The 72089-nt window shown below is 44.4% G+C and overlaps 2 protein-coding genes across 2 annotated transcripts; one reads left to right on the top strand and one right to left on the bottom strand.

The window, feature by feature from the left end:
• Positions 1–12914: 12914 nt before the first annotated feature.
• LOC139467789 (RNA-binding protein 12B-like) lies at positions 12915–13502 on the bottom strand. Its single transcript, XM_071249296.1, has one exon. It carries the CDS (start codon positions 13500–13502, stop codon positions 12915–12917), a length of 588 nt encoding a protein of 195 aa, XP_071105397.1.
• A 3736-nt stretch (positions 13503–17238) lies between these two features.
• On the top strand, positions 17239–55201 carry LOC139467788 (uncharacterized). Its single transcript, XM_071249295.1, has 5 exons — positions 17239–17303; positions 26598–26947; positions 52637–53394; positions 53755–54286; positions 54408–55201. Exons 1-5 carry the CDS (start codon positions 17239–17241, stop codon positions 55199–55201), a joined length of 2499 nt encoding a protein of 832 aa, XP_071105396.1.
• The last annotated feature ends 16888 nt before the right edge of the window (positions 55202–72089 follow it).

Raw genomic sequence — 72089 nt, 5'->3', positions numbered from 1 at the left:
AATATCACCCTCACTATCAGAAGGCAACATTGCGGTCAGAGCTTTTTTAACCTGGTGTGTTTCCGCCCGGAGAGCGGAAGGTCCGGGGTTCGATCCCCGGCCGCGTCATACCAGAAGACGTTCAAAGATGGTACTTGTTGTTACCCTGTCTGGCGCTCGGCATTAAGGGGCTAAAACAAGGACTGGTCGGCTCTGAGTCAGTATACTGTTGTCTGAGTGGGGTATATATGTTAAACTGCGGCATGGTATCACTAGCACTTTAAATCGGAATCAGTCTGGACTAGTACAAGTATCCCCCCCCCCCTCCCCCCCCCCCCACACACACACACACACGTTCATGCACGTTCATGCACGTCGCTATATAAGTGCAATAATCATGGGCGCGACGTTAAACCCCATTTCACCTCACCTCAACACCGATAACGACGCGCCGGTCAAATCAGTGGACATGTTACCTGTCCGCGGCCGGCAAGAAAGGCGGACGCTAATGATAGGGTCAGTGTTTGATCACAGGAATTGGACACTGAGGCTCAGAGCGCCATTAATCTCAAATTGTTGGGAAACTCTCCAGAAATAACACGCCGATTTTTACAGGAAGGAAATTCTCTGAGATTAGTGTCAACTGTACGTTTATTATGACTTGAAACAGCAGTCAGTAATTACTGGTCAGGAGTTTCACAATTCCTTCAAATTTACTGTATAATGTTCTGATGAAGTTGAGTATTTTTTGTGCACAAACATCTTTTATTCTTTTAATTCACAAAAGTTACTTATTTCAGCGATTGTACCTGCAACATGGCTGGAGAATGTATATGTGACTGAATATGCACAGGTGTAAAACGCCATCTAGTCTTACGTTAGTGTTATCGTAGAATTGATATCTTAATTCAATTTGGCACCAAACGCTTGATCTCCTAAAAATAGGTATCTGTATAATCGTCGAATAGAAAATTTCCTTACTTGAAAAAAAAAATAAGAAAAAAACATTTGAAGAAAAAGTTTTTTAAAACTCTCAAAACCGTATTTGTAAAACACTCATTAATCATACGATTTCGTTTAACTATTTTTAATGCAACTTAGATTTTATACATTCTCACCTACATATTCCCTCAATATGTAATAAGTTCGCGCAGATTCTTTAGGTTATGCAACATCGAATTTCCAAGATAAAAATTGGGTAAAATGGTCGGACACCATTATGATGAAGTGTAATTCTCTAAGGAGGGCAAGGCTTGGTAGATAGAGGTCTTGGTAGATATTCACTATGGATGAAGAGATGAGAAAAACATGGCTGATAGAGGTCTTGGTAAAGAGTCACTGTCGATGGAGAAATGGGAAAGGCATTTCTGATAGAGGTATTGGTAGGTACACTGTCGATGGAGAGATGAGAAAGGCATGGCTGATAGAGGTATTGGTAGATACACTATCGATGGAGCTCGAGACATGAGAAAGACGTGCCGGATAGTGATCTTGGTAGAGATTCACAGTCGATGGGCAGATCAGAAAGCGTGACTCATATCGAGGGTTCCAATCACGTTTGATTCTCGTGGTGTGAGGATGCTGTAACGTAAAACAAACACGGTGGAAGGATGTTGATGAAACCTTGGCCTCTGGTAGGTATACATGTCTGCAAGAAACAGCCAAACAAACGTTTGTTCCTGGACTCTTCAGTGAATGTAAGTTGTCAGATCAGTTCTACTTCACAGAACAGTCACTAAACACACTGTGTACACACAGACCGGCGTGTGTCAGACATAAGGCGGTATTGTTCCCAGCAACACGGTAGTCACTCTCAGTCAGGCTGGCCACCGATGCACATCAAGGACATTAATAATCAAAAGAAAACAAAGGATGACGGGTAAATGATTCACTTCCGGCAAATCTCGTCTACTCTCACGCAATCCGCGTCAGACAAAATAGTACTTCATCTCGCTGTCGACCAGTATAATGTTGTCAGTGACGGTGCCGATATCTTCCCTGCAGACGGTCAAGGTGAATGGATCTGGTGGTCGGATGTAGTCGAAGGGTATTACACAATGATAATATATCTGTGCCAGTGACCGCGAGAGTGAGTGAGATGTAAGCCGCTTTTATACCACAGTTGGTAACAACACGGACAGGCCTCGGTTTGAAGAATCTTGCTTTAACCAAATGTCAACCAACCGCTAATTGGTAAGAGCTGAAGGCAAGTGGATGTTCGGATCTGGTAGATGGTAGGGTGGGGTAAGGCGGGTGCCGTGGCTTGGACATAAGTGGGTGGCTTGGAGAAGGTGTAGAGATACAGGGGTGGATGCGTGCAGTCTGGGTCAGAAGGGGCAGTGAGGTGAGGTAGGTGTAGGGGTTCGCTTCAAGTGGGGCAGTGGGGTGGAGTGGGTGTATATGCTCGATTCTGGTAGGGCAGAGGGTGTGGGGGGGTAGGTGTAGGGGGTAAGTGTACGGGATCAGGTCAGGTAGGGCAGTGAGGTGGGGTTGATCTAGAGGATCGGGTCAGGAGACAGGGAGGTGGGGTTGATGTAGTGGATCGGGTAAGGAGGCAGGGAGGTGGGGTTGGTTTAGAGGCTCGGGTCAGGCATGGCAATGGGGTGGGGTAGGTGTAGAGGCTCGGGTCAGGTAGGGCTGTTAGGTGGGGTTGGTGTAGTGGGATGGTGTAGGTGTAGAGGCTCGGGTCAGATAGAGCAATGGGGTGGGGTAGGTGTAGAGGCTCGGGTCAGATAGGGCAGTGGGGTAGGGGTAGGTGTAGAGGCTCGGGTCAGGCAGGGCAGTGGGGTTGGGTAGGTGTAGAGTCAGGCAGGGTAGTGGGGTGGGGTAGGTGTAAAGGCTCGGTTCAGATAGGGCTGTGGGGGAGGGGGAGGTGTAGAGACTCGGGTCAGATAGGGCAGTGGGGTGGGGTAGGTGTAGAGGCTCGGGTCAGGCAGGGCAGTGGGGTGGGGTAGGTGTAGAGGCTCGGGTCAGGCAGGGCAGTGGGGGAGGGGGTAGGTGAAGAGGCTCGGGTCAGGCAGGGCAGTGGGGTAGGTATTTTTTACTTCATAATATACTGTTCCTTCACTGAAGTATGTCTTTACTCTCTTTACAACATTGTAATAACTTGTTTTACCCCCAACGCAATCACCGCCGCGTGCGAAATACGCATAATGTCGGAAAGCGCACGTTCATCTCCCAAATGACTTTCAATCACCTGTCATACCTAAAATAAAATTTCTTATAATATCCCGATCTTGGGATTCGAACCAACATAGTGTTTCGATTGTGATTGTGATCTCTGCTAATACAGCCACCGAGGCCTTACGCACAGAAGGAAACATTTCGAAGACATCCTTTGCAAATAGGAAACAATATAACTTGGAATACTTGTAATAAAATGTGTTGGTTGTTCAAACTTATAAGATCCGTGAAGATGCAGGGTAGAATAGGTCTTCAGCAACCCATGCTTGTCGTAAAAGGCGATTATGCTTGTCGTACGAGGCGACTAACGGGATCGGGTGGTCAGGCTCGCAGACTTGATTGATGCATGTCATCGATGCCAATTGCGTGGATTGATGCTCATGATATCAGCCACTGGGTTGTCTGGTCCAGACTCGATTATTTACAGACCACCGTCATAATATTGCTGAGTTCGGCGTTAAACAACAAACAAACAAACCAACCCATCAAACTTATAAGCTGTGCACTCCTCCACAGTTAAGTCTGAGATTGTAAGACACTCGGAAAGAAACCTTCGGAAAAGGAACACTTTCCTCAGCTTTCCTTCCTCGGGTCTAAATCGCAGCATAACTTCTGAGCGGTGTTGTATCCCATGTATAATATACAGTCGAGACCAGACAATCCGCTTGTAATCCAAACAATGAGCAACGCTTCGTTCAGGCGTAGTATGAGAAACAGCAAAGTGTGACCAACTCACATTTTAGACAGGGAGAGGACCGGTACTGGGGTCTCATTCTGCCCCCATGGAAACCTCGAATGTTGACCTTACAACTCAGGGGTCGACGTGGGTCAGCACGCTCATAAGAAACAAAGATTCATAAACTTAACAAGAAAGAACAAATTTCAAGCAAATAATGTCGAAACATGGTCTACCTGCTGGTTCCCCTGCTGATGGCGAGTCGAGACGCCGTAGTTAACCACATTGTGCTATTCCATGCGGACATAATTCCATGTGGATCTAGTAGTCTGTGTTAAGTTCCACGTATTGGAGCTCTACTCCTGCTTCCCATCTGTATGCATGAACACCGGTATATACTCCTCAATAATCACCCACACGTGACCATACCTCACAACTATTTGGTGGAAATGACATTTAAAGGATGTGTGGAATTTTGTAGGAGGCAGGTTGATTTTGGAATGGATGCGGTGAGGCGGTTCGTTGTTCCCACTTTGGCACTGCAACAGTGTTGGCCAGGGATAACACCAGTCTCTGCACTGACTTGGGTTAGCTCAGTCCCATGCAAGCAAGTTAATTCATGAATGTGTTTTCAAACACCTTGCACTGCCGTTATGAGCTCTATCTTGGTGCAAGGAAGATAAGGACAGAATTCCGCAGAGGCAGAGCGCTGTGGTGGAGCGTAGGCCCCAGTTGACCATGACTGACAGGTGAATTAGCTGACTGAACTGATGATACGTTCCGATAGTGTGTACGGCACTACTGCCACGTACAGGGCGCTGTGTGGAGTCAGGAACAGTGTATGGTACTGAGGTTACGTACATGACGCTGTCTGAAGCCAAGTTCAGTGTACGGTACTGAGGCCAGGTACAGGACGCTGTGTGGAGCCAGGTGCAGTGTACGTCACTGAGACCACGCACATGGCGCTGTGTGGAGCCAGGTGCAGTGTTCGGTACGAGTGGGTACGTACACGACGCTGTGTTGAGTCAAGTACAGTATACGGCACTGAGGGGCCACGCACAGGACGCTGTGTGGAGCCATGTTCAGTGCACGGTACTTGAGGGTACGTACACGGTCGCTGAGTGGAGCAGATATGGTTACAAGTCAGATATCATATATAAGGTCACTTGCATGGTTAGCGTCATAGAGTATACACAAAGACAACGTTTACAAGCGGTACAGTCGGGTGCAAAGGCCGGTGGTCTGTACATATCCACACACAAAAGTCTACATTATTTTTCTTCACAACATATTTCTACTATTGCACATATCATAGACACAAACAACGTCGAAATAAAGCATCGAGTTAATCTGTGGCATGCATGCTAAGCCTTCTGAACTATAGGATAAAAATTAAACACCACCAGATCCTGCCAGCATTTATACGCTGACATTTCCTGATGATAACATTTAGTGATGTTGCCAAATCAGGTCTACCAATGCATAAAAGCATAAACGTGACCCAAAGTAGCATCATGATAGTAGCCCAATAGTCACCCGACGGTAGCTCAATATCAGCACGATAGTATCCCAATAGCAGCCCGATAGTAGCATCATGATAGTAACCCAATAGCATCATGATAGTAGCCCGATAGACACCCGACAGTAGCTCAATATCAGCACGATAGTATCCTAATAGCAGCCCGATAGTAGCATCATGATAGTAACCCAATAGCATCATGTTAGTAGCCCAATAGCATCATGTTAGTAGCCCAATAGCATCATGTTAGTAGCCCGATAGCCACCCGACAGTAGCTCAATAGCAGTCCGATAGTAGCCCAATAGCATCCCGAGTGTAGCCCAATAGCATCACGATAGTAGCCCGACAGCAGTACGATAGTAGCCCGATAGCAGCCCGACAGCAGGCATTCACTAACATACAACTCCTCCATTGCATGAAAGCATATTACAAATATCAAATGTGTATAACAAATAGCACGAATTTCAAGAATACACCCTGTAAATGGACGCAACTAACATATTATGTAATAAAGTTATTAACGTAATAATTTTCAATTTGAAACATATATAAATACATATGTAATGATGGAAACGAATAAGGGAACAATGAAAAATGTATAGAGAAATCAGCTTTACTGTTAGTGCATTTGAAGTAGCGTGCCTACTAATTCAGAATCAAATTGTGTGTATTCGTTCCGACGCGTATTTGGTAGTCACAGATAGGAACCCATGATAGCAGATCATTTTACTGTGTCTAAAACTAAATGTTTCCTTATTCATTTCCATCGGTATAATAATGTTAACTATACTCTTCACCTCCCAAATACCATTTAGGTTCATATACATAACAGGTTAAACAAGTAACCTACTTTTACAAAACAACAATAAATGTAACATTACCTTTTACTGCCTACACGACACCATATGCCTATTCCAATTACTGCCCGGTGCATATACCCAGCGTTTGGTGTCGGGCCTCCATTTCCTGAACGGCGGTAGCGGTGATACTGTGGTCGGCCGCGCGGCCGGTCGGGGTGATCGTTAGCCACAACCACGGCCCCAGTCGCCTTACTACACTCGCGCTCACGATGGCGCTTTACGACTTAGGCAAAACGAGGAGATTACACAACCATTTGTCAAGAAATCTTCCCATTTGCGAATCAACTTTGTTTATTCTTTGTTTTACAACACTTTTCAAGTCAAGGACTTTTCCAGAATGGCAAAGCCAGGAATGCGACTTAACAAGATATAAACTCTTGTTGTAGACTTAACAACTCATAAACCTCGACCGACCAATGCTGGAAGGAATTGCAGGAACTTTTGACGCCAGGAATGATGACTTAACGTGGACCATGGTGCCTATCCGAGCTGAATCCAAAGATGGAATGGTAAATGAAGAATATACGTTTGTTAGCATATACTCCTCCGGGTTACAACTTGCCAGAAGAAAATTGAAGAATTTGTGTGAGTCTGTGGACAGACAGAGCTTGCATTATGCCACTGCTTCTCACATCAGCTGGGGCAGACTGTTATCTGGTGGTGCATGCAACGTCTTTCCGCGCGGTCGTTGTCGCAGACAACGCACACAAAGCCGCCATAGTCCCCGTTGTCCAAACGAGATGCACGCGCTGGCTTCTTCTTGTAAACACAGTGCAGGATATAGGTTGTCTCTCAGACTGATACACCCGCTGGTATCTGCAGAAAGACGTGCAGTTAACTTATTGAAAAGAACATTCTAAATTATATTTGCTAATATTCTTTGATAAGCAGATTCCCCCGATCACGGGCGCGTCATTCTGGAGTTGATAGTTGATGCTGTCTGTTAAGGATACTGGCACTGAGCTTGAACATTAAGCAAGGTAGGGGGGGGGAGAGGGGGGTGATAAAGGGCGTTTTCTAAGCTCCAGGGGACAGGCTTCAAAACGCAATTAGTTGGTATAAGCGGCAGAGAATGGATGCTGGACATAGTGGGCTGTTCGTCATAGTTTGAAAGTGTCGGAAAGTATCTGGACGCCAGGTACACACTCAGAACAGCCAGTGGAGTGATGGACAGGACTGAGATGCGATTGGAAAACCCATTACTTTATGCACGGCCTTGTTGGAATTCTTGTCACGAATAGATCCCAAGCACCTTATGTTTGTCTCCTGTAACCATCCCTGGGTCGGACAGGTCCCCGGTACTTAATGTTTGTCTCCTGATACCATCCCTGGGTCGGACAGGTCCCCAGTACCTTTTGTTTGTCTCCTGTAACCATCCCTGGGTCGGACAGGTCCCCAGTACCTTATATTTGTCTCCTGTAACCATCCCTGAGTCTAATAGATCCCCAGTACTTTATGCTTGACTCCTGAAACCATCCCTGAGTCTAATAGGTCCCCAGTACCTTATGTTTGTCTTCTGTAACCATCCCTGGGTTGAAAAGATCCCCAGTACCTTCTATTTGTCTCCTGTAACCATCCCTGGGTCGGACAGGTCCCCAGTACCTTCTATTTGTCTTCTGTAACCATCCCTGAGTGTAATAGGTCCCCAGTACCTTTTGTTTGTCTCCTGTAACCATCCCTGGGTCGGACAGGTCCCCAGTACCTTCTATTTGTCTCCTGTAACCATCCCTGGGTCGGACAGGTCCCCAGTACCTTACATTTGTCTCCTGTAACCATCCCTAAGTCTAATAGATCCCCAGTACTTCATGCTTGACTCCTGAAACCATCCTTGTGTCGGACAGGTCCCTAGGGCCTCATGTTTGTCCCCAATACAAATAAAGTACATTTACACCGCACATATTTCTTTTCTTGATACTGTAAACCAGCTTGTTCCTACTTAAGTGGTACCCCGCTCCTTTTCACTTACAGTATTGCTCTCCTTATTTGCGTGCTACCTCAATATGTGCTGAACATGCAATAACAAAATATTCCAACTGGCCATGAACTGCAATAGGATTAGCGGAATGTACAAAGTACATACTGTTTTGTTTGTTTGTTGTTTAACGACGCAGTCAGCAATATTACAGCTATATGACGGCGGTCTGTAAATAATCGAGTCTGGACCAGACAATCCAGTGATTGACATCATGAGCATCGATCTACGCAATTGGGATACGATGACATACATCAACCAAGTCAGCGAGCTTGACCACCCGATCCCGTGAGTCGCCTTTTACGACAAGCATAGTCACCTTTTACGGCAAGCATGATTTGCTGAAGACCTATTCTACCCCGGATCGTCGCAGTACATACCGAGGCTTGGTTAGATTTGGCTGTGATTCCAACCACCCGTTGTTTGATGTCCCTACTTCAGCAGTAATCAGTTTAACTTTCCAAAGCCCGAGTTACCATCCACTATATCCGTGCTGTCACTTTTATGGCAGATCTGGTTTAATATGAAATCGATTTTAGAAACTTAATCATGATTGTAATTGGCCCTTATGACGCTACAGTCGATCAACGACGCCTTAGATAATACAAATTGCCCAATCTGCAGAGCACCAGCAACACACCGCTTCTGAGAGGACATAAATGGACGATAACTCATCATCTGACGAGTTATCTAATACGATGTCTCCTCATTGTTAGCATTCTGTGTCAGCTCTCAATGACAATATCAAAGCAGGAATTATGTCAAATATTCGATTGTTGCATTCATAATTATGGCGATATTCCACAGCCAATTTCCTGTTTATGACTCGAAACAAAAGAGCTCTTGGACATGCATTTACTAATTAATGAGACACCGTGTCACACAACATGTAGGTCATTAATCTGTGGAGTACGTCGTGTTAAAAGCCTGGAGGCTTCTTGGGGACCAATCAGGTGATGCTACAGTTGTTGATATAGTTGTTCTGGTGATTACAATCTTGCGTTGAATGCGTCCATGAGCTCCTTTCACCCACACTCGTGAAGTCAGACAGGCAGTCCAAGGACAGATGTACCCAACTAGGACAGTAATACAATCAAGCGGACAGTTCTGGGACAGATGTATTCCACTTTAACAGAAATACGATGAGTTCGACAGTTCTAGAACAGATGTACTCCGCTATGACAGTAATACAATCAAGTGGAGGTTCTAGGAATGATCTACTCCACGATGACAGTAATACGATCAGGCGGACAGTTCTAGGACAGATGTATTCCACTATAACAGTAATACGATCAGGCGGACAGTTCTAGGACAGATGTATTCCACTTTAACAGTAATACGATGAGTTCGACAGTTCTAGAACAGATGTACTCCGCTATGACAGTAATACAATGAAGTGGAGGTTCTAGGAATGATCTACTCCACGATGACAGTAATACGATCAGGCGGACAGTTCTAGGACAGATGTATTCCACTATAACAGTAATACGATCAGGCGGACAGTTCTAGGACAGATGTATTCCACTTTAACAGTAATACAATGAGTTCGACAGTTCTAGAACAGATGTACTCCGCTATGACAGTAATACAATCAAGCGGAGGTTCTAGGAATGATCTACTCCACGATGACAGTAATACGATCAGGCGGACAGTTCTAGGACAGATGTATTCCACTTTAACAGTAATACGATGAGTTCGACAGTTCTAGAACAGATGTACTCCGCTATGACAGTAATACAATCAAGTGGAGGTTCTAGGAATGATCTACTCCACGATGACAGTAATACGATCAGGCGGACAGTTCTAGGACAGATGTATTCAACTATAACAGTAATACGATCAGGAGGACAGTTCTAGGACAGATGTATTCCACTTTAACAGTAATACAATGAGTTCGACAGTTCTAGAACAGATGTACTCCGGTATGACAGTAATACAATCAAGTGGAGGTTCTAGGAATGATCTACTCCACGATGACAGTAATACGATCAGGCGGACAGTTCTAGGACAGATGTATTCCACTATGACAGTAATACGATGAGTTCGACAGTTCTAGGACAGATGTACCCAACTAGGACAGTAATTCAATCAAGCGGACAGTTCCAGGACAGATGTATTCCACTTTAACAGTAATACAATGAGTTCGACAGTTCTAGGACAGATGTACCCAACTAGGACAGTAATACGATGAGTTCGACAGTTCTAGGACAGATGTATTCGACTATGACAGTAATACGATGAGTTCGACAGTTCTAGGACAGTTGTATTCCACTATGACACTAATACAATCAGGCGGACAGTTCTAGGACAGTTGTATTCCACTATGACACTAATACAATCAGGCGGACAGTTCTAGGACAGATGTATTCCACTATGACACTAATACAATCAGGCGGACAGTTTTAGGACAGATGCACCCAACTGTTGCAGTAATACCGCTCACTGCGGGGCTGTTATCGAGCTACAGCCATGGTCAACCTTTATCAGGTGGCCATCGGTAAACGTTAATGGTGTGTGAGCCGTTCTTTAGTTAACATCAGAATCTCAAGGGTTGAAACAAAGGTGCTTAGAATTACTAACGTCACTTGTCTAAGACAACAGAACAAAATCAATGACATCTTTTGTGAGATAGGAACATATTTCTTTCGTTGCTCGTCTACAATAAATGATCTGGAGAGCCACTATCGGATTTACTTTTTAAGTCGACCAAATACAACAGAGGGGACTCCGCTGACAATAGGACTCCAGCAAGCATCGGTGACATCGCATGGTGGAGGAGCCCTGTGTCAACATTGCCATGTGTGTATTCAGCTCTCGTCAAGCAGGCCAGTCAAGCAGACGCGTCAAGCTGGATTGTGTGGGTGTTACACATCTGCTTGTGTGTGATGGTCAGTATTAATATACAAAGGCATAGCTGTATACTAAAGTACATCCATTTCGCCCCAAGGCTGCATTAATTCTTTCAGGCTAGTCATGAGAGTAGGGCGAGGGGAGAAAGCAATAACGATTATAATTCCGATTGTTGTTGGTGTGATTATTGCGATAACGCTGGTTAGGCAGGTAGAGTGGTCTGTTTGGAAGCACAAATAACATTGTTCTTCACTACCCATCAGTGTATAAGCCGCCTGTGCGTGATCAGCCCATTTAAGTCACGCCTGTGGCATAACATCAGTCTACTTGAGACCCGCTTTTGTCAGAGATGCCTGTGATGCTTTCCTACTTGAAATTACTCGTTATGAAATCTGGTTATTTGATTAACTATTCGCCGTCGTAATCTGTAATTATTACTACGACAAAAAAGAGAACTAATGATTTGAATGCAGCCATCGTTGTGGTGTACGATCAAAATGCCATGGCGTTGCATTCATTTAACGCAACATCTCACCACAATGAGGGGGCACGGGTGGCCTAGTCGTCTGAGAGGCCGCGACTCGCTGTGCAGAGTTGCGTCGCTTTGGCACCGAGGATACTTTCTCACCAAGGACGCTCTCTTATCCCGGATGCGCTCTCACCAAGGACACTATCTCACCAAGGACACTCTCTCATCGGGACCTTCTGTCGCCTCGGACGTTCTCTCACTGAGGATAATTTTTCACCCGGACGCTCACGCAATGAGGATACTCTATCACCATGGACATTTTCTCACAAAGAACTCTCGACCACCCTGACACACTCTCACCCCGGACGCTCTCTCACCCCGACGCTCTCTGACCCCGGATTCTCTCTCACCCCAACACTCCCTCACCCGGTCACACTCTCACCTTGGACTCTCTCTCACCCCGTACTCTCTCTTATGCCGACACTCTCTCACCCCGGACACTCTCTCACCCCGGATGCTCTCTCACCCCGGATGCTCTCTAACCTGGACGCTCTCTCAACCCGGACACTCTCTCACCCGGACTCTCTATCACCCCAAACTCTCTCTCACCCGGACACTCTCTCACCCCGGATGCTCTCTCACCCCGGACTCTCTATCACCCCGGACAGTCTCTCAACCTGACACTCTCTCACCCGGATGCTCTCTCACCCCGGACACTTTCTCACCCCATATTCTCTCTCACCCCAACACTCTCTCACCCGGATGCTCTCTCACCCCAGACACTTTTTCACCCCGGACTCTCTCTCACCCCGGACTCTCTCTCACTTGGACGCTCTCTCAGCCCGGACACTTTATCACCCCGGACTCTCTATCACCCCAAACTTTCTCACACGGACACTTTCTCACCCCGGACGCTCTCTCACCCCGGACCCTCCCACACTGACACCACCACGTTCACATTTTCACGCCGTAGACTCCTCCTGCACACTTCATCACACTAATTGGCCATGTATCGTCTCGCGTCACAAATGAATTGGTCATCACTTTCAGCTGTGATGGTCAAGCTCTGACATTCGCAACTGACCGATCAATCTCGCCGACTGGCATGGTTGGCATAATGGTGGTCAGCAGACAAATTATCGCCACGCTTTATAACTGCGGTACCTGCACCGCAATCAACCCATCGGACTGAACATCCCCAGCAGGCACCGAGTCAGCGAGAGTACAGGGTAACCCTCTGGTAAGGTAAATAGTGGCCTCGTCAGACTGCACAATTCCTGGGGTCACCAGGTACCACACATAGAAGTCAGATTGAACGCTATGTAGGCATGTGATCAATAGTGGCCATTATTTCACTCTGACAAAATACCACGGTCAGATAAGATTGGAAAGTTTAAACACTTGTTTCAGTGGTAGTCCTTTACAAGCCGGTAGCAGCCCTTCACGGCAGGACGGTAGTAGCCCTTCACAACAGGACGGTAGTAGCCCTTCACAGCAGGACGGTAGTAGCCCTTCACAACAGGACGGTAGTAGCCCTTCACGGCAGGACGGTAGTAACCCTTCACAACAGGACGGGAGTAGGCCCTCGCGGCAGGACGGTAGTAGCCCTTCACAACAGGACGGTAGTAGCCCTTTACAACAGGACGGTAGTAGCCCTTCACAACAGGACGGTAGTAGCCCTTCACAACAGGACGGTAGTAGCCCTTCACAACAGGACGGTAGTAGCCCTTTACAACATGGCGGCCGTAGTCCTTCACAACAGGACGGTAGTAGCCCTTCACAACAGGACGGTAGTAGGCCTCCACAACAGGGCGGTAGTAGGCCTTTACAACAGGACGGTAGTAGCCCTTCACAACAGGACGGGAGTAACCCTTCACAACAGGGCGGTAGTAGGCCTTTACAACAGGACGGTAGTAGCCCTTCACAACAGGACGGTAGTAGCCCTTCACAACAGGACGGTAGTAGCCCTTCACAACAGGACGGTAGTAGCCCATCACAACAGGTACCGTTGGTAGTCCTTCACAACAGGTACCGTTGGTAGTCCTTCACAACAGATACCGTTAGTAGTCTTTCACAACAAGCTGTGATTCACCGAAGTGGAAAACGTCTAAGACCTGCATCACTTCGGGCTTTCCTCCCACATTAAGCTGACACGCCGCGATATAACAGGAATACTGTTAAAAGCGGCGTTAAACATAACACACTCACTCACTTCACAACAGGTACCGTTAGTAGACCTTAACATCAGGTACCGCTATTAGTCCTTTACAATATGACGTTTGTAACCATTCACAACAGGACAGTAGCAAGTAGCCCTTCACAACAGGTACCGTTATAAGTCCTTCACAGCAGGACTGCAGTAGCCCTTCACAACAGGTACCGTTATAAGTCCTTCACAGCAGGACGGTAGTAGCCCTTCACAACAGTCTTGTAGTGGCCCTCACAACAGGTATCGTTAGTAGTCCACAAGAAACCTCGGGGAGTAATCACGCCACACAGAGACACAATAGGTCGTCAACGATTATATTTTCTTTATATTTTCTATTTGCTCTTATGGATTAAATACACAGAGAACGGTTACGTATGTTTCTTCATCATGTACTGAAGTGCATGGTATTTTGTTGTTTTGTGTTGTGTTTTATTTTTGTATTCATTAACTCGACGAACGTTTGAAAACCACGATGGCTTCCTGAAGCAGTGGAATCTAATAATCGTTAAGTAAATCTACACCGTATAAATTGCCTTCGTGTTACCGAAAACCATCCCTCCTGTGGGGATATTTAGTAAAAAATAGAAGTCGTCCATGTTGCTAATAGCAGCGCTGCAGTTGTCCAAGTAGCGGGGTTAATGACGCTCAATGAAAGGCGTTTAATGAGCGGCAATGGCGGTATCGCGTGAAACGCCCCACTGTGATATCACGCTGATTGATTAACACGTGTAAAACAATCTGCCACCGCCTGCTGGGGGATGTGTGGCCATGCTCAATACAAGGCACATCGTGTATGCGGCCACCACACGGTTTTTGTCCAATGAACGGTTTTATATGTCCAATTTCTCCATTTACTTTTGACTATATTGGGTTTGTTTAGCTCAGTTTAATTCCACCGGGGCCCCTGTTGATGTACGACTTATCCGGCAACACCAACATGGGTCTCACATAACATTCAGATTGACTTCCCTGTTCCTGTCGTTCCCCAACGACACAGAACATAGAACTTCCTTCAACGTGAATCCTGCTACATGGGCAAATGTCGACGTCATCCTGGAACTGCGAGAACCTCACCATTTTAGAGGTCAGGCAGATCTTGATCCAAGGGTGCCGTTGTACAAAGCGATCGTAGTTCTGAGGTGATCGTAACTCCCATACCTTAACATCAACTAACAAAGAACGCCTACCATCACAACTACTCCATTTTACAAAACACGGCTACCACTAAAACTACTCCATTTTACAAAGAACGCCTACCACTACAACTACTCTATCTTACATCCTTCCACTACACCATCACCACACCTCGGTGTTTTAAGATCACCTCAAAATCACCACTACTTCACCTTAGAGTTGTAAGACCACCTCCACACCACCACCATCACCTCACTTTAATGTTGTAAGACCACCTCCACACCACCACCACCACCACACCTCAGTGTTTTAAGATCACCTCAAAATCACCACTACTTCACCTTAGTGTTGTAAGACCACCTCAACATAACCATCACCACACCTTAGAGTTGTAAGACCACCTCAACATAACCATCACCACACCTTAGAGTTGTAAGACCACCTCAACATAACCATCACCACACCTTAGTGTTGTAAGACCACCTCAACATAACCACCACCACACCTTAGTGTTGTAAGACCACCTCCACACCACCACCATCTCACCTTAGAGTTGTAAGACCACCTCAACATCACCATCACAACACCTGTGTGTTGTAAGACCACCTCAAAATCACCACTACCTCACCTTAGAGTTGTAAGACCACCTCCACATCACCACCATCCCACCTGAGAGTTGTAAGACCACCTCAACATCACCACCACCACACCTTAGAGTTGTAAGACCACCTCAACATAACCATCACCTCACTTTAATGTTGTAAGACCACCTCAACATCATCACCATCACACCTTAGAGTTGTAACACCACCTCAACATAACCATCACCTCACCTTAGTGTTGTAAGACCACCTCAACATAACCATCACCACACCTTAGTGTTGTAAGACCACCTCAACATAACCATCACCTCACTTTAATGTTGTAAGACCACCTCAACATCACCATCACCTCAATTTAATGTTGTAAGACCACCTCAACAACACCACCACCCCACCTTAGAGTTGTAAGACCACCTCAACAACACCATCACCACACCTTAGTGTTGTAAGACCACCTCAACATCACCACTACTTCACCTTAGTGTTGTAAGACCACCTCAACATCACCACCACCACACCTTAGATTTGTAAGACCACCTCAACATAACCATCACCACACCTTAGTGTTGTTAGACCACCTCAACATGACCATCACCACACCTTAGTGTTGTAAGACCACCTCAACATCACCACTACTTCACCTTAGTGTTGTAAGACCATCTCAACATCACCACCACCACACCTTAGATTTGTAAGACCACCTCAACATAACCATCACCACACCTTAGTGTTGTAAGACCACCTCAACATGACCATCACCACACCTTAGTGTTGTAAGACCACCTCAACATAACCATCACCTCACCTTAGTGTTGTAAGACCACCTCAACATAACCATCACCTCACCTTAGTGTTGTAAGACCACCTCCACACCACCACCACCACCACTACCACACCTTAGTGTTGTAAGACCACCTCAACATAACCATCACCTCACCTTAGTGTTGTAAGACCACCTCCACATCACCACCATCACACCTTAGTGTTTCAAGTTTCACAAGTACAATTGGGGAACCCTTTGGTCAGTTCTGTTTTCCCCTTTGGTCAATTCATACATCTATGGTTGTGATTTCCCCTTTTCCCTTTAGTCAAATCATACATCTAAATGTGGTTGTGTTTTCCCCTTTTCCCTTTAGTCAAATCATACATCTTAATGTGGTTGTGATTTCCCCTTTTCCCTTTGGTCAAATCATACATCTTAATGTGGTTGTGATTTCCCCTTTTCCCTTTGGTCAAATCATACATCTAAATGTGGTTGTGTTTTCCCCTTTTCCCTTTAGTCAAATCATACATCTTAATGTGGTTGTGATTTCCCCTTTTCCCTTTGGTCAAATCATACATCTTAATGTGGTTGTGATTTCCCCTTTTCCCTTTGGTCAAATCATACATCTAAATGTGGTTGTGTTTTCTCCCTTTTCCCTTTGGTCAATTCATACATCTAAATGTGGTTGTGTTTTCCCTTTTTCCCTTTGGTCAATTCATACATCTTAATGTGGTTGTGATTTCCCCTTTTCCCTTTGGTCAAATCATACATCTAAATGTGGTTGTGTTTTCTCCCTTTTCCCTTTGGTCAATTCATACATCTAAATGTGGTTGTGCTTTCCTCTTTTCCCTTTGGTCAATTCATACATCTAAATATGGTCAGTTCATACTTCTAGATTATTTTTTTATTTCAATTTTCAATATTTGCGGGACACTTTAGGACAAATTATTGAGAATTGATGCAAAGAACCTTCGTTGCTCATGCCTGGTCATTGAGAAAACCAAGACATTTATATGGCAGGCATGGAGTTGTGGTTTGACAGTGTTGTCCGATCGTCGTCTCCAGGCCAGCAGGCCAACAGGATAAAGTGAGAACAGACCTTGAGGCGTCTCACACCGCAGACCCCAGCACCCTTTGTATGAGTCTGGGCAAGTAGCACGTTCCTGTAAGCCGACATCATCTCAATACTGTGAGAACAGGTGCCCTTTAAGCTAATGTTAGGCAGATCATCGCTTGTCCCTGCTCTGAATTCCGATGACAAACTGGACTTCTAACACCATGAAGAAGGTGGGGCCAGCGATTACATTCATTGAAGATTATTGGCAAGTCTGAAGTTGTGTGTGATCCCGTCATTGATGTTCCTGTCGTGTCGATGACTCTGTAGCGTCGTCGCTGCTCCCCGGAATCCCACGACGTGACAGCCACAGCACCATCGCCAGCTCCTGCAGTGGCATAATCCAGTCTTTCCACACACAAGGTCAACGAATAACCACGTAATACGCCTCAGCATTTTTGTAAACCAATTTCTCCAAGATCGGCGCCTTTTCTTCGATTTGCTCAAGTAATGTTAGGATTTGTAAACGGCGGCGTGTTTGTGGGAAAGATGTCTGCTAAGTACTTCTGGAAGCTGGGCTGCGCGGTATTCACCGTGTACTTAGCTTTAGTTGATTGATCTAATTACATGGACGTATCAACGCTTAAAGTGTTTACATGCATTTCTCCATGAGCCCATTCAGCAGCCTTCCACTTTGTGTGATGCGGGGACCTCCAATCACAGATGTGGACAAAATACAAGCTCGACTGCTACTTTCATCGGCTGTTGATGAGAACCAATTACGTCCACGCATAGCGTCCACACAGCCGTACCCCCTCATTCAGCCCAACCCTCAGGGTTGTAGGATTGTGGTGCTGTGTTGGATCAGGGTACACCGTTAACCAGCCCATCACACCATCTACTCACAAATGTTGGCCTGTATTTAAAACTGCATTTAGCAGAAACGAAATTAAAAGGAGCATGCTGGGCTCTCTTGGGAAACATCTTCGTTCAAATATTACTGGATGTCCTCAGACCATTACGCTACGTTTTTGTTCCGTCTCTCGTGTTCAATACTTCCACCAAGTCAACAACTGAGTTCTGCAGCATTGATCAGTTGCTGATTCAACAACTGGTTGCAAAAGGACAGTTCTTGACCACGGGTCAGTCTTGACCTTCTACAACTGATCACCGCTTCAACAACAGGTAGCAACGGGACAGCCTTAGCCCTACTGAGGCGACTAACGGGATCGGGTGATCAGGCTTGAAGCATGTCTACGTATCCCAATTGCGTAGGACGATGCTCAAGATGTCAACCACTCGATTGTCTGGTCCAGACTTGATTATTTACAGACCGCCGTCGTATAGCTGGAATATTTGCTGAGTGCAACAGACAAACTAAGTCCAACAACAGCTGATCACCGCTTGCAACAGGGTGCAAAAGGGCGGTCCTAGACTACGGGTCATAGTGAGTCGAACGATTCAATGTCATACGAATGTGTTTATGAATCAGCAAATAGTGATGATTCCATTTGACTGAGAAAAGGTGAGCGTTTGCTGCCCCACAGATGGCACTAACACACGCAATGTCAAGTCAAGTCTTCACCTGAACAAACACAGGAACATATGGTTCAAGCCAAAATAGGGAATTGCAAGTAAAGGCTTGAACTGCTGGAATATTTTTCGACATGATCAAAGATTCTAAGATTGCATCCATTCATTAATCTAGCAAATCATTTGAATGTTTGAGTGAATGAGTTAGTGAGTATGGTTTTACGCCGCTTTTAGCAATATTCCAGCAATATCACAGAGGGGGGCACCAGAAATGGGCTTCACACATTGTACCCATGTCGGGAATCGAACCCGGCTCTTCGGCGTGACGAGCTTTAACCACTAGGCTACCCGACCACCCCATGGTGTGTTTTTTTCAAATTTGCAAATTATATTCTGTGAATATGAGAAAATCCTTCTTTGATTGTACTACTGATTAAGGTTAATCTTTAAGGGATTTGGTGGTACATTTGCAGGAATCCAGGATAAATTAACTACATGATAGTACTGGTATGTACGAGTAGCAGATTATTTCCCCTGTCAACTTATTTATATACTTTTATGTGGCATTATTTGATGTAACTTATACCGAGTTCTGTGATCAAACAATTAATGTAGTGATGCTCACATATAATGGTTATGTTATTTGATGCCTTACCATGGGAACAACCACACACTTTTCATGTAAGGCGGGGAGGTTTTTGATGACTGGTCTATTTTCATTTTGTGTCTTCTTTTTCAGTTTGTGCAGTCTACCAATGACAACATCACGCACTGATTTAACCCCATCTGAAAGTCATTAAACAGATTCATGTTCTGTATTGGACGATTTGGGGGCATACGCCTCGACAGCTTCTATGATGATTCTAACGTTGAGATCACAATTAGTAGCATACACTTCACGATATGTTGGGTCACATTTAGTTTACTGACGAATTGGTATTGTCAACAAAAGAAAAGTCAACATGATGGTAGCGGTCTTGGCAGCTACAAGTAGAGGAATCATGAACTGCCAAGTTATCGTTCTGCAACACGTTCCTATGATTGAACAACTTGGATGAAATGGTGTTCGTTTTGGAAAATGTTGAAGGTTCTGGAAATATGAAATATTGTGTGACATTTAAGGTCAATGAATTTTTGTCTGATTAGTTTGCAACAACGGTTGGCACGGATTGTTCTTAACGCCGCATTCAGCAGTATTCCAGCTATAAGACAGCGGTCTGTAAATAATCGAATCTGGGCCAGACAATGCAATGATTGACGTCATGAACATCGTTCTACGCCATTGGGATTCGATGTCATGCATCAACCAATTCTGCAAGCCAGACCACCCGATCCCGTTAGCTGCCTCTTACGACAAGCATGGATTGCTGAAGACCAATTCTAACCCGAAATCTTCACGGGACTATAGGTCGGTAAAAGACCATCCGGAACTATAAACGGCAAAGTGTGCACTTCAATAACACATTGCCTCTGCTGACCATGTGTATACCGAGACATTAAAGTGCATGTGAGGTAGAGAAGGGTTAGCAACAGATCCGGTACGGCCAAGCGTCACTGCCTACGGTAGAAGCACGATTACACCCGCCGCCAGTTTCTTAAACGGTCGATGTTACGTTTTGTTAGTCTCTAAAATGTCACTCGTGTCATTATTGTAATTAAAAGAAAATATCTAGGTTCCGGTAACATGTGTGAAGCTGTGGGTTCTCCCGAAGGTAAACACCGACATAGCACAGACCGTTAGTCACGTGACCACAGCCATCCGCGCGATGATGGGCCCGTTCTGATGGCTTTCAACAAGGCCTTTTTGCCGGGATTGAATGAATTGTTAACTAAAGATAGAATGTTGTGTTTGCATTGCTGGCGCTCCTCAGCTCGAGCCAGGTGATTGGGGGTAAAAGTGTGTTTATCTTTGTTCTTACCATGTTGACGGATTTATAAGAAAAGACTACCTGTTTGAGATAAATGCATGTATTTGCACATCTAGTTAACATGCACGCCTTCCTACGCCAAACAGCATGGACCCTCCACGATATAGCCATAACCCGCACCACCACGAGTAAAGAGACTCGCAGGTCTTCGCGAAACGGTGTGAAACATTGACTTTCAATTGCTATTTGGACTAAAGCGAACCCTTATGTCTTCGCTTAACCTAGCGAAACACATGGAATATTCTATTTTTATATATACATCGTGTTTTGTTATTTCATTACACATGAAAAACCTTGAAAGGTAAATTCAGGGATGTTTCACTACCCCTTGCGACCTAAAAAGTAGTTCCTTGTTTGCAAAATCCTAAATATATATAAAAGTAAAATATAAACAAAAGTAACAAACAATATTTGAGATTAATAAAATTCATTATCATACATTTGGATATGATTATATACAAATTATTTCAACAAAAAATATTCTTGAAATCTACGAGAGCGCTGTTGGAAGCAAAGGAATACATGCTGGTCAAGTTACAAAAATGGCGCTTTGCGAATCGAAGTCTCAATTGAGACATGAGAAATTGACAGTTCATAACGAAACGTTTTCAAGAGAAAAACAAACGGCAAGAAGCGTATTAACTCCATTAATGACCATCTGTCATCATTTGCCTTGTCAATGTTGAACAAACGTAAAAAAGGAAGTCAACTTTTTTTGTTCGGGCTCGACACTTATACAAGGGAAATAATATGCAGGGAGGTAACTCTTGTAAGACAATAGTTGCTTCAAAGTGGTGTGTTCACTGCAGTAAACTATCGAAGTATATGATATATTGTACATCCACCACTGATATATTGTACATTCATCACTGATATAATGTACATTCATCACAGATATATAGTAGATTCATCACTGATATATTGTACATTCATCACAGATATATAGTAGATTCATCACTGATAAATTGTACATTCATCACTGATATATTGTACATTCATCACAGATATATAGTAGATTCATCACTGATATATTGTACATTCATCACTGATATATTGTACATTCATCACAGATATATAGTAGATTCATCACTGATATATTGTACATTCATCACAGATGTATAGTAGATTCATCACTGATATATTGTACATTCATCACTGATATATTGTACATTCATCACAGATATATTGTACATTCATCACTGATATATTGTACATTCATCATAGATATATTGTACATTCATCACAGATATATTGTACATTCATCACTGATATATTGTCCATTCATTACAGATATATTGTATATTCATCACAGATATATAGTAGATTCATCACTGATATATTGTACCTTCATCAGATATATAGTAGATTCATCACTGATATATTGTACATTCATCACAGATATATTGTATATTCATCACAGATATCTTGTAGATTCATCACTGATATATTGTAGATTCACCACGTGACGTGATAATCATACCCAAAACGATTAAAACATCGGACAGAACCCGAAGCAACATGCCCATTCATCGTACTTGCTCCTTCCTTCTTGTTTTCTGCTAAGATCTATCTCATAATACGCGGTATCCTGTTGTCTCTTCACGATACACAAGTACATGTACGTCTTACCTAACGCGCTATTGACATTATTAACACCGTAGGGGTTAATTTACTTTTAAGTTGTGTTTAACCTATAGTATGTGGTTTTACGACGCTTTTAGCAATTATCCTGCAATATCACGCCGGGGGACACACGAAATGGGCTCCACACATTGTACCCATGTGGGGAATCGAACCCGGATCCTTGGCGTGAAGAGCGAACGGGCAGTGCTATTCGCCCCAGGGTCAGTGTGTGGGGGCACAGCGATTGCCCTGGTTTGTCAATCACGTGTGCGGGGTGGGGAATGGGGCATGGACAACATCTCATCTCGCCAGAGATTGCTGACCTAAAGGGTTGCCAGGTGGGGATGTGAGGATCAAATGGTGAGTGAGTGAATATGGTTTTACGCCGCTTTTAGCAATTATGGGCTTCACACGTTGTACCCATGTCTGGATTCGAACCCTGGTCTTCGGCGGGACGTGCGGATGTTGTAACCACTAGGTTACCCGACCGCCCCCCGAATGGCCAAGTCTGGGGCTTTAGATTGGGTGATTTCGTATATGATAGTTTGATTGGATAGAGTGAGTGAGTGAGTGAGTGAGTGAGTGAGTGAGTGAGTTGGGTTTAACGCCGCTTTTAACAGTATTCCAGTTATATCACGGCGTGTCAGCTTAATGTGGGAGGAAAGCCCGAAGTGATGCAGCTCTCAGACGTTTACCACTTCGGTGAAACCCACGAGCTTGATTGGATAGAACTTGAGATCAAATCATGTGGTGATGTTAGGACAGGTTGTTGAGGATTTGTGTGGTTAAGTTTCAAAGATACTTTCTGCTGTTCATGAAAACAAATCTGTGTATATTGTTCTGTGTCCCCAGTGGTTAGAGTGATCCAGTCCGACCTCTCTTTGAAGGCAGTCGCGTCATAGTGTCCAACTCACCACGCCTCTCGCGTCTGTACGTCCGTGCTGCACGTGCATGCTGTGTAGACCCCTGCCTGCACGTGCACCCCTCGTGGGGAGATCACATAAACACTTTCCATGACGCTTTTGATTGCGATATGCCGGACTAAACCGATCCTGGCGGAAAACATCGCATCCTTTGTGTTGTTAACTAGATCTGAGTGTTAGACCTTCGTCTTTCATATACATCTCCCCTTGGACCGGTGCTCCGGACTGCTTAAAAGACTATCTACATTTATAACGTGGAATCGTCATGCTCGTTGAGGTGGCTATACAGACTCTGGCTGATCGTCATTAGAACATACCATCTCTCGTGTTGTGAGAATCGTGGGAGGCGTAGTATTGTGCGTTGATGGTGGGGTCAATATGTGAGGTGGCAAGGTGCCTGGAAGATGAACCGTATTCTTCTGTTTCAGTGATGCCCACCCTGCACTCAGGAGACATCGACACGGGTTAATGTGCACTTCAGGGTTGAAAATAGTCGGAACCCGTTCACAGGACCCATCTGATTTGTCCTCTATATATAACGGGGGGCACGGGGGGCCCAGTCGTCTAAGGCGCCACGATTCGTTGTGCAGAGTTGCGTCCCTTGGGCACGCCAGAAACCTATGATTGTGGGTTCGAATCCCTGTTCGCCCCGATTATGTTTCTAGGTTTGTCAGCACCATACCCGTGCAGGTGGGTTTCACCAAAGTAGTAAACGTCTAAGACCTGCATCACTTCGGGCTTTCCTCCCACACTAAGCTGCCACGCCGCGATATCACTGGAATACTGTTAAAAGCGGCGTTAAACCCGACTCACTCATTCACTCTATATATAACCCACTTGCTCAATTATCTTGAACTTCTCTTAGATCCCAACCCAGACCTGGACGTGTGTCCAAGATACATTGAATAAAAATGATATAAAATTTCTGAGATTTATCTTTGCCTTGTCCATGACAAACACTGAAAAAAACTTTTTATTGCATTTTGTTTGATTGGTTATAAGATACTGTGAGACATAATTGATTGTTATTGTAATGTCATGGAGACTGCTGCAGTCTATGTCTAGCCAACTAGTCTATATATCTACACATTAGACGGTATAACTGCACTGAGGTAGGTGAAGTCTTACTTTCGGTATAGTGAAACTGCCTACTTAACTTCTGATCATAATCCTATACTAAAGGACGTAACATTCCACACAGAAAGCTTCACTTATGAAAATATAGTGTCTCTTCATTTCCATTGTCTCAATACACTGATCACTTCACAACAGTACTAGTAACTAGCTTGTCCGACCAATACATAGAGCTGTACAATGGGCGCTTAAAACCCATCTTTAAACCCATCTTTAAACCCCAGTGAGGCCTCTGTTGAGCAACTGAAAGATTTCCTTACAACCCTGGTATGGCATTTGTTGAACCACCACGAAATCTCCTTGAACCCCAGTATGACCTCTGTTGAACCACTGCAAGATCTCCTTACAACCCCTGTATGACCTCTGTGGAACCACTGCAAGATCTCCTTACAACCCCTGTATGACCTCTGTTGAACCACTGCAAGATCTCCTTACAACCCCAGTATGACCTCTGTTGAACCACTGCAAGATCTCCTTACAACCCCAGTATGACCTCTGTTGAACCACTGCAATATCTCCTTACAACCCCAGTATGACCTCTGTTGAACTACTGCAAGGTCACCTTACAACCCCTGTATGACCTCTGTTGAACCACTGCAATATCTCCTTACAACCCCAGAATGACCTCTGTTGAACCACAGCAAGATCTCCTTACAACCCCTGTATGACCTCTGTTGAACCACTGCAAGATCTCCTCGAAACCCCAGTATGACCTGCGTTGAGCCATAGCGGGATCTCCTTACAACCCTGACATGACCTCTGTTAAACTACCATCGGATCTCTGCACAACCCTTTTATGAACTCTCCTGACAATCCTATTATTCGTGTCTTAGACGTTGACAATTTTGGGGAAACCCACGAGCACGAGTATGGTTCTGACAATCATAACGAGGGCGAATCGGGGAATCGAACCAGCGTTAACATGTTTCTGGCATGCCTAATGGCCGCAAATCTCCATAGCGAATTGCGACGACCTAGAAGACTGGGCCACCCGTGTCCCCACTTAGTCATAAGACATGATGCAGAGTTTCGTTGACAGTAATGTACATAGCACACGCACACATACACGCACACGCATACACACCAAAACGCCAGATAGCCCCACATTCAGTTATATGTGTATCTGTTCCTGGTGTGGAGTATTAAGGTCAGCTGCGTAGAATTTGTAACATAATCGGGCATTTAAACCGCCAGGTCCTTCTCCCGTCTAGACCAGGCCTCACTGCTATATGCTTAACACTACAGAAACTATCTTCAGTCACGTTCATATGAAAGGATGATAATTATTTGATAATGCTCTCAGCTAGATTCAAGACGAAAGGAAAGATTTCAACACACTTTTTGTCAATTATACCATGATTTATATTTCGTGAATCAGACAGGAATTAATGATCGGAACTCGGTTTATGATGAGAAAGAAGAAGACCTCTCGTGTAATGTTTCTTCTTGTGGTTATCCCTGATGAGTGAGTATATCGACAGCAAGGAACACGAGGCTCCACTGCTTTGATCACTCACACAACACGGGAGTAGAGCTACAGCCAGCTCTAGAGTTTTGCTTTGATCCGCGCCAGCTACCGTGACTTGCGGACTTCTGTATGGGATACTGTTGTATGGTATTACCATCGACAAGATGGACAAATTGCATTTATTATCATAAGGCCGATAACTGGTATATAATGACGCGTGACAATAAGGGTATCCGATGAGACTTGTGTTGGAGTCAATGGAGGGATGTGGGGCTTATCTTCCTCCTCTGCTGGATTAAGTATGTAAAAAAGATGTGAAGTAAAAAAGTGCCAACTGTAGCACGGGTTGTTGTGATCCCGTCTACTACAACCACAGCGCCAACCACATTGCCAACCACTGCCACAACGCCAACCACTACGTCAACCACAACCACAACACCAACCACTACGTCAACCACAACCACTAGCCAAGGTAAAACGCCAACCACAATGCCAACCACTACGTCAACCACAACCACAACGCCAACCACAATGCTAATCACAACCGCAACGCCAACAACAATGCCAACCACTACGTCAACCACAACCACAATGCCAACCAGTACCACAACGTCAACCACTACGTCAACAACAACCACTAGGCTAGGTAAAACGCCAACCACAATGCCAACCACTACGTCAACCACAACCACAACGCCAACCACTGCGTCAACCACAGCCACAATGTTAGTCACAACCCGATCGTCAACCACAACGTCAACCAAAACGCCAACCATAACCACAGCGTCAACCACAACCACAGCATCGACCACAAACCCAACACCAACTACGACGCCAATCACAACCCCAACGTCAACCATAACGCCAAACACAAACCCAACACCAACTACCACGTCCACCACAACCCCAATGCAAATCACAACCACAACACCAACCACAACGCCAATCACAATGTCAACCACAACGCCAACCACAACCCCAAAGTTAGCGTCAACGATCGCAATTACAGTCACATCGACGATAACGTCTCTGACCTCTCCGAACCCGTTGCCTTTTACATGGACGTTTGTTAGTGCACTCTGTCCTCCTCCATTATGCTCTCATACACGGAGACCCCCCCCCCCCCCCCCCCCCCCCACACACACACACACATGCATACACAGGCGTATACAAACATACACGGGCACATCAATAGCAGCATTCCTTTACTTATCTACAGAGTCAAATATGTAGCCTTAAGTTATAACTGCAGATAAATGTAATGCATTTTGAATTACTAAATCAGTCAAACCTCGTTCGCCGCGGGGGAAAGATGACAGGTATAGTGCTTTGCTGATATAGGTTTGATGAGCAAACACAATCTGAGAGACGCCAAAACAGTTACCTGCATTCAGGTGTATATCACTACCGATAACATATCTGCTGTACCTCGCAGTGGCAGTTTGAGAAAGGGCAAGGCACACATCTAAATAACCAATAACATGTACTTGCATCAGACAAGACTATATCAAATACACTTTTACAAATTCTCAATATGTTTGCATTATATCTAACCCTATTTTTATTATCAGCAGGCCACGTATTGTTCCTTAAGTCTCACTACAGTATCCGTACCACACGTATCTTCAATTACATATAGGGGCGGTCGGGTAGCCTAGTGGTTAATACGTTTGTTCGTCACGCCGGAGACCCGGGTTCGATTCCCGACATGAGTATAATGTGTGAAGCCCATTTCTGGTGTCCCCCACCGTGATACTGCTGGGATATTGCTAAAAGCGACGTAAAACCAATACTCACTCAATCAATCAATCACGTATAATTATCACTCTTTATCCGTCTTGACCCGTCCATTTCAGCAGCGCCACCAAGTATATGACACACTTTCATACTATCACTATATCAGATGTCTTTGACATGTAAAGCACCACCAAATACTTAAGTGTATGACACACTAAAAACCATTCCCGGATAACCATCACGCTACGATATGTCTTTGACGTTTAAAGCGCCACCAAGAATATGAGACCCTTTAAACCATTCACGGATAAACATCACGCTACGATATGTCTTTGACGTTTAAAGCGCCACCAAGAATATGAGACACTTTAAACCATTCACGGATAAACATCACGCTACGATATGTCTTTGACGTTTAAAGCGCCATCAAGTATATTACAGACTTTAAACCATTCACGGGTAACCATCACACAATGATATGTCTTTGACGTGTAATGCGTCATCAAGTATGTTACAGACTTTAAACCACTCACGGATAACCATCACACTATGATATGTCTTTGGCGTGCCATTGCAGCCTTGCCAACACATATATATCTCTCTGTGACTGTCACGCTTTATATGGTATGAATAGCCCACGCCCACTGCATTATAACTGACGTGAATGTGTGTGTCCAAACACACCAGAATCCCGTACAGCAATCACGTTAAATCTGTCTTGGACTAACCGATTGCTTTGTTTCTTGTTTAACGCCGCAATAGTCGAGTCGGAACCAGACGATCCCGTGATTGACATCATGATCATCGCTCCACGCAATCGGAATACGATGACATGCATCAACCAAGTCAGCAAGCCTGACCCCCGACCCCGTTAGTCGCCTCTTACGACAAGCATAGTCGTCTTTCACGACAAAAATGGGTTGCTGAAGACCTATCCCACCCAAAATCTTCATGGGTCGCGCCGATTGCAGTTTCTTCACTATGTGTACGCTATTATTTTCATACAATTACGAATAACTATCACACTGTATCTGTCATGCATAGGCAAGCCCATCGCATTTCAACAACCGTACATGTGACATGTTTTTATTTAAGTTATTCGCGTATAAGCATCGGGCTTTTATCTGTCTTTGACTTCCCCGTTCTACCTTTAAACAACACCACACCTACCTAATCTGACACACACTCGCTCCGTCTCCATTCAAAGCGCATCATACCCTCCTGTAGTAACAATATCTGTGATGGACACCGCTACCTTTGAAGTGAGATAAAGAATAACAGATCCTCAGATACAACAGAGAGAGGAAACCATCCTCAGCGTGAAGCTATCAGCGTCATTATACCACGCCTGATGAGATGTGGGAGTGGAGCAGATACAGAGGCTGTGGGTACAGTTGGCCGTCCCGACATGCATATCAGCGGAGGGGAGGGGGAGGGGAAGCTTATTAGCCCTCCGGAGGTGTAGGACTGGTGCTGATATGCTTTGTCCGCTGAGTGAGGAGCGAACGTCTCGTGCTGCACCCATGCGTCACCATACTATGTGATATCTGATTAGCAACATTCTACATAACTATGTGGGATCAACAACGTTGCCAGAAAGGGCGTTTATATGATGCGAGACATCTGATTGTCAACTTAGCAATAAAGGACGCTTATATGATTCGAGACATCTGATTGTCAACATTGCCATGAAGGTGGAATACATGATGCGAGACATCTGATTGGCAACATTGCCAGAAAGGTGGAATACATGATGCGAGACATCTGATTGTCAACATTGCCATGAAGGTGGAATACATGGTGCGAGACATTTGATTGACAACATTGCCATGAAGGTGGAATACATGATTCGAGACATCTGATTGTCAACATTGCCATGAAGGTGGAATACATGATGCGCGACATCTGATTGGCAACATTGCCAGAAAGGTGGAATACATGATGCGAGACATCTGATTGTCAACATTGCCATGAAGGTGGAATACATGGTGCGAGACATTTGATTGACAACATTGCCAGAAAGGGCGTTTATATGATACGAGACATCTGATTGTCAACATTGCCATAAGGGTGGAATGCATGATGCAAGACATCAGATTGGCAACATTGCCAGAAAGGTCGTTTATATGATGCGAGACATTTGATTGGCAACATTGCCAGAAAGGTGGAATACATGATGCGAGATGTTTGATTGGCAACATTGCCAGAAAGGTCGTTTATATGATGCGAGACATTTGATTGGCAACATTGCCAGAAAGGTGGAATACATGATGCGAGACATCTGATTGGCAACATTGCCAGAAAGGTGGAATACATGATGCGAGACATCTGATTGGCAGCATTGCCAGAAAGGTGGAATACATTATGCGAGACATTTGATTGGCAGCATTGTCAGAAAGGTCGTTTATATGATGCGAGACATCTGATTGTCAACATTGCCAGAAAGGCCGTTTTTATGATACGAGACATTTGATTGGTAACATTGCCAGAAAGTAGGAATACATGATGCGAGATATCTGATTGGCAACATTGCCAAAAAGGTCGTTTATATGATGCGAGACATCTGATTGGCAACATTGCCAGAAAGTTTGAATGCATGATGCGAGACATTACATTGGCAACATTGCCAGAAAGGTCGTTTATATGATGCGAGATATCTGATTGGCAACATTGCCAGAAAGGTCGTTTATATGATGCGAGATATCTGATTGGCAGCATTGCCAGAAAGGTCGTTTATATGATGCGAGATATCTGATTGGCAACATTGCCATGAAGGTGGAATGCATGATGCGAGACATTTGATTGGCAACATTTCCAGAAAGGTCGTTTATATGATGCGAGACATTTGATTGGCAACATTGCCAGAAAGGTGGAATACATGATGCGAGACATTTGATTGGCAGCATTGTCAGAAAGGTCGTTTATATGATACGAGACATCTGATTGTCAACATTGCCAGAAAGGTGGAATACATGATGCGAGACATTTGATTGGCAACATTGCCGGAAAGGTGGAATACATGATGCGAGACATTTGATTGGCAGCATTGCCATGAAAGTGGAATACATGATGCGAGACATTTGATTGGCAACATTGTCAGAAAGGTCGTTTATATGATGCGAGACATTTGATTGGCAACATTGCCAGAAAGGTCGTTTATATGATGCGAGACATCTGAATGGCAACATTGCCAGGAAGGTCGTACATGCGATATGGAACATTCGGCAGCTTTGCTGAAAAGATCTGTACAGTAGAATACGATGTGAGAACGGCAACTTGCTTAGATGTGAGATCTTGGTCTCTGATGGCACTATGTGGCTGTTCATAGGATATAGGATGTTGCATCTCACCGATCAGCTTTAAGTACGGTAAATCAATACGGCAGTTTGATTCATTGAATGAAGTCAATCATCACATATGTGTCTGAGGTCTCTATTCAACCCGGCAACTCTGTGTGCATGTACTATAAGACAGATCGCTTTGCAGCATGTACCACGGGGGTCGGCGCGATGTGATCCCACAGAACAGACGTGTCATGTGTTAACTGTTAAGACATCTACCGGACGCTAAACTCAGAGAATACGAAAAGAGAAAATTTCTAAAATAACGTTGATTCATTGACTCAGTAAAAGCGGAAAGTTGATTAGCGTAAGACATATGTGCAGTTAACAACTAAAGTACTTCGAAATGTGAAACAGTCGTTATTATAATTCAATAAAACTACAACATAGGATAAGCGCTTACATCCGTCTAGTCGCCCATATATTGCGGCTTGTCAGCTTAATGTAGGAGGAATGCCCGAAGTGATGCAGGTCTCAGGCGTTTACCACTTAGGTGAAACCCACGAGCACAGATATGGTGCTGACAAACCTAGAAACATAATAGGGGCGAACAGGGATTCGAACCCACAATCATAGGTTTCTGGCGTCCCCAAGGGACGCAACTCTGCACAGCTAATCGCGTCGCCTTAGACGACTGGGCCACCCTTACCCCCTACACCGCTCTGGTGATGTATTGCCCTAAACTACCGTCCTTGTAGTACTACAGCCGTTACCACTTCAACCGCCACTACCACCACGACTACCACAACCGCAAGCATCTTTTGCTATAACATTTACTACCACAACCTCCAACAACACCAACACCACCATCACGACCAACACGTCCTAAAAACATTAAAAGGTTTTCATCGTCTACCAGGTTATCTTCCATGCATTACACAATTCTTGCATTCCGCGGATATCTCGCAGTGTTCCATTACTTAAACCACTCAGAACCCAACATTTGGCGCATCATAGTCTGGGGTACTGCCATGACAGTTTTCTCGCGTCTTGCTCCACATTATAAAACAAACGCAAAGTGTTAAAAGGTTGGATCGAGTTGCATGGCGCACCAGGCGTACACGAAGACGGGTCCTACATTCCATCACGCGTTGGTACTATGGCAATAGATTCTGGACAATGATTTAGATAAAAGCCAAGATGAGATTCCCAGGCCGAAATCCCGGTACACTCAGTGATAACAGTCCGCGGCCAGGACTTAGAGTCTTGGGGTTATTCCCGAGTCCCCGGATGGAGGTTAAGTGATGACGCCTCTTGTGTGCCATGGTCGGAGATGGAGGGTTCATCCCATGTGAATCTGTGGCTAGTGTGGGGGTTCTCTACGTAATCTGTATGATATACACCATTGTTATCACTAGGACGCCGATGGAACTATTTCGCCGGGACTTCAAGTATTAATTACTTACTCTTGACAGAATACTAAATATAATCCATCACTTCATATCATGCTGATACAAAATCTACTTCAGCACATGATGAGTGTACTCGTCACTTCAGCTCATGATGCAGTTAACTCGTCACTTCAGCACACAAGTGTACTCGTCACTTCAGCACATGATGCAGTGTACTCGTCACTTATGCACATGATGTAGTGTACTCGTCACTTCAACACATGATGCAGTTAACTCGTCGCTTCAGCACACAAGTGTACTCGTCACTTCAGCACATGATGCAGTTAACTCGTCACTTCAGCACACAAGTGTACTCGTCACTTCAACACATGATGCAGTGTACTCGTCACTTCAGCACATGATGCAGTGTACTCGTCACTTCAGCACATGATGCAGTGTACTCGTCACTTCAACACACATGTGTACTCGTCACTTCAGCTCATGAGACATGTACTCGTCACCTCAGCACATGAGTGTATTCGTCACTTAAGCACATGACGCTGTGTACTCACTCGTCACTTCAGCACATGATGCATGTATTCGTCACTTCAGCACATGATGCAGTGTACTCGTCACTTCAACACATGATGCAGTGTACTCGTCACTTCAACACACATGTGTACTCGTCACTTCAGCTCATGAGACATGTACTCGTCACCTCAGCACATGAGTGTATTCGTCACTTAAGCACATGACGCTGTGTACTCACTCGTCACTTCAGCACATGATGCATGTATTCGTCACTTTAGCTCATGATGCATGTACTCGTCACTTCAGTTCAAGATGAGTGTACTATGTACTTCAGCTCATGATGCAATGCACTCGTCACTTCAGCTCATGATGTGTATACTCGTCACTTCAGCTCATGATACAGTGCACTTGTCACTTCAGCTAATGATGAGTGTACTCGTCACTTCAGCTCATGATACAGTGTACTTGTCACTTCAGCTCATAATGCGTGCACTCGTCACGTCAGCTCATGATGAGTGCACTTCACTTCAGCTCAAGATGAGTGCACTTGTCTCTTCAGCGCATGATGCAGTGTACTTGTCACTTCAGCTCATGATGCGTGACCTCATCACTTCAGCACATGACGCTGTGTACTCATCGCTTTAACACATGATGAGTGTACTCGTCACTTCAGCGCATGATGCAGTGTGCTTGTCACTTCAGCCCATGACGTTGTGTACCCGTCACTTCAGCTCATGATGCAGTGTGCTTGTCACTTCAGCCCATGACGTTGTGTACTCGTCACTTCAGCTCAAGATGAGTGTACCCGTCACTTCAGCACATGATGCGGTGTACTCGTCACTTCAGCTCATAATGCATGTACTCGTCACTTCAGCACATGATGCAGTGTACTCGTCCCTTCAGCTCATAATGCATGTACTCGTCAGTTCAGCTCATGCTGAGAGTACTCGTCACTTCAGCTCATGAATGTACACGTCACATCAGCACATGAAGCAGTGTACTCGTCAGTTCAGCACATGACGCAGTGTACTGGTCACTTAGGCACATGATACAGAAACGTACTACTGTAGTATAGTAACCCCAAACCAAAAAGAAAACCTGTTCACTTCGGGCTTTCCTCCCACATGAAACTGATACGCTGCGATATAACTGGAATACTGTTAAAAGCGGCGTTAAACCCAACTCACTCACTTACTCATTATCTGGCGAAATAGATTCCATTGAGCGTAGAAGACAAAATAGCGGTGAATCTTATGTGAGTGGATCTCAGAAAATCAGTGAAGACAGCAGGTGTTCGCGAAAAGGCACAGCCAGTCCTGTCCAAACAAAGAAAAAACGTTTCGTCTATGTTTTGATGGGAACCTGTAAACAGTTCCCGACTAATCTGTCCGGCCTAGCCAGGTTATACTGTTCTAATCATACTGTTTCCAATAGTGGTACAACTGCTGAAAAAGTATCACACACGTTTGCATTTATTGATCGCAATAGACTCTTACTCTCTTCGCTGAACATAAGCGTTTCTTCCTGGCAGATATATTCGTGAATGGCAGAGACGGTAGGCCTTCATGTTAAAATGAACCTGGAATCTTTCAATGACACAAACAAAAATAAAGTATAAAACCCGTCATTCTTGCCCGACATAATCGTCCAAGAATCAAAGGCATCAATGAAACTGGTTTAAATAAACAAGCAAATACGATACACTTTTAGGACACTGCCCCAATATCAACAGAATTACATCTCACCTTCACCGAACCGTGACCATATAAAAACACTCTCCGTGGTAATGGCTGTCCCGTTACGAATGATTAGTTGCGAGGAATGCAGTTTGTGACTCCCGCCAATGGTCTGGTCAATCCGAGACCGACAGGGGGGCCTATAACCCATCCGCCAGATTTACTCGGTAATTAGAGAACGCCAATAAAGAACTATCAAAGACGCTGTGGCCTGAAAAGTGCATTGACAGAAAAGAACGTTAAATTGTCCCTCGTGTGAATACAAATCGTGTTTTTGCTCCTCCGATTGGTTGGAATGAGCCCGACTAAGGCCATCTATTGGGCCAGTGGGCTCGTATTTTAGTCGCGATAGCCCTTGACAAATCAGACCTTTTTTGCTTCAATGTCCCGAGGGATTCACAGAATTCGTCTTAATCTGTTTATTCCAAACATTCAAGAATAAGGACGGCTAATTATACCGTTTTTCCCTCCCGAAAGTCAATATCTGATGAATATATATAGGCGGGCCCAACACGCCGTATGTGAGTGCCCCATATTGCAATGTTAGTTTAACACGGACACGCATGTAAATACGTGTGCCTGGATACTTTCTCTGAGCCTGTACACGTCCATAATGATACTATGGAAGATGAAGCGAATTCCACAAGCAATGTGACAGAATATATTTCTCCAAACAACCAGCTGCCCTGGGGTCCATAAAACAACCTCAGGGCGGAACTTCAATAAATAAGTATTAACCTTGTCCCCTTGGGGAAATCAAGCAAGCAATGTCTTGATACACAGCGGCTAGGTTTCAATAGTAATTGATAATGTAGCGGCTTATAAACATTAATATAAGACACCCATGACCTGACAGTGGTTAAAACTTGTTTATGACATTTACATGATCCTTAAAACCATCGCCAATACATACGCTCCACACAACTGACACATAGAGCTGGAACCAGCACTGGGATGATGACCAACAGGACCCGTTTTCACAAAGCGATCTGAATATAGTCAGCAGGATGAATACAGAGACGTCACTGCGATTTGTATAGCTGTACCACTACGACATATACAGCAATATTTATCGCAAGGACAAACAGACAGATAACGAGATAAAGACACAAAAACGGTCACTAGGCCCGAGCTGTCTTTCGGACATTAAGAGTAATATCAGCCATTTGGACATTAAGATCTATGACAGGTGAAGTGAGGTGAAATGGGGTTTAACGTCGCGTGCAAGATTATTGTACTGATATAGCGACTAGTCTGGACTGATGCCGATTTATAGTGCTAGCCCACTGAGATACCATGCCCCAGTTCAACATGAATACCCCACTCAGACACAGTATACTGACTCCGAGCCGACCAGGTAACAGCAGGGTAACAACAAGTACAATCTTTTAACGTCTTAAGGTATGACGCGGCCGAGGATCGAACCCCAAACCTTCCGCTCTCCGGGCGGACGCTCTACCACTAGACCACGTAGGCGGTCAAGAACTATGACAAGCACTGAGATATATAGAACGATAAGCATCACCGAGATATTAAAGAAGAATAACTATCACTAGGACATATGTGCCATTGATTTATATCTTTTAGAATTTCAACAAAGAGTTAAAGGCTGATGTGTTCAATCTCTTTTTTTCAAAATGAAATGAGCATTCATTCCTTATATTTTGTCATTTTTGTAAAAATATTATAGAAGATGATATACATTTTTTGTTAGTATGCCAACTTATCATATATTCTAAGGCACACATATTTTCCCAACACAAATTTAAAAAATCAGTATTCTCTCAGAACTTTACTTCAAACTTCTAGCATTGAAACTTTGTCATTATGTGCTGAATACATTAAAGATGCCCTAGCTTTACGTTCTTCATTATTATGATTCTAATTTGTAAATTAACTGCACTCTGTACCTCTTGATATTATACCACCACTTTGTATATAATACATATAATTAGATTGTTCTTGGGCCTGTGGCCGTTATACTGAAATAAACTTAATTAATTATGGCAATAACCATCACTAGGACATATAGAGCAATTAACCATTACTAGGACATATAGAGCAATAACCATCACCAGGACATATAGAACAATAGCCATCACTAGGATATATAGAACAATAACCATCACCAGGTCATATAGAACAAAAACTGTCACCAGGACATATTGAACAATAACCAGCACAAGGACATATAGAAAATAACCATCACTCGGACATATAGAACAATAACCATCACTAGGACATATAAAACAATAACCATCATGGAGACATAGAACATTAACCATCACTAGGATATATAGAACAATAACCATCACTAGTACATATAGAACAATAACCATCACTAGGACATATGGAACAATAACCATCACGGAGACATAGAACAATAACAATCAATAGTACATATAGAACATTAACCATCACTAGGACATATAGAACAATAACCATCACTAGGACATACAGAACAATAACCATCACGGAGACATAGAACAATAACAATCACTAGTACATATGGAACAATAACCATCACGGAGACATAGAACAATAACAATCAATAGTACATATAGAACAATAACCATCACTAGGACATATGGAACAATAACCATCACGGAGACATAGAACAATAACAATCAATAGTACATATAGAACATTAACCATCACTAGGACATATAGAACAATAACCATCACTAGGACATATAGAACAATAACCATCACGGAGACATAGAACAATAACAATCATTAGTACATATAGAACAATAACCATCACAAGGACATGTAGAACAATAACCATCACCAGGACATATAGAACAATAACCATCACCAGGACATATAGAACAATAACCATCACAAGGACATGTAGAACAATAACCATCACCAGGACATATAGAACAATAACCATCACTAAGACATATAGAACAATAACCATCACTAAGACATATAGAACAATAACCATCACCAGGACATATAGAACAATAACCATCACCAAGACATATAGAACAATAACCATCATGGAGACATAGAATAATAACCATCACCAGGACATATAGAACAATAACCATCACTAGGACATATAGAACAATAACCATCACCAGGACATATAGAACAATAACCATCACCAGGACATATAGAACAATAACCATCACCAAGACATATAGAGTAATAGTTAATATACAACCATTATGACATCAACCACCACTGAGATTAAGAGAGCTATAACTTACACTATGTGTACTGTTTGTTTCGTCCCACCATGTTGAGCTGGTCCTTATTCAGTAATTGGTCGTCTTCTCATTGTTGTGGCTCACAGATACTACATGAAGATATGCCTGGCCAGTCTTCCATCTCAATTTGTTAATGAAAAACGATAGGACTCTATTTCCCGCTGATTATGTACAGCAATATTGTTTATTGAAGGTATTTCCGCGAATTATGCATCGTGTTATTGTAGACGTCTGTGTCATACGTCCATGTTCCCAGGCTAGGGTCGAGTAATGATGTGGGTAGGGGTGAGACTTTGGTGGGGTCAGTGTGGTCACGTGATTGTACGAGCCTGACTATATCATGAGCATGTGTTTATGAATCACTATCAAATAGTGATGATACCAGGCGTCGCCAAAAGTGAGGACATCCTTCCCAAACGGTGTCACCCGCAACAAACACATGTAAATGCAAGTCAATTAAGTAAGGATACGAATTTATGGATGAACAACTTCTTTATTACAATTGAGAGCGACGTTTCAGTGTAGGTTCTAACACCGTTATCAAGCAAGCACTGAAACGTCTCTCTTAATTGTAATAAAGAAGTTGTTCATCCATAAATTCTTATCCTTACTTAGTACGCCAACTTCTAAATGCCTATCAAAGAAGTTGCAAGTCAATTGTTCACAGGAAAAAACACGGGAACATATGGTACAAGTCAAATAGGGAATTTCATTTGACATCATTCTTGTCACCGATCACTAGAAAGGTCATCCATATGTCGACCATAAACGTTTATAAAAGCTCCACTGAGTCCGTGAAGGTTGTAGCCTTGTGTTAGCAGTACAATATCCTAGGATGCCATCATACCCGACAGCGCCATGCGAAGGGTATATGCTTATCCCGTGGGTAGTCAAGGTGAGAAATGGTTCCCGTTATCCTCTGTTTCCAGTAAATAAAGCGACAAAACCCTTTCCATATCCAATAGAAATATCTGCATGAAGTAGAGGCGATTGTACAGTTCCGACTATATCAAGAGCATATGTTTATGAATCTCTATCAAATAGTAATGGTACCAGGTGTTCGCGAAAAGGTCAGCGTATCCTGCCCCATCGGTGGTACCCGTCACAAACACATGCAAAGGCAAGTTAATTGTTCACCTGAAAAAGCATGGGAACATATGGTACAAGTCAAAATATGGAATTGCATCGGACATCATTTTTGTCCCTGATGTGTCAAATTTTGAAATGTCCTCAACATGTCTACCGTAAAACTTTTTGAAAGCATTACTGCATTACTGAAACAACTTCTGAGCAAGACAAGACTGAACAGATCAGGTACTCAAACTTATCCTGACAGTTAAGACGTTGTTCCATAGATCGATGTCATTCGGAAAACATCGGAAATATCCGGAGAATGGCGTTTTACGAGTCGTTTGTTTCTTATATGAGATATCAACATGTACCGCCTACGATGATAAATTTACAAATATTTCCCCTTATTTAAATAATGATGAATCCGACCTCGGCAATGTCGGATTTTATACACAGGTGGGTATTTCCCGCATATTCTCACAACCCTCACCTCGATCACCTGCACCTTTTCTCCTAATACCGACTGTCAGATCTCTCCCGCTTTTTGGATGCGATCGGTCGGCCACTGCGTTTATCTCCGAAGCAAAGCTACATCTATGGGGAACAAATCACTAGACGCTCCCCTCTCGTCATCAAGTTGCGAGCGCATGTTCGAATCTCCAGATTTGACGTCATGATAGAAATGAATTACGCTTCGTTCTTCATTGTTCTTTGCGATTTATCGCGTAGCTATCTTATATTTCGAGACACAAAAATGAGGTTGGTATGTTGCAAATGTAATGCCGACATAAATGCATCTTACATTTAAGAGGGGTACATTGAAAATAATAAAATGGGTCTCAGAAGCCGACATCGATGTGTAAGGTAAGATACTCTAGTTTGTCCTTAACGCAACCACTCCTGAAGAATATGTTGCTGTTTGTGCTAATGTGAAGCACACGGAACTAATCTGTTGCTAATTGCTTTAATAGAAAACACACCAATGAATTGAACTGGGCATATCTTTGAAAAACAGATATTACGTTTCATTCACAGTTAATCAAATCAAAAAGAAATTATCACCCAATAGTTTTCCTGAATATCCAGCGATTAAGACCAGTGCATTAAACGCGATTGGTTAATTGCACACATTGCAGTTGGAGTCCGTTTCATCAGCCACAGAGAACAAACTGACAAGCTGAGCATCAAAGGCGGCCAATCGTCCCCCCGGTCAGTGCACAGGACGACATGAACACGTCCCTCGCCATGTGCCTGCGTCCCGACCCCTGCGGCCTCCACGGAGGTATTTCATCCGAGGATGCACCCACTCACATGCTTGAAGGGGCCCCAGATATTGTCAGCTAATACAAATTTCACTTTAAATGCTTTTTGATCGATGGAAATTCGATTCTGAAGACAGAATTGTGATGAGACTTCTTTGAGAGATTTTTCAGCTTAACTAAGATCCCGGAAAAAACATCCATGGTATCTCGGTGGGCAATGAGGGGGCGAGTGGGGACGTTTCCTGGGAGTGCTGCTTCTCCGGACTACGGCGTCCAGAACATCAATACTAGTGGGCTTAGGACCCAGGCCGTACTTGATAGGGTATTGTTGTTTGAAACAAGAGTAATATCTGGCAGAGTGAATGGATAACAAGCATTGTATTGATTTCATAATGAAAGAGGATTCAATGGTGAAGTTTGGAAATGTTGCTGTCCGTCTTTTACTTCTAGACTTTGGATGTTCACCAGTCTGTAGCAACAATACAGCAACGTTACTACAAGGTATTGGTCAAACACATGTATTGATCATACATGGCGTTGGTTGCGGGTCACTGTCACTGAAGAAGTCAAGGAGCTCACTTGTCACGCAGAAGGCCCGGGTCCGATTCCTTACATGGGTACAATATGTGAAACCCATTTCTGGGTCCCCCCCGCTGTTGTATTGCTAGAATATTGCTACACGCAATTCATCACTGCAATTAATAAGTTGTATTAGACATACGTTTGCAAGGGTTACCTCCATGGATAGATAGATAGAAGTATAGATTCTTTTTCATCGAAGGGTGAGTGAAAGAATTGTTTGACAGGCATTACTTAGAAGTTGACGGATGACAAAGTAGACACAATTTATGGATAACAACTTCTTTAATACTGTAAAGGCGACGTTTATAAAGTATAAGGATCTATACCGAAACGTCGCCTTTACAGTATTTAAGAAGTTGTTATCCATAAATAGTGTCTACTTTGGTTGAGAGAATGTTTCCCCAGCTTAGCTATGCATGTCAGTGTTCAGATCACTAGACGACACAACCGTGATTGACAGTGTGAGCGTCGATTTACGCTGTCGGGACATGATGTTCCATGCGCACTTGGGATTTTAGAATCCCCAACCAAGACAAATGTGGTGGAAGAGAACAAACAATAATTTATTTATTTCACGGATACCCCAGGATGACAGGGTCCAGGCATCATGTACTTGGGCGGGTTGTGTCCAGAAATCCCCATCTAGAAACAACCAGGAGGTATTGGAACCACTTATGGCCCTTCAACCCCCTTGGGTTCCAGAAAGCATGAGGTACTGATGCGTTACGGTTCCTCAGAATCCCGAAGTGGAAACAAGAATTAGGTATCATGTAGTCTCTTTGAAGAAGAAGGGGCCTATTCTGTTTGGGAACGCTGTGGGTGAAGTCAGCAATCGAAGGAATAAAGGCTCGGGAAAATGGCATTTCCCGCAAGTTTGATTAAAACTCTAAAAGTTCTCATGTGGAAAAATCTAACGATTACACTAATCATGCTGCTACAACGTGTCAGTTCCCCACTAATTACAACGTCTAGACTAGATGTGCCCACCAGACCTTGGAGCAGTCTCCCCTAAACTGTCAAAGCAATATGACACATAAATCTGAAACGTCATCGCCAGAGCATCAGTCTCGATTATCTGCCGAAACAGATTCCACTGTGCATAAAAGGCAAAATAGTGGTGAAAACTATATGAATAGATTACTGAATATCAGTGATAACACGTGTTCGCGAAAGGGGAAAGCATGCCCTGCCTACCGGAAAGGAACGCTTGGATATAGAGTAGTTCAATGTTAAGTTGGGCATCGAAAAGATCTGTATCCAAACAGGTAAGGTTGACCTTCAACCACATCTCCCACACTGACTTTGTCAATTAGCCGACCATGGTAGGTCCGTATAACATCAGGATTTTTTAAACATTGCGCTATAGTCAAGTGATAATTTACCATAGATAAAACGAGCTCACGCTACAATAGCAAGCAAGATTTGCGTTCAAATCACGTGACCATGCGATTCAGTTATAATGACGTTCACAAATGTATGAACGTCGGAGCTTGCGATGAGCTGAGCTTCAATGTTTGGCCCTCATTCTTTGAAGGTTCATATTCCAATGAACTCACACAAAAAAGAAAGTCAATTCTTATATTTTATGTCACTATTTTTTACCTCGAAGGTTGTAGATTTATACACAAATTTATATGGTATGTGTGACTTCATGTTTACACTGACGGCCATACAACTACCAGCTGTATCGCGGAATGAAGTAGTTCCTGAGAGAGGTGACGTGAGCATATATATGCTGACATTGTTCTACAGAGACATATTTTGTTGTTGTTTTTACAACGAATATAGTCACATAATATCATCATTAGATGCGAAAGGTCTGTTAGGAGCTACCTCAGTAGGTCAGTCATAGTGACACCGCGTCATAATACATTTACATCAAGAACAAGACGTCAAAATGGCCGACATGAAAAATGTGACGGGAGAGATTTCCGAAGTTGTTTATGAACCTGTAGCAGTTTCACGTGTTAGTAATCACTGATCAGTTGGCCGAACATTGAAAGGTGATTATAAAGATGTGTCAAATATACACTTCATAGATTGCTGTAGATTGTCACTATGGGTCTAGACACGGATCGAGTCGGTACTGCGATAGTTTGGATGTGCATTTCTTCGTTTTGTTCACTAGGATGGGTCGAAGCGAGGATATTCGTGATCGATCATGCAGTAAAACTCTCTGACGTGTCTCAATGTATGCTATAACACTAAGTTCAAGATTAAAGGGTCTAAATTATCAGAAACAACGCTTCTGTATGTATTCATGCTAGGAAATTCACAGGGATTCCCCGAGGAATGTGAAAGTAGTCCGTCCGTGTTTACGTCATTTCAAGAATACAGTCTCGTGAAAAACGAATAAACATCACATTGTGTCGTTCATACATTTATGAACGTCACTTTCGCGGTCATGTGACCAACTTTTCGTCCAATGGAAAACCGTATATCGTGTAAGCATCAGGTGGGGTTCGGGAGGTGTAATGTTACAATGATTTGAGCAATGATAGTTAACACGAGAAAAGGTCCTGTCACAAGAGCTCATTTAGCAGGTTTATGAACCTTTTGTGAATAAAATCATGAGGACATCTGAGGATACACCCAGAGCATAGGATCCGCAGGCGCGAGGACGAGAACAAACGGTTATGACGAAGCACAGGGAGCTGACTACATTCCTACAGGGAGACTGTAGTGAATAAATCCTGTGGTGATTAAACTTTAAACAGTAAACGAGAACTGAGATCACTGATGTTTCCACTGTCTTTGGTTTCATCCCACTGACGGAGGCTTCTTGCCAGGCCCAGAACTGTATGAAGCATCCTCTTTGGCACAGCCTCGTCTTCAGCTAATGAACGTACATTTCTTCTTTCAAATTAACCCAATTTTTAGCTTTTTTTACTTTGATCTTTTCTGAAATGAAAAAGCATGTTTGTATTTCATTAAGTGGCGTGAACGTGCAGATGTCACTCAGGGGGTATTGTGGAATGTTGTAAAATCGTCATCAACTCCCGAACAAACAGTGTTTAGATTTAATCTACTCCTGTCTTTTCACTCCTTTTTAATTGTGTTTGCGGATGGGGCACGGACTAAATTTCAGTTAAGATTGAGTACAAGGAATTATAATATGTCTCTGCGAACACCTCAAGGCATCTCTACCTCAAACCATTAGCATGAATATCGTGAATATTGTGTATATTTTATTTTATTTCAACACATTAATAATCTTACATATGAACTTGTAAGGCTGTCAGATACCCACAACACAACATTGTTACCACATCGGATACTTATAAACAAACACTGAAACATTGTAATCAAGAGCTTCATCATGTTTGATGTTTGGTGGAGATTTCCTAAGTCAAAACATTAAAGATACAAGATCATCGCCCTCAACGTGCAGCCCGCTCTTTCCCCAAGCACGTGGATTGTGAGCTGACTGAGAAATGTTTTGTCATTCATGAAATCTGATCGAGGCAATGTGTTGAATGTCACGTCCAAACACCATCATCACTTGGTATCGACCCTAGGCTCTTAAGCCGGCTGCACTAGCGTGTGATCGAATTCGATCAACTGGTGTGCATAGATGAAATGATTCAATGTTGACAAACAAAGGTCAGATAATGGCTGCGGTTGGATGTTTTTTCGGCGTATGTTTTAAGGGAAGTGTCTGTTTGGAAGTGTTTGGTGAACGCGGTCGAATGCAGTTTTTCCATTTGGGATCAAACGTTTTCCAACTTTGAAGATTCTGCGGCATCTTTGGGTGTATTGAACAGTTACTGGCATCAAGGTGGAGAAGTGGGGAGGGGGGTTTACAGTTCTAAACCAGAGCTATAAATACTCTTCGTGATGCTATACCGGCAACACAAGACTCTCTTAATGATGGTAGTACCAAAGATTGGTAAGTCCATCATCAATATCTTCTAGAGATATTACACAACACATTCCTGATGATGCTACACAAGACGCATATTACACTCTTCATGGTTGTATTCCAGAGATAATACTAAGTCCTCGGCCACATAGACAACACACTATTGTAGGTCATATATAACAATGTGCTGTGGGTTTTATATAATGAATCTTATCCCAGTGTCCTTGTCGATCCACCGACATGACGAACAGCTCAGTTCTACCGGCAGAATCGCAAATGAACACAAGCAAGGTTAATCCACAAATACGTTACAAAGTAGGGTCCACGTTTATATTGTCGTGATATTATCGGACAGGTTGCATATCATCCAATATGAAGTCATTGCGACTCCATGACAAAGCTCAATGATCGTCTTATCATGGTTCAGGCCAAAACCAACACACTAATTACACCTGTCACTGAGATGCAGCGTTCCGTGGCAGGTGCTGTTGTAGGCGCCTGTCGGCTGTGACAGCGATGTTGATGAGGCCTACAGTGGCATTATAAGAAAGTCAAGTGAGCATAAACTGCCGTTGTTGCGATGATGGTTGGTATGATGCTTAAGTTGCTGCAGCTCGCTTAACGCTATGGAGCACTGCGGTAGCGGGCGTGTGATGGAGCCGCCAGTTGCAGCAGAGGAGATGGGAAATATTGGTAATGGGCAACACTTAGAACCTCGTTCCAGTTCCTAACTTTCCAACTCTTCGGTTAAGAATCCCAGTGAACGATTGCAATCGCCTAACTCCTCCGAAGGGTCAATACGCGTCATCTTCAGGACGAGGCAACTGGGAGGAATGGTGGTAAGATGGACATGGAGTGACGAGTGAGACTGATGGAGACGGTTAGAGTGTACAAGCTAACTGTGGACTCAAGTCTTTGAAAGGCGTTTAGAAGGAATACACATAAGGCAGAGAATTTATGGATGGTAACTTCTTTCTGGTGATGCTCATAATAAAGAAGTTGACATCTATACATTATTCACATGACTGTGGACTGTGGAGAAGAAGTAGGGTATTCACACTGTGAAGTAGGGTTTTCACACTGTGAAGTAGAGTATTCGGTGATCAGGTGATCAGGGGTAACCGGGGATCAGGGGTGATCATTGCTTAATGGTATATTCAAGACAACTTGAGTCAAATGACCAAATTGTTCCACTGTGACAAGTCAATAGGCAAGTGTATGTGACCTTTGAAAAATGATTTGTTTGTTGTTGTTGTTTAACGCCGCACTCAGCAATGTTCCAGCTATATGACAGCGGTCTGTAAATAATAGAGTCTGAACAATCCAGTGATTAACATCATGAGCTTCGATCCTCGCAATTGGGATACGGTGGCATGCATCAACCAAGTCAGCGAGGCTGACAACCCGATCCCGTTAGTGAGCAAGCATGGGTTGCTGAAGACCTATTCTACCCCGGATATTTACGAGTACTTTGAAGAATGGACCTACTTGAGGAAAGTGCAGTGATCAATCACAAAGAAAGGCTTTAACTCCGAAAGACACCCGTGAAGTCAGGAGTACAACATTAGGGACGGATGTGCTTTCCTTGGATTTTATGGAATAAATAATTGTTCTCGAAAATTCTTGAAAAGATCATTTTGATCACACTGTAGAAATAAAAAGAAATTGCCTGGGACACAAATACATTGTTTCAACGTGTTTATCTTAAAAACAATCAAATGGTCGGTCCCTAAAGTGTTTAAGCGTGGCATGCAGAACTTTGAAGACGTGCCCTGGTCTGGAAGGCCTGTGACGTCAGCAACACCAGAAATGAGCCAGTGAATCAACCCTATGGTGATGACCGATCGGTGAATGACTGAGCGTCATGCTGCTAGTTCAGTAGGTACTTCCAAGGAGAGTGCATTCCATTATCACAGATACTTTGAGAGAGTATAAGTTCGATGGGTTCGGAAGCTTCTGACATCCGATAAAAAATGCACCAGGCACATGTCTCGTGATAATCTTGCTCTATCTGATGCTGACCCAGAAAAGGTTCACAACTTCCAAATAACATTCAAAATAGTGAAACATTAGACCTCACCGCCAACAACGAAGGCAAAGACTGTCCACTCAGCTGGAAATGGTGGGTTCTGGGATGCCCAGGGTGCCATCATGGTAGACTAATAAACAGAACATATCATGCGGCACTTTTTGAAATTTAGACGAAGAAACATTGGAAACCGAATAAAGGTGTGCACAATGCGCCAGTGCACAAATCAGTCACAACCATGGCTAGAATCCACGAGTGTGGCTTTGAAGTCCTCCAGTACCCACCTTATTCACCTGATCCGGACCCAAAATCAGTTTCGAAACAGAAGAAAGCTTTAGCCGGAACCCATTTCGGCTCGAACGAAGATGTCATTGATGGAGAGCTTTTGACAGCCAAGAGAAAGACTTCTACGAAACTGGGATAAAATCCCCCCAGCACTGAGGCAAAAGTGTATCAATGTTGAAGGGATTATGTTGAAAACTTAATAATTTGAATGTCATTGGGTCAAATCTTTCTATGTCGGGCTCAGAACTTATCCATCACCCCTATAATAGGCGGAAGGTACTCTGTGAGGAGGAAGAATTGAGAGGATGTTCCAGGTGTCTCGTCAATCAAGCATCTGGTAACGCCAGGAATCCTGGTAATCTTGGCACAAAGATGAAGTAAGAAAAAAAATTCTCCTTAATTGAACCACATCCCGGTATCATCTGATACCATTCAATAAATCACTTTTTGTTCGCTTGGAAAATGCAGAAAATAACGTACAGAGCATGTGTGGGGTGTAATCTAGGATGTAACTAACATGCATGTACAAGGCGAGTTAGTGATACTGCACTACCGGTGTAATATAGGGGGGAGCAACAACATATTGGAAGACGTGATTGTGGTCTACTTTGTAGAAGTGGGATGACTGATACCAGTCGTAATTAGAGGAGAAATGGGCGTTACTGGTCGTGATGAGGGAGTGAGTGAGTGTGGTTTAACGCCGCTTTTAGCAATATTCCAGCAATATCACGACAGGGGATACCAGAAATGGGCTTCATACATTGTACCCATGTCGGGAATCGAACCCGGGTCTTCGGCGTGACGAGCGAACGCTTTAACCGCTACCCGACCGCCCCCTGATGAGGGACAGAGGAATGCAAGATAGTGGTCGTGATGAGAGACGGAAGAATGCAGGATACTGGTCGTGATGAGAGGAGGAAAGCAGGATACTGCTTGTGATGAGAGAAGGAGGAATGCAAGATACTGGTCGTGATGAGGAAAGGAGGAATGGCGAAAAACTGGTCGTGAAGGGAAGAGGAGGAATGCAGGATACAGGTCGTGATGATAGAAGGAGGAATGCAGGATATAGGTCGTGAAGGGAAGATGAGGAATGCAGGATACAGGTCGTGATGATAGAAGGAGGATGCTGCTCGTGATGAGAGAATGAGGAATGCAAGATACTAGTCGTGAAGGGAAAAGGAGGAATGCAGGATACAGGTCGTGAAGGGAAGAGGAGGAATGCAGGATACAGGTCGTGATGATAGAAGGAGGAATGCAGGATACAGGTCGTGAAGGGAAAAGGAGGAATGCAAGATACTGGTCGTGATGAGAGAAAGAGGAATGCAAGATACTGCTCGTGATGAGTGGAGGAGGAATGCAGGATATTGGTCGTGATAAGAGGCGGAGGAATGCAGGATGCTGCTCATGATGAGAGAATGAGGAATGCAGGATACAGGTCGTGATGAGAGAAGGAGGTATGCAGGATACTGGTCGTGATGAGAGAAGGAGGAATGCAGGATGCTGCTCGTGATGAGAGAATGAGGAATGCAAGATACTAGTCGTGAAGGGAAAAGGAGGAATGCAGGATACAGGTCGTGAAGGGAAGATGAGGAATGCAGGATACAGGTCGTGATGATAGAAGGAGGATGCTGCTCGTGATGAGAGAATGAGGAATGCAAGATACTAGTCGTGAAGGGAAAAGGAGGAATGCAGGATACAGGTCGTGAAGGGAAGAGGAGGAATGCAGGATACAGGTCGTGATGATAGAAGAAGGAATGCAGGATACAGGTCGTGAAGGGAAAAGGAGGAATGCAAGATACTGGTCGTGATGAGAGAAAGAGGAATGCAAGATACTGCTCGTGATGAGTGGAGGAGGAATGCAGGATATTGGTCGTGATAAGAGGCGGAGGAATGCAGGATGCTGCTCATGATGAGAGAATGAGGAATGCAGGATACAGGTCGTGATGAGAGAATGAGGAATGCAGGATACTGGTCGTCATGGGAGAAGGAGGTATGCAGGATACTGGTCGTGATGAGAGAAGGAGGAATGCAGGATGCTGCTCGTGATGAGAGAATGAGGAATGCAAGATACTAGTCGTGAAGGGAAAAGGAGGAATGCAGGATATTGGTCGTGATGAGTGAAGGAGGAATGCAGGATATTGGTCGTGATGAGAGAAGGAGGAATGCAAGATACTGGTCGCGATGAGAGAAGGAGGAGTGCAGGATACTGCTCGTGATTGAATGATGCAAGATATCATCATGTATACAGGACAATACATCCTTGTGTAGATGCAAGATACCATCATGTATACAGGGCATTACATCCTTGTGTAGGTGCGAGATAGCATCAAGTACAGGACATTACATCCTTGTGTAGATGCGAGATACCATCATGCATACAGGACATTACATCCTTGTGTAGATGCGAGATACCATCATGTACAGGACATTACATCCTTGTGTAGATGCAAGATACCATCATGTATACAGGACATCACATCCTTGTGTAGATGCGAGATACCATCATGTACAGGACATTACATCCTTGTGTAGATGCAAGATACCATCATGTATACAGGACATCACATCCTTGTGTAGATGCGAGATACCATCATGCATACAGGACATCTCATCCTTGTGTAGATGCGAGATACCATCATGTATACAGGACATCACATCCTTGTGGATATACGAGATACGATCATTTTCAGGACAATGCAGCCTTGTGTAGATGCCAGACCCCATCATATACAGGACAATGCAGCCTTTTGTATATACGAGATACCATCATGTACAGGTCAATACTAACACACATCCTGAGGATCACACTCTTGAGGTAAGCAAGTGAAGATGTATCTGTTTAATGGAAATAACATCGTTTAAAGAAGACACAACGTTCACACAAAAGCTATCAGATTTCGTGACAGTGGCCATAAAACTGCATCATAATCGAGAGGCTCTCAAATAAATCGTTCTGTCGGGCGTTAACTATGTCATTAAATTGACGTGTATATTGGAGTAACTGGTGGGGCTCGCTGCCTTCTCTAGACACAGTATTTAGCCCTGGGCGGTAAATGGTTTAGATCCAATTGTAGCTCTAAATTAAGCCAATGTCAGGAAATCGGACGTTATTCAGAGTGATCGTCTCGAGTGTTCTCAGATAACTGATTTCAATTACATCTTCAAACACCAGTTTGTGTTGGTCTGCGTGGTTCATGTTGCCCCAGCCGGCCGCCCCTCAAACCCCCTCCCCTCGTCTCCACGTGTGGGGTTACTCTGTGCCTACACACATTCCCTGACCGTTTGTAGCTTCCGTCATCACAACACTGACACGACACAAGGGAGAAGACGACGCCTTTCACTTCCGGGACAACACACAGGAAGTGGTGTTTTCCGGGGCGGAATTGCTACAAACTATGCTCTGTTCGCAGACGTGCTCAAGCTAGAGTCCAGGGTTTATTAACGCGTCTGGTCAGATGGCTAGATCTCTAGCCTGACTGCCTTGTTTCTGACAACTAGTCGTCACGTGATCACAGGGCGCAACTAATATCCTACTGTAAACTGACACACAACTGACCTGAATAAGTCATCTATTGACCTATGTTGATGGACAGGATATCTCTCTGTTGATCAGACCATCGATTACCACCCATTCAATAACTTCCGCTTTCATGCACTGTCTGTTGGTAGTTGGGTCAAAACCAATGAGCTTGTTACATCCTTCTGACAACCTCCAGTCCCCAGTAAACTTTTAACATCTTTCTCACAACCTCCTTGCAGTAATCAGTGAGCCTGTTACTCCCTTATGAAACCTCCATCCAGTCCTGAGTAAACTTGTTACATCCGTCTTACGATCCTTCCAGTAATTAGTGAGCTTGTTACATCCGTCTTACAACCTCCTTCCAGTTACCAGTGAGCTTGTTACTCCCTTCCGACAACCTCCTTCCAGTTACCAGTGATCTTGTTACTCCCTTCTGACAACCTCCTTCCAGTCACCAGTGAGCTTGTTACTCCCTTCTGACAACCTCCTTCCAGTCACCAGTGAGCTTGTTACTCCCTTCCGACAACCTCCTTCCAGTAATCAGTAGGCTTGTTACTCCCTTCTGACAACCTCCTTCCAGTAACCAGTGAGCTTGTTACTCCCTTCTGATAACCTCCTTCCAGTTACCAGTGAGCTTGTTACTCCCTTCTGACAACCTCCTTCCAGTCACCAGTGAGCTTGTTACTCCCTTCTGACAACCTCCTTCCAGTAATCAGTAAGCTTGTTACTCCCTTCTGACAACCTCCTTCCAGTAACCAGTGAGCTTGTTACTCCCTTCTGATAACCTCCTTCCAGTTACCAGTGAGCTTGTTACTCCCTTCTGACAACCTCCTTGCAGTAATCAGTAAGCTTGTTACTCCCTTCTGACAACCTCCTTCCAGTAACCAGTGAGCTTGTTACTCCCTTCTGACAACCTCCTTCCAGTTACCAGTGAGCTTGTTACTCCCTTCTGACAACCTCCTTCCAGTTACCAGTGAGCTTGTTACTCCCTTCTGACAACCTCCTTGCAGTAACCAGTGAGCTTGTTACATCCGTCTTACGATCCTTCCAGTAATCAGTGAGCTTGTTACTCCCTTCTGACAACCTCCTCCCAGTCACCAATGAGCTTGTTACTCCCTTCTGACAACCTCCTTCCAGTTACCAGTGAGCTTGTTACTCTCTTCTGACAACCTCCTTCCAGTAACCAGTGAGCTTGTTACTCCCTTCTGACAACCTCCTTGCAGTAATCAGTGGGCGTGTTACTCCCTTCGGACAACCTCCTTCCAGTAACCAGTGGGCGTGTTACTCCCTTCTGACAACCTCCTTGCAGTAATCAGTGAGCTTGTTACATCCATCTTACAACCTCCTTCCAGTTACCAGTGAGCTTGTTACTCCCTTCTGACAACCTCCTTCCAGTTACCAGTGAGCTTGTTACTCCCTTCTGACAACCTCCTTGCAGTAACCAGTGAGCCTGTTACTCCCTTCTGACAACCTCCTTCCAGTAACCAGTGGGCGTGCTACTCCCTTCTGACAACCTGCTTGCAGTCACCAGTGAGCTTGTTACTCCCTTCTGACAACCTCCTTCCAGTAATCAGTGAGCTTGTTACTCCCTTATGAAACCTCCATCCAGTCCTTGGTAAACTTGTTACATTCGTCTTACGATCCTTCCAGTGATCAGTGAGCTTGTTACATCCGTCTTACAACCTCCTTCCAGTTACCAGTGAGCCTGTTACTCCCTTCTGACAACCTCCTTCCAGTAATCAGTAAGCTTGTTACTCCCTTCTGACAACCTCCTTCCAGTTACCAGTGAGCTTGTTACTCCCTTCTGACAACCTCCTTGCAGTAACCAGTGAGCTTGTTACATCCGTCTTACAACCTCCTTCCAGTTACCAGTGAGCTTGTTACTCCCTTCTGACAACCTCCTTCCAGTCACAAGTGAGCTTGTTACTCCCTTCTGACAACCTCCTTCCAGTAATCAGTGAGCTTGTTACTCCCTTCTGACAACCTCCGTCCAGTCACCAGTAAGCTTGTTACTCCCTTCTGACAACCTCCTTCCAGTAATCAGTGAGCTTGTTACTCCCTTCTGACAACCTCCTTCCAGTCACCAGTGAGCTTGTTACTCCCTTCTGACAACCTCCTTCCAGTCACCAGTGAGCTTGTTACTCCCTTCTGACAACCTCCTTCCAGTCACCAGTGGGCGTGTTATATCCTTCTAAAACAAACCTGCCAATAACCAGTGGGCTTGTTACTCCCTTCTAACATTCTGCCTCCAGTGGCGAGCTACATCACCTACACCACCCACAAGACCCAAAATATCCGCTCCACCCACTCCACCCAATCCACCAACAACACCCGCACCACCAACTCAACCCACGCCACCCACAACAACCGCTCCAGCTACAACACTCTAAACACCTACAACACCCACTCCTCCCACTCCACCTACAACACCCACTCCACCTACAACAGCCACTCCAGCCACAAAACCGACTACACCCTCGACACCCACAACACCCACTCCTCCCACTCGACCCACTCCATCTGCTCCACCTACAACACCTACTCAACCTACAACAACCGCTCCAGCCACAACACCCACTCCACCCACGACACCCACGACACCCTCGACACCTACACCACCCAGAATACACCTACTCCTTTCAAAACACCCACTCCACCCACAAGACCCACGACACCCGCTTCATCTACATCACCCACTCCACCAAATCCACCTACAAGACCCATTCCACCTACAATACCAACAACACCCATTTCACCCACACCATCCACCCCAACCACAACATCCACTTCATCCGCTCCACCCACAACACCCACTCAGACCACTCCACCCATTCAACCCACAACACCCACTCCACCCACTCCACACACTCCGACCACGCCTTCCACTCCACCCACTCCATCAACTTCATCCGCTCCATCCACACCACCCACTCCACCAACTCCACCCACAACACCCTTTCCATCCGCTCCATTTACAACACCCACTCCACCCACAACACCCACTCCATCCGCGCCACCCACCCCACCCACTCCGACCACTCCACCGAATCCACCCACAACACCCACTCCATCCACTCCACCCTAAAAACACCCTTTCTACCCGCTCCACTTACAACACCCACTCCACCAACTCCGACTAGTCCCCCCAATCCACCCACTCCACCCACCCCTCCCACTCCTCACACAACACCCGCTCCGACCACTCAACCCACTCAACCCACTCAACCAACTTCATCCACTCCATCCACAATACCCAAACCACCAACTCCGACCAGAACACCCTCTCCACCCACTCCATTTACAACACCCACTCCACCCACAACACTCTCTCCACCTACTCCGACCACTCCACCCTATCCACTAACTCCAGCCACTAACTCCACCAACTTCATCCGCTCCACCCACTCCACCCTCTTCACCCACTCCAGCCACTCCAACCTCTCCACTCACGCAACCCACTCAACCCACTCAACCCACTCAACCCACTCCACCAACTCCGACCACTCAACCCACAACACCCACTCAACCGACAACACCAACTCCATCAACTCCACCCACGACACCCATGACAAATACGTCACCCACGACAAATACGTCACCCACTTCATCTGCTCCACCCACAACACCAACTCCATCCACTCCACCCACAACACCAACTCCATCCACTCCACCCACAACACCAACTCCATCCACTCCATCCACTCCACCCACAACACCAACTCCTTCCACTCCACCCACAACACGCACTCCATCCGTCTCCACCCACTCCATCCACTCCACCCACTCCGACCGCCCCACCCACGCCAACCACTTTATCCGCTCCACCCACAACACCAACTCCACCCACTCAACCTACAACACCTACTCCACTTATAACACCTACTCCACCTACTCCACTCACTGTTTCCGTTCCAGCCACTCCACCCTCTTCAACCACAGCACCAACACCAACAACTCTACCCACTCTACCCACACCACCAACTCCAGCCACGACACCCACGACACTCACATCACCCACTCCAGCTACTACACCCACGACAAAGACATCACCAACTTCATCCGTTCCAACCATAACACCCACAGCACTCACTCCACCCAGTCCACCTACATCACCAACATCACCCACAACACCCACTCCACCCACAACACCCATTCCATCCACTCCACCAACTTCACCCACTCCAATCACATCACCAACACCATTCACTCCAATCACATCACCAACTCCACTCACTCCACCAACAAAACCCACTCCACCCACAACACCCATTCCATCCACTCCACCCGCTCCATCCTCTCCACCCACTCCACCCGCTCCACCCACTCCACCCACTCCATCCGCTCCACCCACTCCATCCGTCTCCACCAACTCCACCCACTCCACCAACTCCACCCACTCCACCCACTCCACCCACTCCACCCACTCCAACCACTCCATTCGTCTCCACCCACTCCACCAACTCCACCAACTCCACCCACAACACCCACTCCATCCGTCTCCACCAACTCCACCCACTTCACCCACTCCAACAACTCCGTCCGTCTCCACCAACTCCACCCACAACACCCACAACGTCCACTCCATCCGCTCCACCCACTCCACCTACAACAACCACTCCACAAACTCCACCCACAACACCCACTACATCCACAACACCTACTCCACCTACAACACCCACAACATCCACAGCACCCACACCATCTGTCCACGAGTCACGAGTCACCCACAGTTTCCCCACCTCACTACGACAGTCACCTCTCTGCAGCAAGACCTACTTCCATCACCCTCTTTACGCCAGGAAGAAACACGACTATAAACTTGTAAGTTAAACTTTATTCTTACAAACTCTTCGAGAGCGTCAGTTGCTCGTGAAATACTTCATTAAACAAGGGTTTCCCAAAAAGCATAATGACAAATGCCTACTTGGACCATGGCGATGTAATGAGGAGAATGTGTTGGTTCTATCATTGTCTGTATGGCGAAACTGGAGACTCTTCACATCTGAGACATACCGGACGCACTGATGTCAGATCACAGAGCACGGCGCTCCCGCTATCGCACTTAAAGTGGAGTGTTCAGACTGTTGAAACTATTGCCCTTGAAGCTACATTTAAACACTACATGTGCATTTTTGTTAAATGTAACTCAGTCCAGAAATGTAGATTATGCACATCCATCTATTTCATCTAGCTGCATGTTGCGCATACCGTTGGCTAACAACGTATATTGTCATACGCGCCGTGATTTAGCAACTCTTGTAAACGCCCTCCATCACCAGCTACAGTTTCTTCAATGTTTAAAGTACCACAGAATGTTGGATACAGCCCACATCGGGTCCGAGCCATGACATGTAAACAAGTCTGTAACGGGATATAGTAGCCCAGTGACTGATGTGAAACAAAATATCAGTGTGTCAAACACATCAAAGTACCCCAGTGTGTAACTTTCAAGTAACACTCATCAAAGTGTCGCGGGGTATGTCCCACTTTAATACGTCCAGTGTCATACTTAATTAAATGACGTCATATTGCTTCTGGACCTTAAGAGGGTCACTGCCCAAATATGTAAAATCCTATGTTCATATCATCTTAAATAAGGGGCGGTCCGGTAGCCTAGTGGTTAAAACGTTCGCTCGTCACTCCGAAGACCCGGGTTTCATTCCAGACATGGGTGCAATGTGTGAAGCCAATTTCTGGTGTCCCCCGCTGTGATATTGCGGGAATATTGCTAAAAGTGGCGTAAAACTATACTCACTCTCTCATCACGACCTTAAGCTATATTCAACTGACGATAAGAGCGACTCATTTCTCCACCTGATATGGCCCCAGCAACCCATGCTTGTCTTAAGAGGCGACTATGTCATCGTATCCCAATTGTGAGGATCGACTGCGATCAAATGTCACTGGATTGTCTGTTTCAGGAAAGGTTATTTACAGACCGCCGTCATGTAGCTGGAATATTGCTTAGTGCAGCGTTAAACAAGAAACAAACAAACCACCTGATATGTATGGAATACCGTAAGGGATATTCTCGCGATCTCAACCTTTGGAAACGAGTTAAATATGCCAAAAGTGGAAGAACGCGATATCGCTAGAAAATGAAATGTTGCATTCTCCCGCTATTTCGTGTTTTGTGGCCTAATTTGCCAAGTCAAGATTGCGAGATTGCGAGATTTTACATCATGGCCAACAGTCGCATTGACTTCATTACTGGCAATAGTCGTAAAGACACACTGGTTAGAATGTTAAACTCTTCTGATGTAAACCGCCTTGAGAACTTAGCCAATTATGTTAAAAATGCTATCTGTCTTCGTTCTTCTTACCTGTAAATATTATTTCATGCAGCACTTGATTTGAAACTAATTTGTATATATATGTACGTGCGCCTGAGGCCTTATTACCGAATAAACTGATTGATTGAGTCGCATTCTCGCGTTGTCGACTTTTGACCAAAAGAGCTATGTACCAAAAACACGAGAATGCGAAATCGCGAGAACTCAGATTTTGGGCAAATCTCGCGTTCACGCACTTTGGGCATATTTAACTCGTTTCACAAGATCGAGATTGCGAGAAATGCGAGATCGCGAGAATGTCCCTTACAATATTCCATAGATATGAGGTGCGCATTGACGATTAACCGATTTAAGCATTGCGGCGCATTTGTAACAAGTAAATTAGCGGAGGAGATACGGTCAAAGTAATTAGACACATTCATGTCAGGCGCAGTTGTTACCCCTGTCGTTTGTGACGTCATGGGTGACAAGACAACAGTATGATGCATTCATTCACATCTTAACGGCATATGCATGACTGCATTGGACCCGATAACGGGCTTCGTCTCAGCTTAAGGTGAGGATCAGAAAACAGTATTGCTGAGAAGTGCCACAAGCGCGCGCTCATAAACTATGCACGGTAAAGTGTGTGCATTAACTAAATAGATACTTGCTCGGTAAGATGAAAGGATCAGTGCAGCATCAGAGGTTAAGCACGAGTTATAACACTTGATTTCTCCACCATTACAGGTGAGAGGCTGCTGCGGTGTTTATGTGGGTCGGTGTCAGGCACAACGCTTAGGAAAATAGTCAACGTATCTCATCCATGAAAAATATACGTCGGCTTTTAGAACGGCCGCATGACTATTAATGGGTGATTAACTTGATGTCAACAACAAAACAGTTTACATGAGAGCTTTTGTTCGTATCTCTATTGCATGGCAATGTAACATATGTTCATCATCGTCGACGAGGTTGTAGCTAGCGGTGTGTAAATAGAAGGATACGTCCTGAAGCCCTGTAGATGTGCATTGTGAATTTAATTAATATCAACATCACTAAATTTTATTGAATCTGAAAACATTCCCGACTTTTAAATCAAATCAGTGGAGTGAGTGAGTATGGTTTTACGCCGCTTTTAGCAATATTCCAGAAATATCATGGCGGGGGTACCAGAAATGGGCTTCACTCATTGTATCCATATCGGTAATCGAACCTGGGTCTTCGTCGTGACGAGAAAACGTTTTAACCACCCCCAAATCAGTTGACCTTTCTCACCAACCAGTAGTTTTTGAAAAGTTAATTCCATGGAAGTTTCATGTCGCAACATGCTCGCACCACGCACTGATACCTATCAAGGTGCATTATTATCATGTACATATCCGCAGCCCATTTTAAACAGAAACCGTGGGTTGTGTACGGAGCTGAGCAGGAGAAAACAGACGCTTCTGTCTCCAACGTTGCTTCCGCTGCCGTAGTCGATGGTGTTGGTGATGAGCCTTATACACCATACAGACGCAGACGTTTAGTTTGTCAGCGTCGTCTGTCCGCGGGGGAGAGGTATCGCTGGTCGCCATCATATCCAGCATCTGTACCCGTTATGAGATGCTGCTCCAGAGCATCCCCCTCCCACTGGGCGGCGTTGTGCGACGTGCAGGTTTTATCTCTAATGTGGAATGTATAACAAGCTACCAATTACACGCTTCCTTCTGTCGTCCGGAATTACGTCCTGTAAAGAGAATAGAATATAGAACCAAGGTTCTCAGGAAACATGCCCTCCGTTTGACGTATGACTTATGAGCGAGTATCACGAAGGTCTTCCTGACCAAATGCATGCTGTGTGGCGTGTGGCGAGTTGTTACGAACTGTGACGCGGCGTTTGTTCTCAGATGCGTAATGAGTTGTCAATGTACCCCCGCGTGGTATGTTCTTACAAACATTGACGTCATGATGTGGGCTAAGAACATTGGTGTTGGATAAGTTCGCAAGAACCTTGGTGTGGGATACATTCACAAGAACCAGGGTGTAAGATATGTTCACAAGAACCTTGGTTCTTGATAACTTCACAAGAACCATGTTGTTGGGTACGTTCACAAGAACCAGGGTGTAAGATAAGTTCCAAAGAACCATACTGTGAGAAAAGTTCACAGGAACCATGGTGTTGGGTAGATTCACAAGAACCAGGGTGTAAGATACGTTCACATGAACCAGAGTGTGAGATAAGTTCACAAGAATCATGGTGTGGGATAGATTCACAAGAACCAGGGTGTAAGATACGTTCACAAGAACCAGAGTGTGGGAAAAGTTCACAAGAATCATGGTGTGGGATAGATTCACAAGAACCAGGGTGTAAGATACGTTCACATGAACCAGAGTGTGGGATAAGTTCACAAGAATCATGGTGTGGGAGAGATTCACAAGAACCAGGGTGTAAGATACGTTCACATGAACCAGGTTGTAAGATAAGTTCACAAGAACTTTGCTATGGCATAAATTCACAAGAACCATGTTGCGGGGTAAGTTCGCAAGTACCACACTGTAGGTATGTTCACACGAATCATGGTGTGGGATAAGTTCAGAAGAACTTAGCTATGGGATAAGTTCACAAGAACCATGGTGTGGCATAAATTCATAGAACCTTAGTTCGGTATAAATTCACAAGAACAATGTTGTGGGGTACGTTCACAAGACCAACGGTGAAAGATAAGTTCTCAAAAATCATATTCTTGGATACATTCACAGGAACCATGGTGTGAGATAAGTGCAAAAGAACTTTGCCATGGGATAAGTTCACAAGAACCAGGCTGTGACATAAGTTCACAAGCACCATGGTGTGGGATAAGTTCACAAGAACTGTGGTGTAGGATAGGTTCACAAGAACCATGTTGTGGCATAAGTTCAAAGGAGCCTTGCTGTAGGATACGTTTACAAGGATCTTGCCGTGGTATGTCTTCATGAACCAAGGTCTGGGATAAGTTCACAAGAACTTTTGTGTGTGTATGTTCTTCTGCACTGTTTCACCAACTCATAACGTGTGGTAATTTCTCAATGATGAAAGTAAAAAGCGTACGAGAGATACTATCTCACAAGTCTTGGCCGGTGATCATCTCTGACATTACAAGATGGATGATAATCTCTCCGAGTCTTGACGGGCGATACTTGCGTATGAATCTGAACTGAACTCGGCTCCTGGCAACCCCAACTTGTGACACAGGAAGTAAAGTATATCCCCCTGCGTTCTTTAATGGCGGTGATGTTTTATCCATAGTCACAAATTGTTGCAAGAACCTTTCTAAATCAGCTTCAAACAGTTTATTTATGACGAAACATGTTGTGCCTGGTGTATTTTTTTATCAGATGTCAGAAACTTTAGAACCCAACAAGGTGATACTTTCCTCATTGCCATTGTATCTGTGATAATGGAATGAACTCTCCTGGGAAGTACCTACTGAAACTAGCAATATGACGCTGTGTCATTCGCCGGTCGACCATTACCACACCGGTGATTCGCTGGATTATTTCTCGTGGAATAAATAAGGAAATCCATGCCACGCTGAAACTCTGCTGTCGACATTTACGGAAGCACAGGAGGGGCATCCTTCCTTCGTGTTGTACTCATATCTCCACGGATAGCTATTTGTTCTATGTGTGGCTGAGAACATATCAGCCAACGCTCGTACATACATGCACAGATACTTATGTTACTTTGGATATATCGGACCAGGTTCTCGAACCTGTGGAAACAATAGTGAATCAAATAAGTTAACGACGACAGATGCATCTAAATCCTCAAGGAGTGACACACCAACCCAACAGTTGTGCTTGTTTGTTAGACGTACCTGAACCGGCAATACAACAACGCGGGAGTAGGTGTATTGAACACGTCAAACCTCGACAAGGCTTTTATTTCCCTCATTTACTGCTATAAGAAACAACTGACTGTCACTGTGCGCAGCTGTAAACAAAGATAATTAATTCTCTATTCCTGGTGCGTGAATGCAATGTGCATCGCCCTCCTGCAGGTTTAGAACGTCGAAGCTTTAGCCAGTGGAGTTTTAAAACAGGGATTTTTTTGCAATTGGAGTTCAGAACTAGAGCATCTGGGAATTCCAACATGCCAATAAACCAAGCAGTAACCCAATCTGAAAACAATCGCCAACAATTTGAAACATAAATATCTGAAGTGAGAGAGGAAGCCATTTCCTACTGCTTTGTAATCGTTGCTCGGTCACGTGGCCAGCGCCGCCGGCGTGAAATGTGTCTGCAACGGGGATTTAAACACGGCATTGCACCCACAATTAGCAGTTGAATAGACGGTTTCACACTGGTCGCAATAAACCCATGACACTAACAGGACTGGAGATAAACATAAAGCACGGTCAGGTGAGGTGAAACGCAGGAAGAAGTATATGCTCTGTATGTATTCACAACAGAGAGACACATATTCTGTATGTAAACACAACAGAAACATATATTCTGTATGTATACACAGTGTAAGAGAGACACATATTCTGTATGTATACACAGCAGAGTGACATATTTTCTGTATGTGTACACAGCAGCGACATATATCCTGTATGTATACACACCAGAGAGACATATATTCTGTATGTGTACACGACAGAGATACATATTGTCTGTATGTATGCACAGCAGAGAGACATATATTCTGTATGTATATACAACAGAGAGACATATTGTTTGTATGTATGCACAGCAGAGAGACATATATTCTGCATGTGTACACAACAGAGAGACATGTTGTCTGTATGTATGCACAACAGAGACATATATTCTGTATGTATACACAGCAGAGACATATATTCTGTATGTATACACGGCGGTAGAGAGACGTTTATTATGTCTGTATATACAGTGGCAGAGAGGCATATTTTCTGTATGTATACACAACAGAGATAAATATTCTGTATGTATACACAGCGACAGAGGTACATATATTCTGTATGTATACACGGCGGTAGAGAGACGTATATTATGTCTGTATATACAGTGGCAGAGAGACATATATTCTGTATGTAAACACAGCAGAGAGACACATATTCTGTATGTGTACACAGTGGCAGAGAGACACAATCATCAGTCTGTATGTCGACAGTGGTAGTGACCTGTATATACACTTAAAGTTACAGAGAGGCACACAGCTATTCTTTGGGACGTCCACTCGATTCTTTCGGGGAGGGGTGTTTAAATGAATAGTTTGTTCAGAAATATGCCCCAAATGAATAGTTTGTTGGCAGTAGTAAAAAATCAATAGTTTGTTTTGTGGAAATAAAGAAACGTAATTTTTTTGTAAACTGGGAAAATGAATAGATTGTTTGATGGAGCTAAGTAAATAAATAGTTTTTTAGATACAGCTGGGAAACAAACAGATTGTTCTTAAAATATGCCCCCCCCCTCCCGCTCCCATACAAACGAAATGGTACATATACTGTTGATGAGACAAAACAAGCGTCCGTGTCTTCCTAGCCTGTGAAGAAAGGAACCACAGTGTAGAGATTCACTGTCATGTCCGACCACACATCAAGAAGACACTGCAGAGACCAAGATGCCACTCTCGAGATGTACCAACGCTGTCCGTGGTGATACCACAGCGCCACCTTAGAGCACCATCTTATCCTGGTCTATCAGAGACCAGCTACTCGTCTGTAGTTGACGAACATGTCAGTGACCTTTTGGGCAAAATGACCTGTCAAAGGTCAATTTACTGATCTCTAGATACACACGCATGCACTACTTTCACCCTCACCCTAATATGCATTAAGAATTTATTATTTAATATGAGTGAGTGAGTATAGTTTTACGCCGCTTTTAGCAATATTCCAGCAATAACACCATTGGGGACAGCAGAGAGGGGCTTCACACATTGTACCCATGTGGGGAATCGAACCCGGGTCTTTGACGTGACGAGCGAACGCTTTAACCACTAGGCTACATCCCCCCCCCCCCCCCCCCCCCCCCCCTTATTATTAATATGATATTAACATAGGATTTTAAATATTTGGATAGTCATATTTAAATATTTACAGTCATGTGTGTTTAACGTGACATATCATGTCTTTGAAAGGCATTTAGAAGTGATACACATAAGGAAAAGAATTTGTTGATTTGAAGAAAATTTATGTATGTCAACTTCTGAATAATGAGGAACACAGCGTTTCAAAGTATATGCTTACTCCTTCATCGGGTGAATAACGTCGTGTTCCTCATAATAAAGAAGATGACATACATAAATTTTCTTCCCTAACTTGAAATATATTTACAATGAGTAGTGACACATACACACACACACACACACACACACACACACACACACACACACATGTCGCGCTGATATGACATCACGTAAGTGAATAGCATTAACATCGCCCTTCTGTAATAAAACTTATGTCGTTCTGATACAATAACAATATCACCATGTTATGATAATACTTGTGTTATCTTAATAACTCATAATTCTATCCTGTTTTTATAACATTGATGTCATCCTACCCCGATAACACTTATATTATCCTGCTGGACGTAATAACGTTGATACTATCCTGCTGTGACTAATCACAGTACAATTATCGTCTTACACGCGTACATAAAAAATACAGCACGTTTTAAAATTCACACACCACGCGAAAGTAATGGATGCTGCAGCACCATCATGGTAACAGAAATATCCCGAACCATTTTTCTGAAAGCAAATTTATTTTAACACTCATTTCATAATAGTGAAACACAGCGAACACTTTTAAATAAACAACTATCAGATGGCTATTGCAGGTAAGCACACAAATCAAAAAGTAGCCAATCGATGATATGAGTCAAATGAAAGACTATTATTGTCACAAAGTAAATTATAACTTGACATACCTCACTCCGATCCTGGACTTGTAGATTTCCCAATTCGTTTCATACAGTCACATACATAATTCCTTAATAATCATGAATAGGTCCCAGGCTGGGAGACAGGGAACGTAGTAGCAGGCGTGTTGCATAACTGTGCTGCAGACAGAGGGCGCTGGAAGGCACGGTCGGGGGAGCCGCCGCATGCCACAGTCTCCTACAATTCCCGCTCATTCAGAATACAACGGAGACTTCCGTGTCTTCACGTGGTCAGATCATTCCGCTGGTACACACGGCTGTTCGTGGGTCAATCTTTCTGAATCGTTCTACATGGTCGGGGGCCAGAAAAGAGATGACCCTGAACATTGTGTACACACAGAGACATCCTGTTAAACTGGAAATACTTCTTGTCGGGCGATTATATAAGAAAGTGAGATATGCAGTACTCTGTAATCGTTAATCCAGACAATGCTCAATCCGGATGGTTTCAATGGGAATGATATCGTCCGGATTAACGGGTATTGTCGTATATTGGCGTGAGAGGATTACATGGCACTTTCAAAATATGTTAAAGAAGGCGGATGCGTGAGGTGAAATGAGGTGAGATGTGTGTGTGTGTGTGTGTGTGTGTGTGTGTGTGTGTGTGTGTGTGTGTGTATGTGTGTGTGTGTGTGTGTGTGTTTGTTTGTTTGTGTTTGTGTTTGTTTGTTTGTTTGTTTGTTTGTTTGTTTGTTGTTTAACACCGCAGTAATCCAGCTACATGTCGGCGGCCTATATAATCGAGGGGTTGATATTGTCAGCAGCCATCTTCGCCCTCGAGGTATCCTGACTAGCAATCAACCAAGTATCCGAACCGTGAGACCCGATCCATAAAATTGCTTTTTACAACTAAAGGGCTTGCTGGTGTCCAAGTCTAGCTCGGAGTCTATCGGATACCCACGCATCTGAAGGACAACGTGAACACTAGCTGTCCGGCACATTGGGATGTATTGAAGCTCCACTGAGGTGATCTCAAGGACAACGTGAACACTGGTTGTCAGGCATATTGGGATGTAGTGAAGCTCCACTGAGGTGATCTCAAGGACAACGTGAACACTGGTTGTCATGCACATTGGGATGTAGTGAAGCTCCACTGAGGTGATCTCAAGGACAACGTGAACAGTGGTTGTCATGCACATTGGGATGTAGTGAAGCTCCACTGAGGTGATCTCAAGGACAACGTGAACACTGGTTGTCAGGCACATTGGGATGTGGTAATGTTTCTCTGCGGTGACCTCAAGCACAGCGTGAACACAAGCTCTCCGGCACATTGGGATGTATAGAAGCTCCTCTAAGGTGATCCCAGGGACACGTTCACACCAGTTCTCAGGAACATTGGGATGTAGTGAAGCTTCTCTGGGGTGATCCCAAGGACAACGTGAACAGTGGTTGTCAGGCACATTGGGATGTAGTGAACCTCCACTGAGGTGATCTCAAGAACAACGTGAACACTTGTTGTCAGCACATTGGGATGAAGTGAAGCTGAACTGGGGTGATCTCAAGGACAGCGTGAACACTGGTTGTCATGCACATTGGGATGTATTGAAGCTCAACTTGGGTGATCTCAAGGACAACGTGAACACTGGTTGTCATGCACATTGGGATGTGGTAATGTTTCTCTCCGGTGACCTCAAGCACAGCGTGAATACTAGCTGTCCGGCACATTGGGATGTATAGAAGCTCCACTGAGGTGATCTCAAGGACAACGTGAACACTGGTTGTCAGGCACATTGGGATGTAGTGAAGCTTCTCTGGGGTGATCCCAAGGACAACGTGAACACCAGTTGTTTGGCACATTTGGGATGTATTGAATATTCTGTGGGGTGATCTCAAGGACAACACAACACTGGTTGTCAGGCACATTGGGATGTAGTGAAGCTTCTCTGGGTTGATCTCAAGGACAACGTGAACACTGGTTGTCAGGCACATTGGGATGTGGTGAAGCTCCACTGGGGTGATCCCAAGGACAACGTGAACACAAGTTTTCTGGCACATTGGGATCTAGTGAAGCTTCTCTGGGTTGATCTCAAGGACAACGTGAACAGTGGTTGTCAGGCACATTGGTATGTAGTGAAGCTCCACTAGGGTGATCCCAAGGACAACGTGAACGCCTGTTGTCAGGTACATTGGGATGTATTGAAGCTTCTCTGGGGTGATGTCAAGGACAACGTGAACACTGTTTGTCCGACACTTTGAGAGGTGGTAATGTTTCTCTGCGGTGACATCAAGCACAGCGTGAATACTTACTGTCCAGCACATTGGGATGTAGTGAAGCTCCACTGAGGTGATCTCAACGACACGTGAACACTGGTTGTCAGGAACATTGGGATGTAATAATGTTTCTCTGCGGTGACCTCAAGAACAGCGTGAACACTAACTGTCCAGCACATTGGGATATATAGAAGTGCCACGGAGGTGATCTCAAGGACAAAGCGAACACTGTCCGTCAGATTGGGATGTGGTGAAGCTTCTCTGGGGTGATCTCAAGGACAACGCGAACACTTGTTGTCAGCACATTGGGATGAAGTGAAGCTCAACTGGGGTGATCTCAAGGACAACGTGAACACTGGTTGTCATGCACATTGGGATGTATTGAAGCTCAACTGGGGTGATCTCAAGGACAACGTGAACACTGGTTGTCAGGCACATTGGGATGTGGTAATGTTTCTCTGCGGTGACATCAAGCACAGCGTGAATACTAGCTGTCCAGCACATTGGGATGTATAGAAGCTCCACTGAGGTGATCTCAAGGACACGTGAACACTAGTTCTCAGGCACATTGGGATCTTGTAATGTTTCTCTGGGGTGACCTCAAGCACAGCGTGAGCACTAGGTGTTCAGCACATTGGGATGTAGTGAAGCTCCACTATTGTGATCTCAAGGACACGTTAACAATGGTTGTTTGGCACATTGGGATGTAGTGAAGCTTCTCTGGGGTGATCCCAAGGACAACGTGAACACCAGTTGTTTGGCACATTTGGGATGTATTGAATATTCTGTGGGGTGATCTCAAGGACAACACAACACTGGTTGTCAGGCACATTGGGATGTAGTGAAGCTTTTCTGGGTTGATCTCAAGGACAACGTGAACACTGGTTGTCATGCACATTGGGATGTAGTGAAGCTCCTCTGGAGTGATTCCAAGGACAACGTGAACAGTGGTTGTCATGCACATTGGGATGTGGTGAAGCTCCACTGGGGTGATCCCAAGGACAACGTGAACACCAGTTTTCTGGCATATTGGGATGTAGTGAAGCTTCTCTGGGGTGATCTCAAGGACAGCGTGAACAGTGGTTGTCAGGCACATTGGTATGTAGTGAAGCTCCACTAGGGTGATCCCAAGGACAACGTGAACGCCTGTTGTCAGGTACATTGGGATGTATTGAAGCTTCTCTGGGGTGATGTCAAGGACAACGTGAACACTGTTTGTCCGACACTTTGAGAGGTGGTAATGTTTCTCTGCGGTGACATCAAGCACAGCGTGAATACTAACTGTCCAGTACATTGGGATGTAGTGAAGCTCCACTGAGGTGATCTCAAGGGCACGTGAACACTGGTTGTCAGGCACATTGGGATGTAATAATGTTTCTCTGCGGTGACCTCAAGAACAGCGTGAACACTAACTGTCCAGCACATTGGGATGTATAGAAGTGCCACGGAGGTGATCTCAAGGACAAAGCGAACACTGTCCGTCAGATTGGGATGTGGTGAAGCTTCTCTGGGGTGATCTCAAGGACAACGCGAACACTTGTTGTCAGGCACATTGGGATGTATTGAAGCTCAACTGGGGTGATCTCAAGGACAGCGTAAACACTGGTTGTCATGCACATTGGGATGTATTGAAGCTCAACTGGGGTGATCTCAAGGACAACGTGAACACTAGTTCTCAGGCACATTGGGATCTTGTAATGTTTCTCTGCGGTGACCTCAAGCACAGCGTGAGCACTAGCTGTTCAGCACATTGGGATGTAGTGAAGCTCCACTATTGTGATCTCAAGGACACGTTAACAATGGTTGTCAGGCACATTGGGATGTAGTGAAGCTTCTCTGGGGTGATCCCAAGGACAACGTGAACACCAGTTGTTTGGCACATTTGGGATGTATTGAATATTCTGTGGGGTGATCTCAAGGACAACACAACACTGGTTGTCAGGCACATTGGGATGTAGTGAAGCTTTTCTGGGTTGATCTCAAGGACAGCATGAACACTGGCTGTCATGCACATTGGGATGTAGTGAAGCTTCTCTGGGGTGATCTCAAGGACAACGTGAACACTGGTTGTCATGCACATTGGGATGTGGTAATGTTTCTCTGCGGTGACCTCAAGCACAGCGTGAACACTAGCTGTCCAGCACATTGGTATGTAGTAAAGTTCCAATGAGGTGATCTCTAGGGCAGCCTGAACACCAGTTGTCTGGCACATTGGGATGTAGTGAAGCTTCTCTGGGGTGATCCCAAGGACAACGTGAACGCTGGTTGTCAGGCACATTGGGATTGAGTGAAGCTTCTCTGGGGTGATCCCAAGAACAACGTGAACAGTGGTTGTCATGCACATTGGGATGTGGTGAAGCTCCACTGGGGTGATCCCAAGGACAACGTGAACACCAGTTTTCTGGCACATTGGGATGTAGTGAAGCTTCTCTGGGGTGATCTCAAGGACAGCGTGAACAGTGGTTGTCAGGCACATTGGTATGTAGTGAAGCTCCACTAGGGTGATCCCAAGGACAACGTGAACGCCTGTTGTCAGGTACATTGGGATGTAGTGAAGCTTCTCTGGGGTGATGTCAAGGACAACGTGAACACTGTTTGTCCGACACTTTGAGAGGTGGGAATGTTTCTCTGCGGTGACATCAAGCACAGCGTGAATACTAACTGTCCAGCACATTGGGATGTAGTGAAGCTCCACTGAGGTGATCTCAAGGGCACGTGAACACTGGTTGTCAGGCACATTGGGATGTAATAATGTTTTTCTGCGGTGACCTCAAGAACAGCGTGAACACTAACTGTCCAGCACATTGGGATGTATAGAAGTGCCACGGAGGTGATCTCAAGGACAAAGCGAACACTGTCCGTCAGACTGGGATGTGGTGAAGCTTCTCTGGGGTGATCTCAAGGACAACGCGAACACTTGTTGTCAGCACATTGAGATGAAGTGAAGCTCAACTGGGGTGATCTCAAGGACAGCGTGAACACTGGTTGTCATGCACATTGGGATGTATTGAAGCTCAACTGGGGTGATCTCAAGGACAACGTGAACACTGGTTGTCAGGCACATTGGGATGTGGTAATAATTCTCTGCGGTGACATCAAGCACAGCGTGAGTACTAGCTGTCCAGCACATTGGGATGTATAGAAGCTCCACTGAGGTGATCTCAAGGACACGTGAACACTAGTTGTCAGGCACATTGGGATCTTGTAATATTTCTCTGCGGTGACCTCAAGCACAGCGTGAACACTAGCTGTTCAGCACATTGGGATGTAGTGAAGCTTCTCTGGGGTGATCCCAAGGACAACGTGAACACCAGTTGTTTGGCACATTTGGGATGTATTGAATATTCTGTGGGGTGATCTCAAGGACAACACAACACTGATTGTCAGGCACATTGGGATGTAGTGAAGCTTCTCTGGGTTGATCTCAAGGACAGCATGAACACTGGCTGTCATGCACATTGGGATGTAGTGAAGCTTCTCTGGGGTGATCTCAAGGACAACGTGAACACTGGTTGTCATGCACATTGGGATGTGGTAATGTTTCTCTGCGGTGACCTCAAGCACAGCGTGAACACTAGCTGTCCAGCACATTGGTATGTAGTGAAGTTCCAATGAGGTGATCTCTAGGGCAGCCTGAACACCAGTTGTCTGGCACATTGGGATGTATTGAATATTCTCTGGGGTGATCTCAAGGACAACGCGAACAGTGGTTGTCAGGCACATTGGGATGTAGTGAAGCTTCTCTGGGGTGATCCCAAGGACAACGTGAACGCTGGTTGTCAGGCACATTGGGATGTAGTGAAGCATCTCTGGGGTGATCTCAAGGACAACGTGAACACTGGTTGTCATTCACATTGGGATTGAGTGAAGCTTCTCTGGGGTGATCCCAAGAACAACGTGAACAGTGGTTGTCATGCACATTGGGATGTATTGAAGCTTCTCTAGGGTGACCCCAAGGACAACGTGAACACTGATTGTCAGGCACATTGGGATGTAGTGAAGCTTCTCTGGGGTGATCTCAAGGACAACGTGAACACTGGTTGTCAGGCACATTGGGATGTATTGAAGCTCCACTGGGGTGATCTCAAAGACAGGGTGAACAATGGTTTAGATGTAGTAAAGCTTCAGGTGAGGTGACCTCAAGGACAGCGTGAACACTGTCAAATAGAATGCAAAACGTGGTTATAAATGGTAAAGAATCACAGTTAAAATCTACCATGGCAGGTATTCCACAGGGATCGGTCCTAGGACTATTTTTATTTTTTATCTTTATAAATGACCTGGTTGATGATATAGACAGTAATATACGTCTCTTTGCAGACGATACGTCACTTTATATTATTGTCGATGATCCTAACACATCAGCGATGAATTTAAATGTTGACCTAGACAGGAAATCCGCATGGGTGCATGAATAGCAAATAACGTTTAATCCACACAAAACTGAAACCATAATGTTTTTTAGAAAAATTAACCCAAGCCAAAAACCTGTTCTTTAAGGTATTCCAATAACAGAGGCCTCATCGCACAAACTCCTAGGTCTAATTTTACAACAAGATGGCTTCTGGTCAAATCATATAGATAATATAGTAGATGAAGTAAGCCCGACGATAGACTGCTTTAGAACTTTCAAATACAGCCTGTCCAGAAAAAAAACCGTTAGAGAATATATTTTTATCTTTGATCTTACCAATATTCGACTATTGTGGCCAGATATGGGATAACTGTTCTCAAGAACAAGCGTTGGTATTGAGAAGGCTAAATGTAGACGCACCGAGAATAATATGTGGAGCTACACGTGGTACCAGCCACGAGTCTCTATACTCTCAAACTAACCTCACACCCTTATCCAAAAGACGGCAATCTCACAAATCAAAAACATTTTACAAAATGGTTAACAATTTTGCCCCTGAAAATCGAAGTAATCTTGTTCCTCCTAATGTCTCAGCTGGTTTACCTTACTATTTATGAACTTCTTCACACCTACAGACTGTAAATGCTAGAACAGTTAACTGCTACAAATAATTTTACCCGATACAGTGCGAATATTGAATGAATAACGGATAGTGTTCGGTCAACAAATGCTGCATATGACTTAACTACATGTATCACCAGAACAGAAAATCCTAAAACATTGTGCTTTAAATAAGACTATTGTACCCGTTTCTGTCAAAATCATCCATTCCCGCCTCAGGTTAGGATGCATTTATTTAAATGACCACAGACACTACAGACATATTGATGAGTCTACTACCTGCTCCGGTCGATACAATGATGATGATCCTACTCATTATTTCTTTTCATGTCGAAACTACTGCAATCTTCGGAACAATATGTACTCCTACATAAGTGAGTGAGTTGGGTTTAACGCCGCTTTTAACAGTATTGCAGTTATATCACAGCGTGTCAGCTTAATGTGGGAGGAAAGCCCGAAGTGATGCAGGTCTCAGACGTTTACCACTTCGGTGAAACCCACAAGCACAGGTATAGTGCTGACAAACCTAGAAACATAATCGGGGCGAACCGGGATTCGAACCCACAATCATAGGTTTCTGGCGTGACTAAGGGACGCAACTCTGCACAGCGAATCGCGCCGCCTAAGACGACTGGGCCACCCGTGCCCCTACTACATAAAAGGATACGACTTTGATTCAGTATTATATGGAAATGCTCCAACATCTACTGATACTAACCATGCTGAAGTACAATCTGTCCATTTGTTCATTGCAAAATCTAAAAGATTTAAAATTAAAATATGTGTCTTATTTACGATTACATCAATCAAATAGATGTTTGTATGTGTGACATGCTGGTATGTAGGGGTATATGTGTACAAGCATATATGTATATGCGGACATGTGCATGGATGCACCAGTTTGTTTATGTACCGATATAAGTATGTGTGTATTTGTGTATTTGTGTGTGACGTGTATATTCACATCATAACATTTGCAACAGTAGGTACAATTAATCTAAATTTATTATTTTAAGTACAGTTTACTCTTGTAGGGAGAGGTGATTAAATAGGCCTTGGATGTTCACCAATCACATTCCTTTTTGGGGAAATACATATTGTTTAAATCACATTGGGGTGTATTGAAGCTTCTCTGGGGTGATCTCAAGGATAGCGTGAACACCAGCTGTCCGGCACATTCGGATGTATTGAAGTTTCTCTGAGGTGATCTCAAGGACAGCGTGATCACCAGCTGTCCGGCACATTCGGATGTATTGAAGTTTCTCTGAGGTGATCTCAAGGACAGCGTGAACACCAGCTGTCCGGCACATTCGGATGTATTGAAGTTTCTCTGAGGTGATCTCAAGGACAGCGTGA

Source organism: Haliotis cracherodii, unplaced genomic scaffold, assembly GCF_022045235.1.
Source record: "Haliotis cracherodii isolate W230 unplaced genomic scaffold, xgHalCrac1.p SCAF_2, whole genome shotgun sequence".
In the NCBI taxonomy this organism is placed as follows: domain Eukaryota; kingdom Metazoa; phylum Mollusca; class Gastropoda; order Lepetellida; family Haliotidae; genus Haliotis; species Haliotis cracherodii.
This window is presented reverse-complemented; position numbering and strand designations above follow the sequence as displayed.

Excerpts from the sequence above, each read along its gene's own strand:
- LOC139467788 (XM_071249295.1), top strand. The coding sequence starts at position 17,239 with ATGGAGTTGTGGTTTGACAGTGTTGTCCGATCGTCGTCTCCAGGCCAG. Across the intron at positions 17,304-26,597 it reads CAGCAGGCCAACAGGATAAA|CCACAATGTTAGTCACAACC; the intron begins GTGAGAACAGAC and ends CGTCAACCACAG. Across the intron at positions 53,395-53,754 it reads CCACAACACCCACTCCATCC|CCACTAACTCCACCAACTTC; the intron begins GCGCCACCCACC and ends CACTAACTCCAG.
- LOC139467789 (XM_071249296.1), bottom strand. The coding sequence starts at position 13,502 with ATGGGCTACTACCGTCCTGTTGTGAAGGGCTACTACCGTCCTGTTGTG.